This window comes from Chenopodium album, chromosome 5 (assembly GCF_948465745.1).
Source record: "Chenopodium album chromosome 5, dcCheAlbu1.1, whole genome shotgun sequence".
Taxonomy (NCBI): domain Eukaryota; kingdom Viridiplantae; phylum Streptophyta; class Magnoliopsida; order Caryophyllales; family Amaranthaceae; genus Chenopodium; species Chenopodium album.
Window position 1 is genome coordinate 76,053,062 of NC_137838.1, and position 72,089 is coordinate 76,125,150.

Sequence of the window (72,089 nt, forward strand, 5' to 3'; positions counted from 1 at the left end):
TTTCTGGAGAAAATGCTGTTAAAAATGGGTTTTGCTCATACTTGGGTGAATGTCATCATGAGCTTTGTTTCTACGGTTTCCTACTATTTTGTCATCAATGGTACGGTTAGTGGTGAAGTCAAACCCTCTAGGGGGTTAAGGCAAGGTGACCCGCTCTCTCCCTACCTTTTCATCATTATCGCTGATGCCTTTTCTAGCCTTATTTCAAAGGTCGTGTCTCATGGGGATATTCATGGAGTTCGTGCTAGCCGGAACGGTCTTGCAATCTCACATCTTTTCTTTGCTGATGATAGTTTGCTTTTTGCTAGAGCCAACCGAAAGGAATGCTCAAATATAGTTGATATACTCAACAAATATGAAGCAGCTTCCGGGCAAAAAATCAATTATGAAAAATCGGAGGTCTCTTTTAGCAAAGGCGTTTGTGATTCGGTGAAAAAAGATCTTGTGGACTTTTTGGGTATGAGGCTCGCAGATGAACATGGGAAGTATCTTGGTATCCCAACAATTGTGGGGAGGTCGAAGAAAGCCGTTTTTTGTGCCCTTAAAGATAGAATTTGGAAGAAATTGCAAGGGTGGAAAGAGAAGCTTTTGTCTCGTGCGGGAAAGGAAACTCTCATAAAAGTTGTCATCCAAGCCATTCCATCATATATTATGGGAGTTTACCGCATTCCGGATTCTATAATTGATGACATAAAATAGATGGCTGCAAAGTTTTGGTGGGGTCACTCTGGAAATTGTCGGAAGGTTCATTGGATTAAATGGGAATCCCTCTGCAATCCGAAAATGTTAGGGGGTCTTGGCTTCCGAGATATGGCAGTCTTTAACGAGGCTATGCTTGGTAAACAAGCGTGGCATCTTATCACTCACCCCGAGTCACTCTTGAGCAAAGTCTTGAAAAAGAAATACTTCCCAAATGATGACTTTTTGAGCTCTTCCTTAGGTTACTCCTGCAGCCACTCTTGGAGGGGTATATGGGGTTCGAAAGCCTTGGTGATGGAAGGAATGATTTAGAGGGTGGGGAATGGTTGCAATATTAATATATGGGATGATCCGTGGGTAGCTGACGAATTTGGCTCAAGGATTTTGTCCCCTCGAACTGACGAGGTGACTTTTGTGAATGAGCTTATTGATTTTGTAGCCATGGACTTGAATCACGAGTTACTTACCAGAATTTTTAATGAGCGTGATGTCAAATGCATCCTCTCCATTCCTCTCAGTCTGAGATCCCCGAAGGACTGTATTACATGGGCTTTTTCTAACGATGGTTTGTATTCTGTAAAGACCGCATATATGTTAGGTAAGTCATGTAACCTTGATCTTTTCCATCATGCTTGGGTAAACATGTGGAAGCTCGAAACCACACCAAAAGTGACGCACCTGATATGGCGTGCTTGCACAAGCTCTCTGCCAGTCCGTGCTCTTCTCAAATACAGGCACATGAGTGAAGATGACAAGTGGCCATGGTGTTTAACTGAAACCGAGACTCAAACCCATGCCTTTTTCTCCAGCACTGCTGTCCGTGACTTATGGGCTGCAGCCAACTGTGAAAAGCTTGTGAGAGTGGATAAATTCCCCAACTTTAAGGACCTAATTGAAGCTCACTACTTGAAAAAGGGTCATTTTCGACGGAAAATATCTGTCGGAACCACCCCAAAATCCGTCGGAAAACCTGTTTTCGACGGAATTCCGTCGTAACCGGTTGTCGGAAAAGCTGTTGTAGGAAATTTGTCTTCTTCCGACGAAAATTCCGTCGGAAACACTTTTCCGACAGAATTTCCGACGGAATTTTCCGTCGAAAGAGGTTTTTCAGCACCAGGAAAATCCTTCGGAAATTTCCGACCGAATTGTAAATTCCGTCGGAAATTTCCGACGGAAATTCTGTCGGAAACTGGTTTTAAGAAATTAAAAAAAAAACGTCGCGCCACCAGTACGGCACGGCGTATCAACCACCACCAACCACCAACCCCTAACCTGTCCCGTTACACGACCCACACCATCAAAACCCCTACCCACACAAACTAGCTAAGAAAACCACCTCACCACCCACCTAAAACCACCACTGCCGCCACCACCACCAAAACAAACTGTCACAACCCAAAAATTAAAAAAAAATTAAAATCCCAACAACACCCAGAAACCCGAAAAAATCCCAACCCACCTCACCCTAAAACCGACCCACGTACCCTCCTAACCGACCCAGATCTGACCAAAAACCAAACCACCATGGCACCAAGCCACCACAACCACACCGAACACCCAACAACCGTAAAAAAATAAAAAAATAAAATAAAATAAACTACCGCCATCCCAATCAACCAAAAATAAATAAAAAAAAGAAGTACAAACCTTGAATTTCACCAACAAAACCACGAAAATGGCTCGAATTTGGGTTTTAAAGGTCAAATTCGACCATGAAAACTCTAGATCTAGAGTTTTCATGGTCGAATTTGACATGAAAAACCTTACTTTTGTTCAAAAAATTAATTAGGGCTTCACGAATTAGTGTAAATTTTGGGTTGTTGTTGCCAAAAATTAATTAGGGAGAAGAAAAGGGGGCGAAAAACCAAAAAATTAATTAGAACAAAGGAAAAAGAAAGGGGAAAGGGAGAAGAAAAATGGGCGAAGAAGAAGAGGAAGGAGGAAGAACAGGAAGGAAGAAGAAGAGGCGAAGGAAGAAGGAGGAAGAAAAAAGGGGCGCAGAAGGAGAGAGAAGGAGAACAGGGAATGAGGGAGGAGAGAGAAATGAAGGGGTAAGGGTAAAAGGGCGGTTTAAATTAGGGTTTAAGATTTTTTTGTTTTTGTTTTTTTTTTATTTTAAAAAAAACCCAAAATTCCATCGGAAACATAAATTATTCCGTCGGAAACTTTAATTTCCGACCGAAAAATCCGTCGGAAGTTTCCTACGGAATAAAATCCGTCGGAAAACACTTAATTTCCGACGGATTTTAATTTTCGTCGTAAATTTCCGACGGAAATTCCAGATCCGTCGGAAATTTCCTACGGAAATAAAATCCGTCGGAAATTAAGAGTTTTCCGACGGATTTTCATGTCCGTCGGAACCATTCCGTCGGAATTGACCCTTTTTCTAGTAGTGGCTTGGGGTAGTGAGAACTTGAAGACTCAGCAGCGTGGTGCAGCCCTTCTTTGGCTAATATGGGAGCGTCGCAACAACAAAGTTTTCAATAATAAGGAAACTCCTCACAATGTTGTACTCATGCGAATGGCTAATCTAGTGGAAGACTATGATAAATACGCCAAAAGAATATATGGCTGCAAAGCTCCTAAAGCACCCAAAAGCCCGAAATTATGGAAACCTCCACCACCAGGCTGTGTTAAGGTGAACTGCGACGCAACATTGAACATTGAGGGCTGGGTTGGTCTTGGTGTTATTGCCCGAAACCAAAAACGAGAGGTCTTGTTCGCTGGCGTCAAGAGGTATAAGGCCTTATGGTCTCCTGAGCTTGATGAGTGCAAGGCAGCTATATATGCGCCAAGCAGCATGGTCTCAATAACATCATACTTGAGTCCGACAATAGCAGCATTATTTCAAGGCTTTCAAAGGCTTCTACTTATCTTTCAGACTTGGATTCGTTGCTTGATGATGTTTTAGATACTTGTTCTTCCTTTGATTTTATCTCTTGGTCTCATGTAAAGCGGGAAGGGAATTTTGTCGCACACCATTTAGCTCGTATAATTCCTTATGGTGTTGAACAAATTTGGGCGAATTGTTGTCCCAACGATATTTCTCCCTATGTACTCATGGACAATTTGTCCAACAATGAATGATTCGCTTCCTAGCTTTCCCTAAAAAAAAAAAAAATTAATTCAATATTTTTTTTAACAAAAAAATTAGCTATGCTTTTTTTTTTTAGAACTTAAAAATCTTAAAATCAAGGGATATCGATGATAGTAAAAAAAAAGAAATTAAAAAAAACCTGGCATTAATTATGGAGAGATTTTAACATAAAAAAATATAACTAATTGGTTATTGCTTTATATATATATATATATATATATATATATATATATATATATATATATATATATATATATATTTGTAGAACATTAAAAAATTATTAAGTTTTTAGGTATAACAAACATTTCACATATTGTTACTCCATATATATGACCAAAGCTCACAAAAAACTCATATGAAGAAAAACACGCTAATTATTGAAACATGAAATCAATTAAAAGTTCTAAACTAACAATTACTTAAGATATGAAGGGATGCAAATCAATTAAATATTACTCATTTAATAATAAATTTGAAATAACACTGTTAAACTTTTGAGGGTTTTAAAAAATAATTGTCATAAAAGATTTTTGTGGCTTTCTTATGCTTTTACAAAGTCACCACATAGGCACATAAACCAAATAGTACATATTAAAATTACAAGGTCTACCACCCAAATTAACGGTGTAAATACACACCAATACAACTTCATTCTCTGCAAGAGCTAGCCCCTCCAAGCGCATCACACGCGTAGGGCACCCTAGTTAAATTAAAATTTTGACATAAAATTGTTTATTAAAATCAAATTCCCAATTGAAAATGTCAAAACAAAGAAAAAAAATCCACATCTGTATAAACCGTGTGTCATTATAATATAAGCTGTCGTCTAACCAATAATACTTTGTACTTTATGATAATAAGTTGCATGAACTAAAAACTTAATATAAATAGGGTTCGGATCGTAGGGTAAGAGGCATCCTCATTAAAAACCAGGCCACTAGAATTATTTCAGAAAGGCAATCAAAGAAATTTGTTAATCTTCTAATTACTACTTGTACTGTTGTATTACTATTCAAAAAATGGAGGGCAAACAAATTATTTCCAACAAGAAGAATGTATTAACATTATTTTGGGTACTATGTGTGGGTAAAATAAAAATTTATTATTTTAGGTGGGTAAATTATTGGATACTTAGGGAAAATAAAGGTATTAGGTGTGGTATAAAAAGAATAATTATATTTTTTTTTCTACCCACGAGTTAAAGAAAATGAGTAAGCCTATAAATCCGAGTATTATTTATTCATATTAATTTAAATTATAAGGTAACTAATACTCGTAAGAAATATTTTTATATATTAAAAAAAAACATGATTACCATGGGTTATATGAATATTCGGTTCAATTTTATGGAAAAAATTTCAAATACTACAACCACGATTATCTTTTTATATTTCAAGATTGAAACTTTTGTTTCAGAACCTATATCTATTAATAAGGAAAACAATTTCTTGAAATGTTTATAATAGATTATTTGTTAAATTGTGACTCGAAATCTAGTAGGGCTGACTTTGAACGCTTATATCTCTCAAACTACAACTGATTTTGAGGTGATTCAAGTTGGGGGTGATAGCTTGGTTCAAGAGCTTTCCAACGATAGGTCGATCATATGCCCAATTTCGATAAGAAATATTCTGTGGATATGCACTGATTACAGCTTTCTACTCGAGACATTGCCATATAGCCTGAAGGTGTCGCATAGGATGTCCTCTTCGAGCTTATGAGTATTCAAAGATCAATCCCGAAACTAATGCTCTTCTGCAGAATAGTGGAAGCATTTTCCACATTTCTTGTCTTTTCAGGAAGGTTTCAAGTGCTAGAAGTTATTCATGTCTCAGGATTTTGCTAGATTTTGTAGGTGTCATATTATGTTCAAGCATATGATTATAGTCCCTCCCAATTAGCGTAGAAATGAATGGTTTTGGCTAATGTTCCATTAGATTTGTGGCATTCATTTCATATGTATAGTTTTGTAGCAATCACATTTATATGATAAAACATATTCGCGTGGGATCTTGTTTGAATCGATTCAATGTATATTTTATTCGATTATTTCACCAAATGCCACTAAACACTTTAATAATTCACTAAATGCCATCAAGGTTTTCAAACTTCACCAAATGCCACCCATTTTTCAAAAAACCATCAAGTGCCATTAATGACTAACGGTCGTTAACTCCGTTAGTCATTAGGGTTTAATCATGACACATGTCATGATATGATTGGTCCATTTATCTTAATTCATAAGAAAACAAAAAAATAACCTCAAATTTTCCCCAGCCACCTACCCACCACCACCAAACCCTAGCCCCTCCCCTTATCTCGCCGAAAAACGGTCGGCCACCCCCTTAACCACCAAAAATCAGCCGGCTTGCCCTTTAGCACCCCAGCTAACCCACCGCCGACCCCCAAAACCTCCCACACAACCTGCCTCGACCCTAAAAACCACCAACACAAGCTTTAATCAAGCACCCTCTCCTTTCCTCCGTCGCCAAAATCGCCCCGGCCTCCTCCCTTTCTCCACCCTCGAAATCGGTCGTTTTGATGGTGGGGTGATTTTACGGGAGTTTTTTTTGAGGTCAGGGCAGGCCGTGTGGGTAGTTTTTGGGGTCGGTGCAGGTTGTGTGGGTGGTTTTGGGGGTCGACGGTGGGTCAGGTGGGGTGCTATAGAGCCGGTCGGCCAATTTTTTCAACCTATGTGTTGACATGTGTCACTCAAAACTAAAAAAAAAACCTTTATAAGAGGTTACCGATCACTTGCTTTCAATTTGAACGAGTGACTCTTAAAATTAGGATTATTAAAAAATAATCCAAAGTTGAGATTATTTTGAGCGAACGAACGTCAATATTTCCTTCTATGAAAAGGGAATTAAAATCTTTTATCCACCAAATCTGGCGCAAGACAAGCAATATATTATCTTCATACATCACATACACATTCAGATAATCAATACATAATCAACTACTTTATTTGCACGTTAGTCATGATATACTCCTAGTGTTACTCTCCTGCACGATGAATAATTAAATAAGAAAATTTAAGTTTTTTTTAAAAAAAATTCAATTCTCCAAAATATGGAGTAATTTGGAAAATTTACATTAAAAACAAATTTAACAAGATCTTTTAATCTGCAATGTAACTAGTTCTAAGGTGATTTGTACTTGTATTGAAATTTTAGATTTCTTTGAAATTGTATATAAGTGCCATTTGATTATCTTTTATTAATGAAATCTTTTTTCTTTTTGTCAAAAAAAAAGTGGGTCAATGGTGGAAATCCGGAAAATCGAGATTGTATTTTACAATATTTTACGCTTTATTAGTTAGCTTTTAACAATATTTTATCTTTTATTAGGTATTTCCTTACAATATTTTATTTAGTTATTTATTAGGTAGGTTTTCACATGCAAAATAGAGCAAACCCACAATGCTGATGAACTGTAGATTTTAATGAAATCAACTGCGAATTCCTACCTTGTCAAAAAAAAAAACAAAAAAAAAAACTGCAAATTCCTAAATGAATTGGATAGAAAATATCCAAAATAGCCAAATTTGTAAACCTGATAAATAAAAGAGAAGTGTTGGAGTTCTAATTAGAAGTATATTAAAAATAAAGCGGCTAACGCGTCGGATGTCATATAAGTTTTTTAAGTTAATTTAGGTCATGTTTGGTAAAAGTAGCGGGTAGCGGATAACTTTTAGCGGTCGAATAGCGGGTAACTGTTAAGGTAGCGAGTAGCGATTAATTAGTAGTGGGTAGAGGTTAGCTGTCAAATTAACGATTGATAGTATGAGTGTTTGGCAAAAGTACGTAGTGGGTTGCAATAACAAAATATATCAAAATTCATATATATTGCATTAAAATTAATAAAAATTTGCCAAATGCTACTTGCTACTTTTAAATGCTACTATTTTTAACATTTGAGAAAAGCTACCTAAACGTCACCTCTATCGCTAACCGCTACTAAAATCGCTACATTGCTAAACACTCTCAAATTTTTTCTTGTAGTGTTTTGATTTGACCGGTCAAAACGCTAACCGTTACCTTAAGCGCTACCTCCAATTAGGGCCCTAGCTACATTGAACTCTAATGACTAGCTATTTACTTTCTCTATCCCTGAATAACTGGCATAATCAACTTTTGCACACATGCCAATGCACTAATTTGACCTTATTTTTATATAATTAGATATTAAAAAAATTATATTAAAAGTCATACTCGTATTATGAAACTTTATATTAATACCTATCTAAAAACACATTTTATGACAAAATATGTTTTTATTATGTTAGTATAATACCCCCTCCGTTTTTTAATACTTGCTCAACTTTCCTTTTTCAGCCGTTTTTAAATACTTGCTCCATTTCCTTATTTGGAAAACTTTTACAATATTTAATTAATTTATCTAACTTGGTGGACCCAACATATATTCTCTCTCCTCCTATTCTCTTCACTACTTTTGTCTTTTACACTTTTTTATTCTTTCACCAACCCCACTACCTTAATATTTTATTACTTTATCGAATTTCTCCTAAAACTCCGCGCATGGAGAAATGGAGCAAGTATTTAAAAACGGAGGGAGTATGTGAATAGTGAAAAAAAAAAAGCAACATCTCTATTATTCTATCAGAACCGAGAGAGTACTATTAATGAAATGAATTCCAACAACTTATTTTATTTTATTTTATTCTACTATTAATGTAGTTTTAAATTAAAAATTTGAAATAAGATCGGAATGCGTGTTGATCCCAAATTCCCAATTGAGAATGTCAAAATATAGAATAAAATCCACATTTGTATAACCCTATGTCATATTGAGCTGGATGCCGAAGACTAACCAATAATAATTTGTACATTATAATAATAGGTTGCATGAAATGAAAACGTACTATAAATAGGGTTCGGGTTGTAGGGTTAGAGGCATCCTCATTAAAAACTACTAGAGTTATTCAAAAAAAGGCAAATAACTTATTTAATCTTCTAGTAGTAGCTACTTTACTAAAATTCCAAAAATGGAGGGGAAGCTAGTGTTTTCCAACAAGAAGAATCATGTATTAAAAGTATTTGTCGTTCTTGCATTAGGTAATTTTATAATTATGCTTCGTAACTATATTTCTAAAATGGTATTGAGTTGAAATTTTATGGAAAAATAAAAATAAAATTACGATGTTATTAATTACTACCTCCGTTAACTTTTATTTGCAACTTTAGGGTATTATTTGTGAGACATAAAATATTTAACAGATGTAGTATATGTTTGTTATTAAAATCTACGAAGTATTGTCAACAATATTAATTTTGGAATTTTGATACGTGTTGATAAATTTAATTGCAGTGCAAATGATGTTGGTTGGAAATGTACAAGGATGTGCTGGTGTTGGAGAAGGTTGTGGGGCTTTTAATTGGTGTTGTAATGGAGGTTCATGTTCAGATTCCTTGAGTGGAGGTGTATGTGTATATGGTAAGCCTTAGCAAACCCTATTAAAACGTCTATATCGATCTAGCCCTTTGTTATACTCCGTATAACATATATACAGAGTAAAATGTAACATTCTATATACTACCTCCGTTACAGGTTATGTGCAACGATTTGACATAAAGCAGAGAGGGAAAATGTCTAATCGTTGCACATAACCTATAACGGAGGTAGTATAATACTCGGTACGTACGTACGAATTGAAGATAGTAATGCACGCTTCTGATGAGTGGGATGTTATTTTTGCAGACTCATTCTCAGGTTGCAAGGGGCTTGGGGAAAGTTGTGGATTTTTTGATGCTCCATGCTGTGGAAAGAGGGTTTGTTCAGCCACCCTTTCGGGTGGCACTTGTTCAGACTAACTGCGACGTCCAAAATCTTCAACAATATATTCTCAATTATTTCCATTTTAATCCCACTACTCAAATTGTAATTCTCCCCGGATTTGATTCGGAGTGCATAATAATAAGTTTTTTTTAAGTATTAAGCATCGTTATCAATCTTATCATTATTACTAAATTGTACGGAGTACTCCGTATTATTTGCCAGATTTGCCACTGTGTATTATTCCACATAAACAGAATCAGCATTCATAGCTGCCGTCCGTCAAATCTGGCGGAAGACGAGCAATATATTGTCAAATCTCACAGATTATACATTCATCAGATAATCAATACATTTTCAGCTCCTTAATTCGATCATACTGTATGGTATATGTATATTGTATATAAATATACACATTAATGCTCAACCATTCTTACTTTATTTTGTCAAACTTACTCTGACGTACTCCTAAGTCCAAATACTCGTATAGATTGAAATAAATTTATAAAAATTTCTAAGATTTATTATGAGTAGGTTTATTTCTTAGGCAAGTTTAGTCGAGTTGATTTCATGTTGGGAATCTTAACACTAACAAAACCTGTTTAACAATTTAAAAAGTAAATGTGAGGTGTCATGTTAACATGATTAAATCAAACGTATTGAGAACCCTCGACAATAACTCAATATTTTCGTGTCCAATTTGTGTCGTTTCAACTTTAGACAGCTCTATCTAATTTTAAATAGGTTTACTCCCAAATACGAAGTACAAATCAAAAAATTAAATAAAGTCAATAATAAAAATTTGAGATAGTCCAAATTAAAGTCAAAACAAACTAACATAAAACGGAGGAATTGAAGTACACACTAGTATATTTATTAGGTATATAAAACTTTGACTACAATATTTCACTAAATTATTAAAAATATATATTAGGAAACAGATGTATGTATGGTAGACCATAGGGCTACATATAATAAGAAGATAAAATTGGAAACAATAGGCATAATACATTATCATGCAAAATGTCCGTATTAAATAGGTGTTAATATTAAGTTTCATAACATCACTTTTAGTCAAATGGTGCACTAACAAGTAACAAGTATATCAACTTTGATTGTGTCAATTATTTAAGAATCAAGTTAATATAAAATAATAGTTAATGCATTTCCCTACCTTATAAAAAGTATGTCAACTTTGATTGTGTCAATTATAACTCTTAGGAATAGTGTGCTACCTATGTACAAAAATGTGTATTTACTTTTTTACCCTCATTAATATATTTAATGCTTTTTTTAATCATTAACATATCATCAATTCATTCAAAGTTGTTTCCAAAAATAAAAATAAAAATTGGGTCAACAAAAAAAGTCCCTCGCTTAGGGTTTCGCAGCAGTCCCTCCTAGGGCGTAGTAGTTGAGTCGAGTTAGTATTTCCTAGTAATTTCCCTCCTATTTCCATCAATTTCTTGAATTACATTCATCTTTTTACTCTGTTTTGCTCTGATTTTTGATATGGCACATGATCTGGTGAAAGAATGGGAGAAATTAAAATTAACAGAAGACGAAGATGCGGTGATTGGGGCTGAATCCCTCGAGGCTGATATAGGAGAACAGAATGTGCAATTGAAGTTGACTTTGGTAGGGAAATTATGCACGATCAAACCCTATAACTCTGAGGCGATGAAACGAACCCTACAAACAGTTTGGAGTCTGAAGGAAGGTGTTGTAATTAGGGTCGTGGAAACCAACTTGTTTGTTTTCCAATTTTTCTGTGAGACTGATAAAGATCGTGTTATCGAGGGGTGTCCATGGTTCTTCGATGACAAGATTTTGTTGATGAAAGAACTCCAGGGGGATGAACAACCCTCTGAGATCTCTTTTACCCATGCTCCAATGTGGGTTCGATTACTTGACGTTCCTTTTAATAGGCGTAATGCTGCTACGATGTATGATGTCGGAGAATTTCTTGGTGGTTTTATTGAACTAGACGAAGATGATCCTTTGGGATTGAGTGAATTCGTTCGACTAAAGATCAAGGTTGATGTTAGGAAGCCTTTGCGAAGAGGATTTAAGCTAGCCACGGGTGTTAATTCATCAAAGTGGATAGACATTAAATACGAGAGACTGGCAGATTTTTGTTTCTTCTGTGGGATGCTAGACCACACGGATAGAGACTGTCACTCCAAAGATCTTGCAAGGGCAGAAGAAGAAGAATTGGTATTTCAGTACGGTCCATGGCTGCGTGCAACTCCCAAAAAGAAAATAAAATTCAATATGTTCGAAAGGGAGAAGGAAAGAAAGTGGAAAGAAAATCTGAGTACTTGTTCATACACCAAACCAAAGAATTTTAATGATCCTGGTGTTATCAAACTCGGTCCTCCAGGGGCTGCTCGAAAATTATGCTTTGGTTCCCCAAAATCCCCTTTTTTGGGTAATGAACAAGTCCACACTCAATCTGCCAGACAAGTACGCTTGGTACCTGAGAAGGCTGAAGGAAGCTCTATGATGGTCTTAAGACCAAAGAACATTGATCAGAATAATAAAGCTGCCCCAATTCAGAACACTAATCAAGTGGATGGAAACTACGATGAGAACATGCCTGATCGGATTCAAGACTTCAACTCAGAAGTTACTGCTGCCAAAGTCATTCCTACTAGCAGCACCTCCCTTGACAATATCACCACGAGCAATGTTGTGCATTCTGACCCAATGATCAATACGACGGGGGTTGAAGACAGGCCAGTTAAAGAAGGAGGATGGAAGAGAAAGGATAGAGCTGCTATCTTGCGAAGCAAGGAAGCTACTGCTGGGACTCAATGCGCATTATCTTCAACCAACCGTAAAAGAAGTGTTGAAGTGAACGAATCGAGAAGTGAGAAGATGAAGAAAGTGAAGCTAGTAGACTCTTTATCCGGAGAAGGAATAAATCAAGTAGAGGGTGTTGGCTGCAACCAACCCCTCGAAAAGCCATGAATACTCTATGCTGGAATGTTCGAGGGCTTGGCAATCCTCGAGCAGTTGGTGCACTCCGGAAATGGTGTGCTTCTCTTGCCCCTAATCTTGTTTTTCTTTCCGAAACTAAAATCAATAAAATTGCTGCTGAAAATGTAAAACATAGTTTAGGCTTTGATTGTGCTTTTGGTGTTAGTAGCATAGGGCTCTCTGGTGGTTTATGTTTGTACTGGAACAGTAGCTTGTTAGATTTTGTGCTTGTTTCCTTCTCAGATCACCGCATTTGTGGAAAAGTTATGCAAGGAGATTTTTTTTGGTATTTTATTGGTATATATGGTTGGTCGGCTACTGGTGAAAAACACAAAACATGGCTTCTCATCAAATCTCTTTGTGATAGTATTAATGGCCCGATTCTTTTGGGTGGTGACTTCATTGAAATTTTAAGTATGGAGGAAAAAGAGGGTGGTGCTGACTCTGAGCGTTGAGCAATCAGTGGCTTTCGAGATGTTTTAGACGTATGTAAATTGCGTGACCTTGGCTTTGAGGGGCAATGGTACACATGGGAAAGGGGCAAATCTCCTAATACTATTGTTCGAGAGAGGCTTGATCGATTCTGTGGGAGTGAGGAGTGGTTTTCTTTATTCCCAAACACTTTTGTTGAGCACCTTGTTCGTTTCAAATCTGACCACACCCCCATAATTGTGAGACAAAGGCGGCCTAAGCGAAAGAGGAAAAGAGGGAAGAAATCTTTCAAGTTCGAAACGGCATGGCTCCTTGATGTAGATTGTGAACAGGTGGTCCGGCAAGCTTGGAAGGATACTGAGGGCAGTCTGATGCTTGAAAGAGAGGGATGTTTAATTGGTTCTCTTCGAAGTTGGAGTGGTAAAAAATTCTCTAATTTCAATAAACAGATTGACGACCTTGAACTAAAGCTCAAAGTTGTTCAAGAAGGTGCAATGACTGGAACCAACATTCGGCTTGGTGCGGAAATTGAGAGGAAGCTTGATGAGGTGTACGAGAAACAAGAGGCATATTGGTACTTGAGATCGAGGTCGGCGGAAATTAAAGATGGTGACAAGAACACATCGTACTTTCACCATAAGGCATCTCAACGGAAAAAGAAGAATGAAATTGTGGGCTTGCTTAATGACAATGGAGAGTGGTGCACAGATGACGAGGATATTGAAAATATTGTGCAGAGCTACTACTCTAAATTATTTGCTGTAGGTCTACATTCAGAGGCATCTTGTGATGAGGTCCTTGAAACCATTTCCCCGAAGATTAATGATGATATCAACGAGCATCTCCTTCGGCCATTCACAAAAAAAGATATTTATGCTGCAATTTGTGTGATGCATCCCTGCAAGGCACCGGGGGCAGATGGGCTTCATGCGATTTTTTACCAAAAATTCTGGCACATTATTGGGGATGATGTTTCTACCATTGTACGCAATATTCTTCATGGTCGAGTTTCTCCGGCTGAATTCAATTGTACCAACATTGTTCTGATTCCCAAAGTGAAATATCCCCGGAATATGTTTGAATTTAGACCAATTTCTCTCTGCAATGTATTGTACAAAATATCCTCAAAGGCTATTGTGATGCGTCTCAAATCAATCCTTCCGGATATCATCTCGGAGAATCAAAGTGCTTTTGTTCCGGGGAGATTGATTACAGACAACGCTCTTATTGCTCTAGAATTATTTCACACCATGAAGAAAAGAAGCAAAGGGAGAAAGGGGTCAATTGCTTTGAAGTTGGACATGAGTAAAGCCTATGATAGAGTGGAGTGGCCTTTTCTGGAGAAAATGCTGTTAAAAATGGGTTTTGCTCATACTTGGGTGAATGTCATCATGAGCTTTGTTTCTACGGTTTCCTACTCTTTTGTCATCAATGGTACGGTTAGTGGTGAAGTCAAACCCTCTAGGGGGTTAAGGCAAGGTGACCCGCTCTCTCCCTACCTTTTCATCATTATCGCTGATGCCTTTTCTAGCCTTATTTCAAAGGCTGTGTCTCATGGGGATATTCATGGAGTTCGTGCTAGTCGGAACGGTCCTGCAATCTCACATCTTTTCTTTGCTGATGATAGTTTGCTTTTTGCTAGAGCCAACCGAAAGGAATGCTCAAAGATAGTTGATATACTCAACAAATATGAAGCAGCTTCCGGGCAAAAAATCAATTATTAAAAATCGGAGGTCTCTTTAGCAAAGGCGTTTGTGATTCGGTGAAAAAAGATCTTGTGGACTTTTTGGGTATGATGGGAAGTATCTTGGTATCCCAACAATTGTGGGGAGGTCGAAGAAAGCCGTTTTTTGTGCCCTCAAAGATAGCATTTGGAAGAAATTGCAAGGGTGGAAAGAGAAGCTTTTGTCTCGTGCGGGAAAGGAAACTCTCATAAAAGCTGTCATCCAAGCCATTCCATCATATATTATGGGAGTTTACCGCATTCCGACTTCTATAATTGATGACATAAAATCGATGACTGCAAAGTTTTGGTGGGGTCACTTTGGAAATTGTCAGAAGGTTCATTGGATTAAATGGGAATCCCTCTGCAATCCGAAAATGTTAGGGGGTTTTGGCTTCCGAGATATGGTAGTCTTTAACGAGGCTATGCTTGGTAAACAAGCGTGGCGTCTTATCACTCACCCCGAGTCACTCTTGAGCAAAGTCTTGAAAAAGAATTACTTCCCAAATGATGAATTTTTGAGCTCTTCCATGGGTTACTCCTGCAGCCACTCTTGGAGGGGTATATGGGGTTCGAAAGCCTTGGTGATGGAAGGAATGATTTAGAGGGTGGGGAATGGTTGCAATATTAATATATGGGATGATCCGTGGGTAGCTGACAAATTTGGCTCAAGGATTTTGTCCCCTCAAACTGACGAGGTGACTTTTGTGAATGAGCTTATTGATTTTGTAGCCATGGACTGGAATCACGAGTTACTTACCAGAATTTTTAATGAGCGTGATGTCAAATGCATCCTCTCCATTCCTCTCAGTCTGAGATCCCCAAAGGACTGTATTACATGGGCTTTTTCTAATGACGGTTTGTATTCTGTAAAGACCGCATATATGTTAGGTAAGTCATGTAACCTTGATCTTTTCCATCATGCTTGGTAAACCTGTGGAAGCTCGAAACCACACCAAAAGTGAGGCACCTGATATGGCGTGCTTGCACAAGCTCTCTGCCAGTCCGTGCTCTTCTCAAATACAGGCACATGAGTGAAGATGACAAATGCCCGTGGTGTTTAACTGAAACCGAGACTCAAAGCCATGCCTTTTTCTCCTGCACTGTTGTCCGTGACTTATGGGCTGCAACCAACTGTGAAAATCTTGTGAGAGTGGATTAATTCCCCGACTTTAAGGACCTGATTGAAGCTTGGGGTAGTGAGAACTTGAAGACTCAGCAGCGTGGTGCAGCCCTTCTTTGGCTAATATGGGAGCGTCGCAACAACAAAGTTTTCAATAATAAGGAAATTAAACTCCTCACAATGTTGTACTCATGCGAATGGCTAATCTAGTTGAAGAATATGATAAATACGCCAAAAGAATATATGGCTGCAAAGCTCCTAAAGCACCCAAAAGCCCGAAAGTATGGAAACCTCCACCACCAGGCTGTGTTAAGTTGAACTGCGACGCAGCATTGAACATTGAGGGCTGGGTTGGTCTTGGTGTTATTGCCCGAAACCACAAAGGAGAGGTCTTGTTCGCTGGCGTCAAGAGGTACAAGGCCTTATGGTCTCTTGAGCTTGCTGAGTGCAAGGCAGCTATATATGCGCCAAGCAGCATGGTCTCAATAACATCATACTTGAGTCCGATAATAGCAGCATTATTTCAAGGCTATCAAAGGCTTCTTCTTATCTTTCAGACTTGGATTCGTTGCTTGATGATGTTTTAGATACTTGTTCTTCCTTTGATTTTATCTCTTGGTCTCATGTAAAGCGGGAAGGGAATTTTGTCGCACACCATTTAGCTCGTATAATTCCTTATGGTGTTGAACAAATTTGGGCGAATTGTTGTCCCAACGATATTTCTCCCTATGTACTCATGGACAATTTGTCCAACAATGAATGAATTCGCTTCCTAGCTTTCCCTCAAAAAAAAAAATTAATTCAATTTTTTTTAACAAAAAAATTAGCTATGCTTTTTTTTTAGAACTTAAAAATCTTAAAATCAAGGGATATCGATGATATAAAAAAAAGAAATTAAAAAAAAAAAAAACTGGCATTAATTATGGAGAGATTTTAACAGAAAAAAATATAACTAATTGGTTATTGCTTTATATATATATATATATATATATATATATATATATATATATATATATATATATATTAGATGGTCGTAGAACATTAAAAAATTATTAAGTTTTTAGGTACAACGAACATTTCACATATTGTTACTGCATATATATGACCAAAGCTCACAAAAAATTCATATGAAGAAAAACACGCTAATTATTGAAACATGAAATCAATTAAAAGTTCTAAACTAACAATTACTTAAGATATGAAGGGATGCAAATCAATTAAATATTACTCATTTAATAATAAATTTGAAATAACACTGTTAAACTTTTGAGGGTTTTAAAAAATAATTGTCATAAAAGATTTTGGTGGCTTTCTTATGCTTTTACAAAGTCACCATAGGCACATAAACCAAATAGTACATATTAAAATTACAAGGTCTACCACCCAAATCAAAGGTGTAAATACACACCAATACAATTTCATTCTCTGCAAGAGCTAGCCCCTCCACGCGCATCACACGCGTAGGGCACCCTAGTTAAATTAAAATTTTGACATAAAATTGTTTATTAAAATCAAATTCCCAATTGAAAATGTCAAAACAAAGAAAAAAAATCCACATCTGTATAATATAAACCGTATGTCATTATAATATAAGCTGTCGTCTAACCAATAATATATACTTTGTACTTTATGATAATAAGTTGCATGAACTAAAAACTTAATATAAATAGGGTTCGGATTGTAGGGTAAGAGGCATCCTCATTAAAAACCAGGCCACTAGAATTATTTCAGAAAGGCAATCAAAGAAATTTGTTAATCTTCTAATTACTACTTGTACGGTTTTATTATTATTCCAAAAATCAAATTATTTCTAACAAGAAGAATGTATTAACATTATTTTGGGTACTATGTGTGGGTAAAATAAAAATTTATTATTTTAGGTGGGTAAATTATTGGATACTTAGGGAAAATAAAGGTATTAGGTGTGGTATAAAAGAATAATTATATTTTTTTTTCTACCCACGAGTTAAAGAAAATGAGTAAGCCTATAAATCCGAGTATTATTTATTCATATTAATTTAAATTATAAGGTAACTAATACTCGTAAGAAATATTTTTATATATTAAAAAAAAAACATGATTACCATGGGTTATATGAATATTCGGTTCAATTTTATGGAAAAAATTTCAAATACTACAACCACGATTATCTTTTTATATTTCAAGATTGAAACTTTTGTTTCAGAACCTATACCTATTAATAAGGAAAACAATTTCTTGAAATGTTTATAATAGATTATTTGTTAAATTGTGACTCGAAATCTAGTAGGGCTGACTTTGAACGCTTATATCTCTCAAACTTCAACTGATTTTGAGGTGATTCAAGTTGAGGGTGATAGCTTGGTTCAAGAGCTTTCCAACGATAGGTCATATGCCCAATTTCGATAAGAAATATTCTGTGGATATGCACTGATTACAGCTTTCTACTCGAGACATTGCCATATAGCCTGAAGGTGTCGCATAGGATGTCCTCTTCGAGCTTATGAGTATTCAAAGATCAATCCCGAAACTAATGCTCTTCTGCAGAATAGTGGAAGCATTTTCCACATTTCTTGTCTTTTCAGGAAGGTTTCAAGTGCTAGAAGTTATTCATGTCTCAGGATTTTGCTAGTTTTTGTAGGTGTCATATTATGTTCAAGCATATGATTATAGTCCCTCCCAATTAGCGTAGAAATGAATGGTTTTGGCTAATGTTCCATTAGATTTGTCGCATTCATTTCATATGTATAGTTTTGTAGCAATCACATTTATACAGTTTGTAATCTAGATATTTAATGGAGCTCTTTTAATTCCAGTGCAGATCTGTGTGTACCAAATTATGAGTTTAATTGACATTTACTACCAACGAAAGCACCCCGTGTCACATTTACTATCGGTTTTAAAAAATATTTTAAATTACTACCTCACAAATTTCCTAACTGTATATATTGCTACCACTTAACAGAATTCGTTAAGGTTCCGTTAAGTGGGTCCCATATTTCATTTAAATAATAAATTAAATTATTAAAAAAAAAAACTTTTTTTAAAAAAAATTCCCAAACACCTCCCTCCCTCCCTGTCACGGCGTCAGCCGCCCTTCCCCCTCCCCTTGCTGGCTCCCAAACGCTTCCCCGAAGCCGACGAACCCCACCCTTGCATTTCCCCGAAGCCGACGAATCCCAACCCTGCATTTCCCCGAAGCCGACGAGCCCCACCCCTTCATTTCCCCTCTTGCCAACCACCCCTAACCCCGTGCCCGGTGCACCAACTGAATCCCTTCGCGAGGCACCGCCCTTCTCCCCTAGCCCCTAAACGGCTAAACCACGATCCCTTTTCCCTCACACGAAACCTTAGAAAAACCTCTCAATCGCTCCTCTCCCTGAAACCTAGCGGCGGTGGAGGAGGAACAATTTGGGGGTTTAATTTCAATTTCAAGGGTTGAGAACGATTTGGGGGTTTAGGGTTGAAGATGGGTTTTTCTAGGGTTTCGTGGAAGGAAAGGGGTTTCGGGTAGGGATTGTAGTTTAGGGCCGAGGAGAGCTGGTCGCCGGCGAGGGGAATGTGCTGGCCGGTGAGGGGAATGGGGTGGCAGCGCGATTTCGGCCATTGGGGGCAGCGATGATGGGGAAAGGGAGGTGGCGGTGAGGTGGTTGGGGATGAAGGGGTTGCAGGACGGTGGTTGGGCCCACTGACGGAAACATTAACGGCAAAAGTCATTCGGTAGTGAAATATAAAGTTAGGGAATTTGTGTGGTAGTAATTTAAATTTTTTTTAAACAGGTAGTAAATGTGACACGCGCGGGGTGCTTTCGCCGGTAGCAAATGTCAGTTTTTCCTTTAATTTTTGATAGAAATTTTAAATACATTTAAATAATTGATATTTCTATATCTGTATTTTGTAGATAGGTTAATGAGAATTAATCACCAAATATTTAAGTTTGATCAACAATGAAGAAACAAAATGTTATGGGACAATTTCTGTACTGAGGTAATCATCAACTTAATATCTTGTTTAGCTTTTAATCATGGTAATCCGTGCTTGATTCTATTATTGATTTATAATTTGTCTTTTACTCATATATTGATTTACGTATATTTTTTTTAAAAAATCTATTATATTTAGAGAAAATCCAAGTTTATTTCCCTCCGTCCCCGAAAGAACGACCTATTTGGCCTAATTTTAGTCCCAAAAAGAATGACCCATTAGGATTAAAATACCCACCAATTTATAACAATATTTGTGCAAAATTAGCTTTTCCATATAAAATTTTGTTTTTCCATATACTTTTAATACTATCTACTTTTTTTGTAAATCTCATGTAAATTTATCTTTTCAATATACTTTTACTTCTTTTTTATTTAACTTTATTAATACCCGCGAAATCAACCCAAAAGGGTCGTTCTTTCGGGGACGAAGGGAGTATTATTATTATACGGAGTATAATTTTTTTTTTTAAATTCAAAAGAGGCATAAATTATATTTCCTCCTTTTTTATTTTTTTTTAAATTGACACCTTTTGATTTTTACACATTCAAACAATATCCTTTAACTCGCATTTGTGGTTTATATATATGATAAAACATATTCGCCGTGGGATCTTGTTTGAATCGATTCAATGTATATTTTATTCGATTATTTCACCAAATGCCACTAAACACTTTAATAATTCACTAAATGCCATCAAGGTTTTAAAACTTCACCAAATGCCACCCATTTTTCAAAAAATCCATCAAATGCCATTAATGACTAACGGTCGTTAACTCCGTTAGTCATTAGGGTTTAATCATGACACATGTCTTGATATGATTGGTCCATTTATCTTAATTCATAAGAAAACAAAAAAAAAACCTCAAATTTTCCCCAGCCACCTACCCACCACCGCCAAACCCTAGCCCCTCCCCTTATCTCGCCGAAAAACGGTCGGCCACCCCCTTAACCACCAAAAATCAGCCGGCTTGTCCTTTAGCACCCCAGCTAACCCACCGCCGACCCCCAAAACCTCCCACACAACCTGCCCCGACCCTAAAAACCACCAACACAAGCTTTAATCAAGCACCCTCTCCTTTCCTCCGTCGCCAAAATCGCCCCGGCCTCCTCCCTTTCTCCATCCTCGAAATCGGTCGTTTTGATGGTGGGGCGATTTTACGGGAGTTTTTTTGAGGTCAGGGCAGGCTGTGTGGGTAGTTTTGGGGTTAATGCAGGTTTGTGTGGGTGGTTTTGGGGGTCGACGGTGGGTCATTTGGGGTGCTATAGAGCCGGTCGGCCAATTTTTCTAACCTATGTGTTGACATGTGTCACTCAAAACTTAAAAAAAAAACCTTTATAAGAGGTTACCGATCACTTGCTTTCAATTTAAACGAGTGACTCTTAAAATTAGGATTATTAAAAAATAATCCAAAGTTGAGATTATTTTTTGAGCAAACGGTCGTCAATATTTCCTTCTATGAAAAGGGAAATAAAATCTTTTATCCACCAAATCTGGCGCAAGACAAGCAATATATTATCTTCATACATCACACATTCAGATAATCAATACATAATCAACTACTTTATTTGCACGTTAGTCATGATATACTCCTAGTGTTACTATCCTGCACGATGAATAATTAAATAAGAAAATTTAAGTTTTTTTTTTTAAAAAAAAATAAAAAAAAATTCAATTCTCCATTATATGGAGTAATTTGGAAAATTTACATTAAAAACAAATTTAACAAGATCTTTTAATCTGCAATGTAACTAGTTCTAAGGTGATTTGTACTTGTATTGAATTTTTAGATTTCCTTGAAATTATATATAAGTGCCATTTGATTATCTTTTATTAATGAAATCTTTTTTCTTTTTGTCAAAAAAAAAGTGGGTCAATGGTGGAAATCCGGAAAATCGAGATTGTATTTTACAATATTTTACGTTTTATTAATTAGCTTTTAACAACATTTTATCTTTTATTAGGTATTTCCTTACAATATTTTATTTAGTTATTTATTAGGTAGGTTTTTACATGCAAAATAGAGCAAACCCACAATGCTGATGAACCGTAGATTTTAATGAAATCAATTGCGAATTCCTACCTTGTCAAAAAAAAAAAAAAAACACTTGCGAATTCCTAAATGAATTGGATAGAAAATATCGAAAATAGCAAAATTTGTAAACCTGATAAATATAAGAGAAGTTTTGGAGTTTTAATTAGAAGTATATTAAAAATAAAGCGGCTAACGCGTGCGATGTCATATAAGTTTTTTAAGTTAATTTAGGACATGTTTGGTAAAAGTAGCGGGTAGCGGATAGCTTTTAGCGGTCGAGTAGTGGGTAACTGTTAAGGTAGCGAGTAGCGATTTATTAGTAGTGGGTAGAGGTTAGCTGTCAAATTAACGATTGATAGTATGAGTGTTTGGCAAAAGTAGTGGGTTGCAATAACAAAATATATCAAAATTCATATATATTGCATTAAAATTAATAAAAATTTGCCAAACGCTACTACTTTTAAATGCTACTATTTTTAACATTTGAGAAAAGCTACGTAAACGTCACCTCTATCGCTAACCGCTACTAAAATCGCTACCTTGCTAAACACTCTCAAATTTTTTCTAGTACTGTTTTGACTTGACTGGTCAAAACGCTAACCGTTACCTCAAACGCTACCTCCAAATAGGGCCCTAGCTACTTTGAGCTCTAATGTCTAGCTATTTTCTTTCTCTATCCCTGAATAACTGGCATAATCAACTTTTGCACACATGCCAATGCACTGATTTGACCTTATTTTTATATAATTAGATATTAAAAAAAATTATATTAAAAGTCATACTCTAATATGAAACTTTATATTAATACCTATCTAAAAACATATTTTATGACAAAATATGTTTTTATTATGTTAGTATAATACCCCCTCCGTTTTTTAATACTTGCTCCACTTTTCTTTTTCAGCCGTTTTTAAATACTTGCTCCATTTTTTTATTTGGAAAACTTTTACAATATTTAATTAATTTATCTAACTTGGTGGACCCAACATATATTCTCTCTCCTCCAATTTTCTCCACTACATTTGCCTTTTACACTTTTTTATTCTTCCACCAACCCCACTACCTTAATATTTTATTACTTTATCCAATTTCTCCTAAAACTCCGCGCATGGAGAAATGCGCATGGAGAAATGGAGTAAGTATTTAAAACGGAGGGAGTATGTGAATAGTGAAAAAAAAAGCAACATCTCTATTATTCTATCAGATCCGAGAGATCAGAGTACTATTTATGAAAAGAATTCCAACAACTTATTTTATTTTATTTTATTCTACTATTAATGATTAATGTAGTTTTAAATTAAAAATTTGAAATAAGATCGGAATGCGTGTTGATCCCAAATTCCCAATTGAGAATATCAAATTAAAGAATAAAATCCACATTTGTATAACCCTATGTCATATTGAGCTGGATGCCGACGACTAACCAATACGAGTAATAATTTGTACATTATAATAATAGGTTGCATGAAATGAAAACGTACTATAAATAGGGTTCGGGTTGTAGGGTTAGAGGCATCCTCATTAAAAACTACTAGAGTTATTCAAAAAAGGCAAATAACTTTCTTAATCTTCTAGTAGTAGCTACTTTACTAACATTCCAAAAATGGAGGGCAAGCTAGTGTTTTCCAACAAGAAAAATTATGTATTAAAAGTATTTGTCGTTCTTGCATTAGGTAATTTTATAATTATATATGCTTAGTAACTATATTTCTAAAATTGTATTGAGTCGAAATTTTATGGAAAAAAAAAAATTACGACGTTATTAGTTATATGTTTGTTATTAAAATCTACAAAGTATTTTTTTACTAGCCAATATTAATTTTGGTATGTATTGATAAATTTAAATTGCAGTGCAAATGATGTTGGTTGGAAAAGTACAAGGATGTGCTGGTGTTGGAGAAGGTTGTGGGGCTTTTAATTGGTGTTGTAATGGAGGTTCATGTTCAGATTCCTTGAGTGGAGGTGTATGTGTATATGGTAAGCCTTAGCAAAGCCCCTATTAAAACGTCTATATCGATTTAGCCCTTTGTTGTACTTCGTATAACATATATGCGGAGTAGAATGTAACATTATATATACTACCTCCGTTACAGGTTATGTACGTGCAACGATTTGACATAAAGCAGAGAGGGAAAATGTCTAATCGTTGCACATAACCTGTAACGGATGTAGTATAATACTCGGTACGTACGTACGAATTGAAGATAGTAATGCACGCTTCTGATGAGTAGGATGTTATTTTTGCAGACTCATTCTCAGGTTGCAAGGGGTTTGGGGAAAGTTGTGGATTTTTTGATGCTCCATGCTGTGGAAAGAGGGTTTGTTCAGCCACCCTTTCGGGTGGCACTTGTTCAGACTAACTGCGACGTCCAAAATCTTCAACAATATATTCTCAATTAATCATCATGGGATCATATATATATCAACTAAGGAGTAATATATATGCTACTGATGATAAGTAGTATTATTCCAGCATTATGTATTTTTGATTTGTCATATTTAAATTGTTACGTGTATTTCACTTTTATTTCCATTTTAATCCCACTGCTCAAATTGTAATTCTCCCAAATGGATTTGATTCGGAGTGCATAATAATAAGTTTTTTTTTTTAAAGTATTAAGCATCGTTATCAATCTTATCAAGTATTGTACTGTATTTTGTTTGGATAGCACATGCACCTTTTTTTTAAAATATATTTTATATTTTGTATCATATTTAACATTTTTGAAATTTAAATATTGGAAATTTCTACATTACAACTAAAATCTATCAACTTATCATAGGAAATTGAAACAATTTTAAATAGCACACTAATAAATGACCGACTTCATTGAACTATGAATTAGACAACATTGAACAGATATTATATCATAATATTGATTAAAATTTAAAAAAATTAAAATTACAAAATATACGCAATTCTTATTTAAATTCATGTATAATACCGTTTATTTTTAAAATGTACAAATTAAAAATAGGCTTTATATAAACCATGCATCGTACGGGTTCTAACCTAGTGTTAAATAAAACAACCTTTAAATAGAAAAAAAAACATTGTATTTTGGTTTACCTAAAAGGAAATGAGGCTTTATATTAAGGAACGGATGGAGTATTGTACTACCTCCGGTCCAAATTACTCGCAACTTTGTAATATTTTATATCTCACAAATAATACCCCAAAGTTGCAAATAATTTGGACCGGAGGTAGTATAAGTATTAATTTAGGAATCTATATTTCTTAAAAATAAATAAATAAATAAATAAATCCATCTATCTTTTTTTTTTTTTATTATTATTTTTTTTTTAGGAAAATCAATTTTTATTATTTAGCTTATCGAGATTGATAAATTACTTATATTTCACACGCACGCATTTTTCTTCAAAAACTTTTACATGCACCCGGTTTACAATAATTTTATTGTATATCGAACATTTTGCGAAAAGTGACCCTTTTTTCTTACAAAAGTGACCCCTATTTTTTTTACAAAAGTGACCCATATTTTCACAAAAGTGACCCTTTTTTTTCACAAAAGTGACCCTTTTTCTTACAAAAGTGACCCCTTTTATTTATACAAAAGTGACCTATATTTTCACAAAAGTGAACTTTTTTTTCACAAAAGTGACCTCTTTTTTTCACAAAAGTGACCATTTTTTTCACAAAAGTGATTTTTTCCCCCCATAAACAGAGTACCAAAATCAACAAAAATTATGCTTAACGAACAATTAGCTTAGCTTGTTTCTGAAATTGGGGCTTGAATAGGGAGCTCCTCCTTTTTACTTGCTGGGTAAATATTGGTGAACTTTCAATTTAATTAAATCACCAACGACACCAAACCATTGTTGAAAAATCAATTTTTCAGATTGGAATCCCACCCACCCAGCCAACCCAAAACCCCATTAAACCCAACCAACCTCAAGACTATTCAAAAACCCGGCCACCCAACCCGACATTGGGTTCGACGTGAAATCGGGGCAGGGATTAGAGTTCGACGCGATCAGGGGATGAAGGAGGTTGCGACGCCGAAATCGGGCGATGGGGGTGGTCAGCAAGGTCAAAATCGAGAGGGACGCCGGATTCTTGGGAGAAGCTAAGGAAGTTCGACGGTCGGCAGCTGAGAGTGGTGACAGGTTAGTGGTTTGGCGGTAGGTATTTTTCTCGGCGGTGGTGCGGCTGATTTCGGGGTGACTCCATTGCTTAGAGTTGATGAAGTTGCATGCTCAGCCCGATTTACACTAAATTAGTGTAAATCGGATGTTATTAAATATTTGTGTTTTTCTTAGCTTGCAATTGATTAAAACTTATTTGACTTAAAACTTATCATATTCTATCCTATTCTCAAAATTACCCCACTTAAGTTGCAATATTACCTTTCTAATTCACTATTTCAATTAAAATTTAATGCTCTTCTGCAGCATAGTGGAAGCATTTTCCACATTTCTTGTCTTTTCAGGAAGGTTTAAAGTGCTAGAAGTTATGCATATCTCGAGATTTTGCTAGTTTTTGTAGGTGTCATATTTATGTACCAAATTATGAGTTTAATTTTTGATAGAATTTTTAAATACATTTAAATAATTGATATTTCTATATCTGTATTTTGTAGATAGGTTAATGAGAATTGATCACCAAATATATAAGTTTGATCAACAATGAAGAAACAAAATGTTATGGGACAATTTCTGTACTGAGTTAATCATCACCTGGCCTTATTATCTTGTTCAGCTTTTAATCATGGTAATCAGTGCTTAATTCTATATTACTCGTATAATTTGTCTTTTACCTCATTTATTGATTTACGTATATTTTTTTAAAATCTACTCTGTATTATATTTAGAGAAAATCCAAGTTTATGCTCCCTCCGTCCCCGAAAGAACGACCTATTTGGCCTAATTTTAGTCCCAAAAAGAATGATCCATTAACATTAAAATACCCACCAATTTGCAACAATTTTTGTGCAAAATTAGCTTCTGCATATAAAATTTTGTTTTTCCATATACTTTTATTACTATCAACTTTTTTTGTAAATCCCATGTAAATTTATCTTTCCAATATATTTTTACTTATTTTTATTTAACTTTATTAAGGGTCTGTTCTCTTACGTTGAAATTCAGTTCAGTTCATTTCAGTTCAGCTCAGCTTAGCTCAATTTAGTTCAGTTCAGCTCCTAATTTCCTTCTCTTATAAAATATTCATTTCAGTTCAGTTCAGTTCAGCTGAGTTCAGTCAATGAGAACTGGCCCTAATACCCGTGAAATCAACCCTAAAGGGTCGTTCTTACGGGGACGTAGGGAGTATTATTATTATATAGAGTATTTTTTTTTTTTTAAATTCAAAAGAGGCATAAATTATATTTCCTCCTTTTTTATTTTTTATTTTTTTTAAGTCGACACCTTTTGATTTTTACACTATTCACACAATATCCTTTGACTCGCATTTGTGGTTTATATATACGATAAAATATATTCACGTGGGATCTTGTTTGAATCGCTTCAATGTATATATTATTTGGCTATTTCACCAAATGCCACTTAACACTTTAATAATTCACTAAATGCCATCAAAGTTTTCAAACTTCACCAAATGCCACCCATTTTTCAAAAAATCCATCAAGTACCATTAGGGTTTAATCATGACACACGTCATGATATGATTGGTCCATTTATCTTAATTTATAAGAAAACAAAAAAAAACCCAAAATTTTCCCAGCCACCTACCCACCACCGCCAAACCCTAGCCCCTCCCCTTATCTCGTCGAAAAAGGGCCGGCCACCCCCTTAACCACCAAAAATCGGCCGGCCTGTCCTTTAACACCCCAGCTAACCCACCGCCGACCCCCAAAACCACCCACACAACCTGCCCTGACCCTAAAAATCACCAACACAAGCTTTAATCAAGCACCCTCTCCTTTCCTCCGTCTCCAAAATCGCCCCTCCTTCCTTTCCCTACCCTCGAAATCGGTCGTTTTGACGGTGGGGCGGTTTTACGGGTGTTTTTTTGAGGTCAGCGCAGGGCGGCAGTGTAACACCCCCGATTTACTAGCTAATAATAAACATTAAATAAAGGAAAAATAAACAACCTTTAAATAAAATTGCGGAAGCATACTCCTAAATCAGAGGTATTACCGCCACACTTGACAACTTGTCAAGTGTTAAGGCTTACAAAATCCCAATAATTACAACCCAATAATCTAGGTGAGCTATTTGTACAACTTTACAAACTCGTTATGACAAACTAATTGAAAACTTGAGCTCCTTTAGCTACGATCATCATTTGATCAACCTGTTAAAACAATCTTGACTGCTCACCATTAAGGACAAATTCCAAAATAGATCGTCGCAGGGCCACCGTAAGAAAAAGACATGGCCACAAACATAAGTAGCACAACAAAATAACACACACGTCAGCAAAAGCTGAGTAATCACCACATATCAGAATATAGAGTATAATATAATAATTAACATTACTAGATCAATTAAACAATGTAGTTCGAAACTACATTACACATTGTACTCTGAAAAATAACCTTTATCAACTAAACCTCGAATAATAATTCGAACCTCTACTCAATATATCCCATAAGTGTGTCATGCTCGTTGTTCAATACATAGCCTTGAACATGGGTAATTCGAATAAAACCAACAAGTATAAAAACTTGAATACTCCCAATAACCAGAAAACACCTTGAACCAGACCACATACGGGACAATTTCCACTGTAGGGGACCATAGAAAAATAAATAAAAAATAAAGATTGTACCTCATTCTTAACTCATGATTATTACCCTCTTACCAACAAGCCAAGGACTAAGTTATATAACGCCGAGCCTCAACCCAAGAACAAAACAATAATTCTCAACCATTTGATCTCATACATCGATCAAATAACCATTCACAAATTAATTTATAATATCTCAACAATGGCACCGTTCCCAAATATCATAATAATTCGATTCAAAAACATCTCAACTCTTATAGAACTAATACTAGTACCCAAAATTAATCAAATCTCCACCCGAAAATAATACTCTGCATTAACAATCCTAAAACCTCGATAAAACAATACTCCCTATAACAACAACATTAAAAACCCTAGAAATAACACAATCAATCAATGCGACAATTAAATCATATAATACCACACACTAATCATATACATATTAATCATGATCCTATATAATTCACAAATTATAAAATTTAGACATAACAATACGGAGTACAATTGATACCAACAATTTATAATCAAACAAATCAAAAAATTAATTAAGGTAGTGTGATTACATAAAATAAATAATACAATCAAATTATAAACAAACGATCTAATTAAGGGTTGATAGTGTGATTACCTTCGACAAAGTACAACGGAATGACAATATTCAAGGCAAATTATATCAAGTGACGTGTTGCAATTTGTGTAGCTTTTCTATTGATCTCACCATATAATGATATAAATTATTATCATCATCATATTAAACATTAGATATGATGATGAGAATAAAAAGAAAGGGAAAAAAAAAAAATTTGGTCTGGTTTGTTTCACGCACAGCCAAAGGAATGAATACACGGCTTTTTTTTTTTTTTTTTTTTTTTTTTTTTTTTTTTTTTTTTTTTTTTTAGTATCCAAGCAACAAGAATCCTACTTGATATTAAATAGGGTTTAAAACTTTCCGAACTCTAAATTAAAAATATGAGATTAGGAAAGTTATTTAATAAATAAAAATAACTATTATTTTTTTTTTAAAAAAATATAACATAAAATATTCGGGTATTACAGACAGGCTGTATGGGTAGTTTTTGGGGTGGGGGAATCTCGTATTGGCGGTTTTTGGGGTCGGGGCAGGTTGTGTGGGTGGTTTTGGGGGTCAACGGTCGGTTGGGTGGGGTGCTAAAGAGCCGGTCGACCAATTTTTCCAACCTATGTGTTGACATGTGACACTCAAAACTAAAAAAAAAAAAAAAAAAAAAAAAAAAAAAACCTTTATAAGAGGTTACCGATCACTTGCTTTAATTTTGAACGAGTGATTCCCAAAGTTGGAATTATTCAAAAATAATTCAAAGTTGAGATTATTTTGAGCTAACAGTGGTCAATTTTTCCTTCTATGAAAAGGGAAATAAAATCCTTTATCCACCAAATCTGGCGCAAGACAAGCAATATATTATCTTCATACATCATACATTCAGATAATCAATACATAATCAACTACTTTATTTGCACGTTAGTCATGATGTACTCCTAGTGTTACTCTCCTGCACGATGAATTCCAATAACTTATTTTTATTTTATTTTATTCTACTATTAATGCAGTTTTAAATTAAAAATTTGAATAGAATCGGAATGCATGTTGATCCCAAATTCCCAATCGAGAATGTCAATTAAATAAAGAATAAAATCTAGATTTGTATAACCGTAAGTCATATTGAGCTGGATGCCGACGACTAACCAACAATAATTTGTACTTTATAATAATAGGTTGCATGCAATGAAATCTTACTAGTTACTATAAATAGGGTTCGGGTTGTAGGGTTAGAGGCATCCTCATTAAAAACTACTAGAGTTATTAAAAAAAAAAGGCAAATAACTTTTTTAATCTTCTAGTAGTAGCTACTTTACTAAAATCCCAAAAATGGAGGGCAAGAAAAATTATGTATTAAAAGTATTTGTCGTTCTTGCATTAGGTAATTTTATAATTATGCTTCGTAACTATATTTCTAAATTAAAATTGTATTAATTTTGGAATTTTGGTATGTATTGATAAATTTAAATTGCAGTGCAAATGATGATGGTTGGAAATGTACAAGGATGTGCTGGTGTTGGAGAAGGTTGTGGGGCTTTTAATTGGTGTTGTAATGGAGGTTCATGTTCAGATTCCTTGAGTGGAGGTGTATGTGTATATGGTAAGCCTTAGCAAACCCTATTAAAACGTCTATATCGATCTAGCCCTTTGTTATACTCCGTAATATGAGTAAAATGTAACATTATATATACTACCTCCGTTACAGGTTATGTGCAACGATTTGACATAAAGCAGAGAGGGAAAATGTCTAATCGTTGCACATAACCTATAACGGAGGTAGTATAATACTCGGTACGTACGTACGAATTGAAGATAGTAATGCACGCTTCTGATGAGTGGGATGTTATTTTTGCAGACTCATTCTCAGGTTGCAAGGGGTTTGGGGAAAGTTGTGGATTTTTTGATGCTCCATGCTGTGGAAAGAGGGTTTGTTCAGCCACCCTTTCCGGTGGTACTTGTTCAGACTAACTGCGACGTCCAAAATCTTCAACAATATATATATCTCAATTAATCATCATGGGATCATATATATATGTACTAAGGAGTAATATATATGCTACTGATGATAAGTAGTATTATTCCAGCATTATGTATTTTTGATTTGTCATATTTAAATTGTTGCGTGTATTTCACTTTTATTTCCATTTTAATCCCACTGCTCAAATTGTAATTGTCCCCAGTGGATTTGATTTGGAGTGCATAATTATAAGTTTTTTTTTTTTTAAGTATTAAGCATCGTTATCAATCTTATAAAGTATTGTACTGTATTTTGTTTGGATAGCACATGCACCTTTTTTTTAAATATATTTTATATTTTGTATCATATTTAACATTTTTGAAATTTAAATATTGGAAATTTCTACATTACAACTAAAATCTATCAACTTATCATAGGAAATTGAAACAATTTTAAATAGCACACTAATAAATGACCTACTTCATTGAACTATGAATTAGACAACATTGAACAGATATTATATCATAATATTGATTAAAATTTAAAAAAATTAAAATTACAAAATATACGCAATTCTTATTTAAATTCATGTATAATACCGTTTATTTTTAAAATGTACAAATTAAAAATAGGCTTTATATAAACCATGCATCGTACGGGTTCTAACCTAGTGTTAAATAAAACAACCTTTAAATAGAAAAAAAAAAACATTGTATTTTGGTTTACCTAAAAGGAAATGAGGCTTTATATTAAGGAACGGATGGAGTATTGTACTACCTCCGGTCCAAATTACTCGCAACTTTGTAATATTTTATATCTCACAAATAATACCCCAAAGTTGCAAGTAATTTGGACCGGAGGTAGTATAAGTATTAATTTAGGAATCTATATTTCTTAAAAAAAAAAATAAATAAATAAATCCATCTATCTTTTTTTTTTTTTTTTTATTTTATTTTTAGGAAAATCAATTTTTATTATTTAGCTTATCGAGATTGATAAATTACTTATATTTCACACGCACGCATTTTTCTTCAAAAACTTTTACATGCACCCGGTTTACAATAATTTTATTGTATATCGAACATTTTGCGAAAAGTGACCCTTTTTTCTTACAAAAGTGACCCCTATTTTTTTTACAAAAGTGACCCATATTTTCACAAAAGTGACCCTTTTTTTTTCACAAAAGTGACCCTTTTTCTTACAAAAGTGACCCCTTTTATTTATACAAAAGTGACCTATATTTTCACAAAAGTGAACTTTTTTTTCACAAAAGTGACCTTTTTTTTCACAAAAGTGACCATTTTTTTCACAAAAGTGATTTTTTCCCCCCATAAACAGAGTATCAAAATCAACAAAAATTATGCTTAACGAACAATTAGCTTAGCTTGTTTCTGAAATTGGGGCTTGAATAGGGAGCTCCTCCTTTTTACTTGCTGGGTAAATATTGGTGAACTTTCAATTTAATTAAATCACCAACGACACCAAACCATTGTTGAAAATCAATTTTTCAGATTGGAATCCCACCCACCCAGCCAACCCAAAACCCCATTAAACCCAACCAACCTCAAGACTATTCGAAAACCCGGCCACCCAACCCGACATTGGGTTCGACGTGAAATCGGGGCAGGGATTAGAGTTCGACGCGATCAGGGGATGAAGGAAGTTGCGACGCCGGAATCGGGCGATGGGGGTGGTCAGCAAGGTCAAAATCGAGAGGGACGCCGGATTCTTGGGAGAAGCTAAGGAAGTTCGACGGTCGGCAGCTGAGAGTGGTGACAGGTTGGTGGTTTGGCGGTGGGTATTTTTCTCGGCGGTGGTGCGGCTGATTTCGGGGTGACTCCATTGCTTAGAGTTGATGAAGTTGCATGCTCAGCCCGATTTACACTAAATTAGTGTAAATCGGATGTTATTAAATATTTGTGTTTTTCTTAGCTTGCAATTGATTAAAACTTATTTGACTTAAAACTTATCATATTCTATCCTATTCTCAAAATTACCCCACTTAAGTTGCAATATTACCTTTCTAATTCACTATTTCAATTAAAATTTAATGCTCTTCTGCAGCATAGTGGAAGCATTTTCCACATTTCTTGTCTTTTCAGGAAGGTTTCAAGTGCTAGAAGTTATGCATATCTCGAGATTTTGCTAGTTTTTGTAGGTGTCATATTTATGTTCAAGCATATGATTATAGTCCCTCCCAATTAGCGTAAAAATGAATGGTTTTGGCTAATTTTCTATTAGATTTGTCGCATTCATTTCATATGTATAGTTTTGTAGCAATCACATTTATACAGTTTGTAATCTAGATATTTAATGGAGCTCTTTTAATTCCAGTGCAGATCTGTGTGTACCAAATTATGAGTTTAATTTTTGATAGAATTTTTAAATACATTTAAATAATTGATATTTCTATATCTGTATTTTGTAGATAGGTTAATGAGAATTGATCACCAAATATATAAGTTTGATCAACAATGAAGAAACAAAATGTTATGGGACAATTTCTGTACTGAGTTAATCATCACCTGGCCTTATTATCTTGTTCAGCTTTTAATCATGGTAATCAGTGCTTAATTCTATATTACTCCGTATAATTTGTCTTTTACCTCATTTATTGATTTACGTATATTTTTTTAAAATCTACTCTGTATTATATTTAGAGAAAATCCAAGTTTATGCTCCCTCCGTCCCCGAAAGAACGACCTATTTGGCTTAATTTTAGTCCCAAAAAGAATGATCCATTAACATTAAAATACCCACCAATTTGCAACAATTTTTGTGCAAAATTAGCTTCTGCATATAAAATTTTGTTTTTCCATATACTTTTATTACTATCAACTTTTTTTGTAAATCCCATGTAAATTTATCTTTCCAATATACTTTTACTTATTTTTATTTAACTTTATTAAGGGCCTGTTCTCTTACGTTGAAATTCAGTTCAGTTCATTTCAGTTCAGCTCAGCTCAGCTCAATTTAGTTCAGTTCAGCTCCTAATTTCCTTCTCTTATAAAATATTCATTTCAGTTCAGTTCAGTTTAGCTGAGTTCAGTCAATGAGAACTGACCCTAATACCCGTGAAATCAACCCTAAAGGGTCGTTCTTACGGGGACGTAGGGAGTATTATTATTATTATACGGAGTATTTTTTTTTAAAAAATTCAAAAGAGGCATAAATTATATTTCCTCCTTTTTTATTTTTTATTTTTTTTAAGTCGACACCTTTTGATTTTTACACTATTCACACAATATCCTTTGACTCGCATTTGTGGTTTATATATACGATAAAATATATTCACGTGAGATCTTGTTTGAATCGCTTCAATGTATATATTATTTGGTTATTTCACCAAATGCCACTTAACACTTTAATAATTCACTAAATGCCATCAAAGTTTTCAAACTTCACCAAATGCCACCCATTTTTCAAAAAATCCATCAAGTACCATTAGGGTTTAATCATGACACACGTCATGATATGATTGGTCCATTTATCTTAATTTATAAGAAAACAAAAAAAAACCCAAAATTTTCCTAGCCACCTACCCACCACCGCCAAACCCTAGCCCCTCCCCTTATCTCGTCGAAAAAGGGCCGGCCACCCCCTTAACCACCAAAAATCGGCCGGCCTGTCCTTTAACACCCCAGCTAACCCACCGCCGAACCCCAAAACCACCCACACAACCTGCCCTGACCCTAAAAATCACCAACACAAGCTTTAATCAAGCACCCTCTCCTTTCCTCCGTCTCCAAAATCGCCCCTCCTTCCTTTCCCCACCCTCGAAATCGGTCGTTTTGACGGTGGGGCGGTTTTACGGGTGTTTTTTTGAGGTCAGCGCAGGGCGGCAGTGTAACACCCCCGATTTACTAGCTAATAATAAACATTAAATAAAGGAAAAATAAACAACCTTTAAATAAAATTGCGGAAGCATACTCCTAAATCAGAGGTATTACCGCCACACTTGACAACTTGTCAAGTGTTAAGGCTTACAAAATCCCAATAATTACAACCCAATAATCTAGGTGAGCTATTTGTACAACTTTACAAACTCGTTATGACAAACTAATTGAAAACTTGAGCTCCTTTAGCTACGATCATCACTTAATCAACCTGTTAAAACAATCTTGACTGCTCACCATTAAGGACAAATTCCAAAATAGATCGTCGCAGGGCCACCGTAAGAAAAAGACATGGCCACAAACATAAGTAGCACAACAAAATAACACACACGTCAGCAAAAGCTGAGTAATCACCACATATCAGAATATAGAGTATAATATAATAATTAACATTACTAGATCAATTAAACAATGTAGTTCGAAACTACATTACACATTGTACTCTGAAAAATAACCTTTATCAACTAAACCTCGAATAATAATTCGAACCTTTACTCAATATATCCCATAAGTGTGTCATGCTCGTTGTTCAATACATAGCCTTGAACATGGGTAATTCGAATAAAACCAACAAGTATAAAAACTTGAATACTCCCAATAACCAGAAAACACCTTGAACCAGACCACATACGGGTCAATTTCCACTGTAGGGGACCATAGATAAATAAATAAAAAATAAAGATTGTACCTCATTCTTAACTCATGATTATTACCCTCTTACCAACAAGCCAAGGACTAAGTTATATAACGCCGAGCCTCAACCCAAGAACAAAACAATAATTCTCAACCATTTGATCTCATACATCGATCAAATAACCATTCACAAATTAATTTATAATATCTCAACAATGGCACCGTTCCCAAATATCATAATAATTCGATTCAAAAACATCTCAACTCTTATAGAACTAATACTAGTACCCAAAATTAATCAAATCTCCACCCGAAAATAATACTCTGCATTAACAATCCTAAAACCTCGATAAAACAATACTCCCTATAACAACAACATTAAAAACCCTAGAAATAACACAATCAATCAATGCGACAATTAAATCATATAATACCACACACTAATCATATACATATTAATCATGATCCTATATAATTCACAAATTATAAAATTTAGACATAACAATACGGAGTACAATTGATACCAACAATTTATAATCAAACAAATCAAAAAATTAATTAAGGTAGTGTGATTACATAAAATAAATAATACAATCAAATTATAAACAAACGATCTAATTAAGGGTTGATAGTGTGATTACCTTCGACAAAGTACAACGGAATGACAATATTCAAGGCAAATTATATCAAGTGACGTGTTGCAATTTGTGTAGCTTTTCTATTGATCTCACCATATAATGATATAAATTATTATCATCATCATATTAAACATTAGATATGATGATGAGAATAAAAAGAAAGGGAAAAAAAAAAAAATTTGGTCTGGTTTGTTTCACGCACAGCCAAAGGAATGAATACACGGCTTTTTTTTTTTTTTTTTTTTTTTTTTTTTTTTTTTTAGTATCCAAGCAACAAGAATCCTACTTGATATTAAATAGGGTTTAAAACTTTCCGAACTCTAAATTAAAAATATGAGATTAGGAAAGTTATTTAATAAATAAAAATAACTATTATTTTTTTTTTTTTAAAATATAACATAAAATCATAAAATATTCGGGTATTACAGACAGGCTGTATGGGTAGTTTTTGGGGTGGGGGAATCTCGTATTGGTGGTTTTTGGGGTCGGGGCAGGTTGTGTGGGTGGTTTTGGGGGTCAACGGTCGGTTGGGTGGGGTGCTAAAGAGCCGGTCGACCAATTTTTCCAACCTATGTGTTGACATGTGACACTCAAAACTAAAAATAAAAAAAAAAAAAAAAAAAAAAAAAAAAACCTTTATAAGAGGTTACCGATCACTTGCTTTAATTTTGAACGAGTGATTCCCAAAGTTGGAATTATTCAAAAATAATTCAAAGTTGAGATTATTTTGAGCTAACAGTGGTCAATTTTTCCTTCTATGAAAAGGGAAATAAAATCCTTTATCCACCAAATCTGGCGCAAGACAAGCAATATATTATCTTCATACATCATACATTCAGATAATCAATACATAATCAACTACTTTATTTGCACGTTAGTCATGATGTACTCCTAGTGTTACTCTCCTGCACGATGAATTCCAATAACTTATTTTTATTTTATTTTATTCTACTATTAATGCAGTTTTAAATTAAAAATTTGAATAGAATCGGAATGCATGTTGATCCCAAATTCCCAATCGAGAATGTCAATTAAATAAAGAATAAAATCTAGATTTGTATAACCGTAAGTCATATTGAGCTGGATGCCGACGACTAACCAACAATAATTTGTACTTTATAATAATAGGTTGCATGCAATGAAATCTTACTAGTTACTATAAATAGGGTTCGGGTTGTAGGGTTAGAGGCATCCTCATTAAAAACTACTAGAGTTATTAAAAAAAAAAGGCAAATAACTTTTTTAATCTTCTAGTAGTAGCTACTTTACTAAAATCCCAAAAATGGAGGGCAAGAAAAATTATGTATTAAAAGTATTTGTCGTTCTTGCATTAGGTAATTTTATAATTATGCTTCGTAACTATATTTCTAAATTAAAATTGTATTAATTTTGGAATTTTGGTATGTATTGATAAATTTAAATTGCAGTGCAAATGATGATGGTTGGAAATGTACAAGGATGTGCTGGTGTTGGAGAAGGTTGTGGGGCTTTTAATTGGTGTTGTAATGGAGGTTCATGTTCAGATTCCTTGAGTGGAGGTGTATGTGTATATGGTAAGCCTTAGCAAACCCTATTAAAACGTCTATATCGATCTAGCCCTTTGTTATACTCCGTAATATGAGTAAAATGTAACATTATATATACTACCTCCGTTACAGGTTATGTGCAACGATTTGACATAAAGCAGAGAGGGAAAATGTCTAATCGTTGCACATAACCTATAACGGAGGTAGTATAATACTCGGTACGTACGTACGAATTGAAGATAGTAATGCACGCTTCTGATGAGTGGGATGTTATTTTTGCAGACTCATTCTCAGGTTGCAAGGGGTTTGGGGAAAGTTGTGGATTTTTTGATGCTCCATGCTGTGGAAAGAGGGTTTGTTCAGCCACCCTTTCCGGTGGTACTTGTTCAGACTAACTGCGACGTCCAAAATCTTCAACAATATATATATCTCAATTAATCATCATGGGATCATATATATATGTACTAAGGAGTAATATATATGCTACTGATGATAAGTAGTATTATTCCAGCATTATGTATTTTTGATTTGTCATATTTAAATTGTTGCGTGTATTTCACTTTTATTTCCATTTTAATCCCACTGCTCAAATTGTAATTGTCCCCAGTGGATTTGATTTGGAGTGCATAATTATAAGTTTTTTTTTTTTTAAGTATTAAGCATCGTTATCAATCTTATAAAGTATTGTACTGTATTTTGTTTGGATAGCACATGCACCTTTTTTTTAAATATATTTTATATTTTGTATCATATTTAACATTTTTGAAATTTAAATATTGGAAATTTCTACATTACAACTAAAATCTATCAACTTATCATAGGAAATTGAAACAATTTTAAATAGCACACTAATAAATGACCTACTTCATTGAACTATGAATTAGACAACATTGAACAGATATTATATCATAATATTGATTAAAATTTAAAAAAATTAAAATTACAAAATATACGCAATTCTTATTTAAATTCATGTATAATACCGTTTATTTTTAAAATGTACAAATTAAAAATAGGCTTTATATAAACCATGCATCGTACGGGTTCTAACCTAGTGTTAAATAAAACAACCTTTAAATAGAAAAAAAAAAACATTGTATTTTGGTTTACCTAAAAGGAAATGAGGCTTTATATTAAGGAACGGATGGAGTATTGTACTACCTCCGGTCCAAATTACTCGCAACTTTGTAATATTTTATATCTCACAAATAATACCCCAAAGTTGCAAGTAATTTGGACCGGAGGTAGTATAAGTATTAATTTAGGAATCTATATTTCTTAAAAAAAAAAATAAATAAATAAATCCATCTATCTTTTTTTTTTTTTTTTTTTTTATTTTTAGGAAAATCAATTTTTATTATTTAGCTTATCGAGATTGATAAATTACTTATATTTCACACGCACGCATTTTTCTTCAAAAACTTTTACATGCACCCGGTTTACAATAATTTTATTGTATATCGAACATTTTGCGAAAAGTGACCCTTTTTTCTTACAAAAGTGACCCCTATTTTTTTTACAAAAGTGACCCATATTTTCACAAAAGTGACCCTTTTTTTTTCACAAAAGTGACCCTTTTTCTTACAAAAGTGACCCCTTTTATTTATACAAAAGTGACCTATATTTTCACAAAAGTGAACTTTTTTTTCACAAAAGTGACCTTTTTTTTCACAAAAGTGACCATTTTTTTCACAAAAGTGATTTTTTCCCCCCATAAACAGAGTATCAAAATCAACAAAAATTATGCTTAACGAACAATTAGCTTAGCTTGTTTCTGAAATTGGGGCTTGAATAGGGAGCTCCTCCTTTTTACTTGCTGGGTAAATATTGGTGAACTTTCAATTTAATTAAATCACCAACGACACCAAACCATTGTTGAAAATCAATTTTTCAGATTGGAATCCCACCCACCCAGCCAACCCAAAACCCCATTAAACCCAACCAACCTCAAGACTATTCGAAAACCCGGCCACCCAACCCGACATTGGGTTCGACGTGAAATCGGGGCAGGGATTAGAGTTCGACGCGATCAGGGGATGAAGGAAGTTGCGACGCCGGAATCGGGCGATGGGGGTGGTCAGCAAGGTCAAAATCGAGAGGGACGCCGGATTCTTGGGAGAAGCTAAGGAAGTTCGACGGTCGGCAGCTGAGAGTGGTGACAGGTTGGTGGTTTGGCGGTGGGTATTTTTCTCGGCGGTGGTGCGGCTGATTTCGGGGTGACTCCATTGCTTAGAGTTGATGAAGTTGCATGCTCAGCCCGATTTACACTAAATTAGTGTAAATCGGATGTTATTAAATATTTGTGTTTTTCTTAGCTTGCAATTGATTAAAACTTATTTGACTTAAAACTTATCATATTCTATCCTATTCTCAAAATTACCCCACTTAAGTTGCAATATTACCTTTCTAATTCACTATTTCAATTAAAATTTAATGCTCTTCTGCAGCATAGTGGAAGCATTTTCCACATTTCTTGTCTTTTCAGGAAGGTTTCAAGTGCTAGAAGTTATGCATATCTCGAGATTTTGCTAGTTTTTGTAGGTGTCATATTTATGTTCAAGCATATGATTATAGTCCCTCCCAATTAGCGTAAAAATGAATGGTTTTGGCTAATTTTCTATTAGATTTGTCGCATTCATTTCATATGTATAGTTTTGTAGCAATCACATTTATACAGTTTGTAATCTAGATATTTAATGGAGCTCTTTTAATTCCAGTGCAGATCTGTGTGTACCAAATTATGAGTTTAATTTTTGATAGAATTTTTAAATACATTTAAATAATTGATATTTCTATATCTGTATTTTGTAGATAGGTTAATGAGAATTGATCACCAAATATATAAGTTTGATCAACAATGAAGAAACAAAATGTTATGGGACAATTTCTGTACTGAGTTAATCATCACCTGGCCTTATTATCTTGTTCAGCTTTTAATCATGGTAATCAGTGCTTAATTCTATATTACTCCGTATAATTTGTCTTTTACCTCATTTATTGATTTACGTATATTTTTTTAAAATCTACTCTGTATTATATTTAGAGAAAATCCAAGTTTATGCTCCCTCCGTCCCCGAAAGAACGACCTATTTGGCTTAATTTTAGTCCCAAAAAGAATGATCCATTAACATTAAAATACCCACCAATTTGCAACAATTTTTGTGCAAAATTAGCTTCTGCATATAAAATTTTGTTTTTCCATATACTTTTATTACTATCAACTTTTTTTGTAAATCCCATGTAAATTTATCTTTCCAATATACTTTTACTTATTTTTATTTAACTTTATTAAGGGCCTGTTCTCTTACGTTGAAATTCAGTTCAGTTCATTTCAGTTCAGCTCAGCTCAGCTCAATTTAGTTCAGTTCAGCTCCTAATTTCCTTCTCTTATAAAATATTCATTTCAGTTCAGTTCAGTTCAGCTGAGTTCAGTCAATGAGAACTGACCCTAATACCCGTGAAATCAACCCTAAAGGGTCGTTCTTACGGGGACGTAGGGAGTATTATTATTATTATACGGAGTATTTTTTTTTTTAAATTCAAAAGAGGCATAAATTATATTTCCTCCTTTTTTATTTTTTATTTTTTTTAAGTCGACACCTTTTGATTTTTACACTATTAACACAATATCCTTTGACTCGCATTTGTGGTTTATATATACGATAAAATATATTCACGTGAGATCTTGTTTGAATCGCTTCAATGTATATATTATTTGGTTATTTCACCAAATGCCACTTAACACTTTAATAATTCACTAAATGCCATCAAAGTTTTCAAACTTCACCAAATGCCACCCATTTTTCAAAAAATCCATCAAGTACCATTAGGGTTTAATCATGACACACGTCATGATATGATTGGTCCATTTATCTTAATTTATAAGAAAACAAAAAAAAACCCAAAATTTTCCTAGCCACCTACCCACCACCGCCAAACCCTAGCCCCTCCCCTTATCTCGTCGAAAAAGGGCCGGCCACCCCCTTAACCACCAAAAATCGGCCGGCCTGTCCTTTAACACCCCAGCTAACCCACCGCCGAACCCCAAAACCACCCACACAACCTGCCTTGACCCTAAAAATCACCAACACAAGCTTTAATCAAGCACCCTCTCCTTTCCTCCGTCTCCAAAATCGCCCCTCCTTCCTTTCCCCACCCTCGAAATCGGTCGTTTTGACGGTGGGGCGGTTTTACGGGTGTTTTTTTGAGGTCAGCGCAGGGCGGCAGTGTAACACCCCCGATTTACTAGCTAATAATAAACATTAAATAAAGGAAAAATAAACAACCTTTAAATAAAATTGCGGAAGCATACTCCTAAATCAGAGGTATTACCGCCACACTTGACAACTTGTCAAGTGTTAAGGCTTACAAAATCCCAATAATTACAACCCAATAATCTAGGTGAGCTATTTGTACAACTTTACAAACTCGTTATGACAAACTAATTGAAAACTTGAGCTCCTTTAGCTACGATCATCACTTAATCAACCTGTTAAAACAATCTTGACTGCTCACCATTAAGGACAAATTCCAAAATAGATCGTCGCAGGGCCACCGTAAGAAAAAGACATGGCCACAAACATAAGTAGCACAACAAAATAACACACACGTCAGCAAAAGCTGAGTAATCACCACATATCAGAATATAGAGTATAATATAATAATTAACATTACTAGATCAATTAAACAATGTAGTTCGAAACTACATTACACATTGTACTCTGAAAAATAACCTTTATCAACTAAACCTCGAATAATAATTCGAACCTTTACTCAATATATCCCATAAGTGTGTCATGCTCGTTGTTCAATACATAGCCTTGAACATGGGTAATTCGAATAAAACCAACAAGTATAAAAACTTGAATACTCCCAATAACCAGAAAACACCTTGAACCAGACCACATACGGGTCAATTTCCACTGTAGGGGACCATAGATAAATAAATAAAAAATAAAGATTGTACCTCATTCTTAACTCATGATTATTACCCTCTTACCAACAAGCCAAGGACTAAGTTATATAACGCCGAGCCTCAACCCAAGAACAAAACAATAATTCTCAACCATTTGATCTCATACATCGATCAAATAACCATTCACAAATTAATTTATAATATCTCAACAATGGCACCGTTCCCAAATATCATAATAATTCGATTCAAAAACATCTCAACTCTTATAGAACTAATACTAGTACCCAAAATTAATCAAATCTCCACCCGAAAATAATACTCTGCATTAACAATCCTAAAACCTCGATAAAACAATACTCCCTATAACAACAACATTAAAAACCCTAGAAATAACACAATCAATCAATGCGACAATTAAATCATATAATACCACACACTAATCATATACATATTAATCATGATCCTATATAATTCACAAATTATAAAATTTAGACATAACAATACGGAGTACAATTGATACCAACAATTTATAATCAAACAAATCAAAAAATTAATTAAGGTAGTGTGATTACATAAAATAAATAATACAATCAAATTATAAACAAACGATCTAATTAAGGGTTGATAGTGTGATTACCTTCGACAAAGTACAACGGAATGACAATATTCAAGGCAAATTATATCAAGTGACGTGTTGCAATTTGTGTAGCTTTTCTATTGATCTCACCATATAATGATATAAATTATTATCATCATCATATTAAACATTAGATATGATGATGAGAATAAAAAGAAAGGGAAAAAAAAAAAAATTTGGTCTGGTTTGTTTCACGCACAGCCAAAGGAATGAATACACGGCTTTTTTTTTTTTTTTTTTTTTTTTTTTTTTTTTTTTTAGTATCCAAGCAACAAGAATCTTACTTGATATTAAATAGGGTTTAAAACTTTCCGAACTCTAAATTAAAAATATGAGATTAGGAAAGTTATTTAATAAATAAAAATAACTATTATTTTTTTTTTTTTAAAATATAACATAAAATCATAAAATATTCGGGTATTACAGACAGGCTGTATGGGTAGTTTTTGGGGTGGGGGAATCTCGTATTGGTGGTTTTTGGGGTCGGGGCAGGTTGTGTGGGTGGTTTTGGGGGTCAACGGTCGGTTGGGTGGGGTGCTAAAGAGCCGGTCGACCAATTTTTCCAACCTATGTGTTGACATGTGACACTCAAAACTAAAAAAAAAAAAAAAAAAAAAAAAAAAAAAAAAAAAAAAACCTTTATAAGAGGTTACCGATCACTTGCTTTAATTTTGAACGAGTGATTCCCAAAGTTGGAATTATTCAAAAATAATCCAAAGTTGAGATTATTTTGAGCTAACAGTGGTCAATTTTTCCTTCTATGAAAAGGGAAATAAAATCCTTTATCCACCAAATCTGGCGCAAGACAAGCAATATATTATCTTCATACATCATACATTCAGATAATCAATACATAATCAACTACTTTATTTGCACGTTAGTCATGATGTACTCCTAGTGTTACTCTCCTGCACGATGAATTCCAATAACTTATTTTTATTTTATTTTATTCTACTATTAATGCAGTTTTAAATTAAAAATTTGAATAGAATCGGAATGCATGTTGATCCCAAATTCCCAATCGAGAATGTCAATTAAATAAAGAATAAAATCTAGATTTGTATAACCGTAAGTCATATTGAGCTGGATGCCGACGACTAACCAACAATAATTTGTACTTTATAATAATAGGTTGCATGCAATGAAATCTTACTAGTTACTATAAATAGGGTTCGGGTTGTAGGGTTAGAGGCATCCTCATTAAAAACTACTAGAGTTATTAAAAAAAAAAGGCAAATAACTTTTTTAATCTTCTAGTAGTAGCTACTTTACTAAAATCCCAAAAATGGAGGGCAAGAAAAATTATGTATTAAAAGTATTTGTCGTTCTTGCATTAGGTAATTTTATAATTATGCTTCGTAACTATATTTCTAAATTAAAATTGTATTAATTTTGGAATTTTGGTATGTATTGATAAATTTAAATTGCAGTGCAAATGATGATGGTTGGAAATGTACAAGGATGTGCTGGTGTTGGAGAAGGTTGTGGGGCTTTTAATTGGTGTTGTAATGGAGGTTCATGTTCAGATTCCTTGAGTGGAGGTGTATGTGTATATGGTAAGCCTTAGCAAACCCTATTAAAACGTCTATATCGATCTAGCCCTTTGTTATACTCCGTAATATGAGTAAAATGTAACATTATATATACTACCTCCGTTACAGGTTATGTGCAACGATTTGACATAAAGCAGAGAGGGAAAATGTCTAATCGTTGCACATAACCTATAACGGAGGTAGTATAATACTCGGTACGTACGTACGAATTGAAGATAGTAATGCACGCTTCTGATGAGTGGGATGTTATTTTTGCAGACTCATTCTCAGGTTGCAAGGGGTTTGGGGAAAGTTGTGGATTTTTTGATGCTCCATGCTGTGGAAAGAGGGTTTGTTCAGCCACCCTTTCGGGTGGTACTTGTTCAGACTAACTGCGACGTCCAAAATCTTCAACAATATATATATCTCAATTAATCATCATGGGATCATATATATATGTACTAAGGAGTAATATATATGCTACTGATGATAAGTAGTATTATTCCAGCATTATGTATTTTTGATTTGTCATATTTAAATTGTTTCGTGTATTTCACTTTTATTTCCATTTTAATCCCACTGCTCAAATTGTAATTGTCCCCAGTGGATTTGATTTGGAGTGCATAATTATAAGTTTTTTTTTTTTTTTTTTAAGTATTAAGCATCGTTATCAATCTTATAAAGTATTGTACTGTATTTTGTTTAGATAGCACATGCACCTTTTTTTTTAAATATATTTTATATTTTGTATCATATTTAACATTTTTGAAATTTAAATATTGGAAATTTCTACATTACAACTAAAATCTATCAACTTATCGTAGGAAATTGAAACAATTTTAAATAGCACACTAATAAATGACCGACTTCATTGAACTATGAATTAGACAACATTGAACAATATATTATATCATAATATTGATTAAAATTAAAAAAAATTAAAATTACAAAATATACGCAATTCTTATTTAAATTCATGTATAATACCGTTTATTTTTAAAATGTACAAATTAAAAATAGGTTTTATGTAAACCATGCATCGCACGGGTCTAACCTAATGTCAAATAAAACAACCTTTAAATAGAAAAAAAAACATTGTATTTTGGTTTACCTGAAAAGGAAATGAGGCTTTATATTAAGGAACGGATGGGGTATTGTATAAGTATTAATTTAGGAATCTATATTTCTAAAAAAAAAAATCCATCTATCTTTAAAAAAAAAACAAAACAAAACTTTCATCAATCTTTATTAATTAAGAGCTTTTTTGGTGCAGCAGGCCACACGGTGTGGCTTGCTGCCAAGTCAGTAAAAATAACGGATTATGCGCGTATAACGGGGTTACTGTTCACTCGTATAACGGGGTTACTGGTTTTGTCAGGGTTAGTTACTTGTATTTTTTTTTCAGAGATTACTTGTATTTTTTTTTCAGAGGTTACTTGTATTTTTTTTTTTCAGAGGTTACTTGTATTTTGTTTTCAAGGGTTACTTGTATGGATTACTTATTCAGAGGTTACTTGTATTATTCAGGGGTTACTTGTATTTTTTTTAGGGGTTACTTGTATGGATTATTTATTCAGGGGTTACTTGTATTTTTTTTTTCAGGGGTTACTTGTATATATTACTTATTTAGGGGTTACTTGTACTTTTTTTTCAAGAGTTACTTGTATTTTTTTTCTTCAGGGGTTACCTGTATTATTTTTTTTCATGGGTTACTTGTATGAGTTACTTATTCAAGGGTTACTTGTATGAGTTACTTCAAAGGTTACTTGTATGAATTACTTATTCAAGGGTTACTTGTCACTTATTCAAGGGTTGCTTGTAAACCACATACCAAACCAGTAACACCCTACAAGTAACCCGGCCTTGAGCAAAACTAGTAACACCCTACAAGTAGCCCCTAACCCAATTAATAACAACCTACAAGTAACCCTTGAGAAAGACTAGTAACACCCTATAAGTAACCCCTAACCAAACCAGTAACACCCTACAAGTAACCCTTGATCAAAACCAGTAAAACCCTACAAGTAACCCCTGACTAAAACCAGTAACACCCTACAAGTAACCCTTGACCAAAACCAGTAACACCCTACAAAACCAGTAACACCTTACATGTAACCCCTGACCAAACCAGTAACACCCTACAAGTACCCTTGACCAAACTAGTAACACCCTACAATTTTTGACGTAGAATATTCGTTTTAAGATTCCACGAAGAAAACGAGCTCACATTTCTTTGGTTCTCATCGATTTCACTACTTCAAATGTTGTTGATGATCTTAAAGATAATTAATCACAATTTTTCACAGCAAATTGACATACAATTTCTACAATTTTGGGCTTTAATTGCAGCAATTTGGTAAAGAGGAGAGAGAAAATGGGTGGAGTAGAGATATGGTTGTTGGTGATGTGTGGTTTGGTTTGTATATGAAGCTAAGAAAAGAGGAGAGAGAAAATGGGTAGACTAGAGATATGGTTGTTGGTGATGTGTGGTTTGGCTTGGAGAAGAAGATAGGAAAAGAGGAGAGAGAAGAGTTGTGGTATTTAAAAAAAAATAATAATAATAGAAATTGTGGCTGGCCATGTGGCCAGCCACATACAAAAATTTGTGTTATTATTTTTATTTTTAGAAAAATCAATTTTTATTATTTAGCTTATCGAGATTGATAAATTACTTATATTTCACACACACGCATTTTTCTTAGCTTGCAGATATACTGATTAGAACTTATTTGGCTTAAAACTTATCATATTCTATCCTATCCTATAAATTACCCCACTTAAGTTGCAATATTACTTTTTTTTTTTGACAAGATACCTTTCTAATTCACAAATCTTTGCATCATCAACTTATAAAATGAATATATTATTGATTTGGGATGGAGGCCAAAGGGGAACATTAAACTTCACTTCATTCTAGTAAAATCGATCGCATCAAATCATGGTCGATCGTCTTCACACCTTCAAGTGAGGCACAACTGCACAAGTCATATTCGTCTCCAAATCAATATAAAAAGTTACGGTATGTAGTACTAGTATGTAAGATATTATTCTAGCGCAAATTCACTCCAACATCAGTAATCAATTACAGGTCTATGACTTGAGTGCAGCCAACAATAGAGGTGTCAAAACCAAACGGAACCGACCCGAACTTAAACAAGTGTAGGCATGTAGCACAACACGAACTTAAAACGAACTTAAACAAGAGTGTAGGCATGTAGCACATAGCAATATTAATTGCCAGATTTGCCACTGTGTATTATTCCACATAAACAGAATCAGCATTCATAGCTGTCGTCCGTCAAATCTGGCGGAAGACAAGCAATATATTGTCAAATCTCACAGATTATACATTCATCAGATAATCAATACATTTTCAGCTCCTTAATTCGATCATACTGTATGGTATATGTATATTGTATATAAATATACACATTAATGCTCAACCATTCTTACTTTATTTTGTCAAACCTACTCTGACGTACTCCTAAGTCCAAATATTCGTATAGATTGAAATAAATTTATCAAAATTTCTAAGATTTATTATGAGTAGGTTTATTTCTTAGGCAAATTGAGTCGAGTTAATTTCATGTTGGGAATCTCAATACTAACAAAACCTGTTTAACAGTTTAAGTAAATGTGAGGTGTCATGCATGTTAACATGATATTAATCAAACGTATTGAGAACCCTCGACAATAACTCAATATTTTCGTGTCCAATTTGTGTCGTTTCAACTTTAGACAGCTCTATCTAATTTCAAATAGGTTTACTCCCAAATACGAAGTACAAATCAAAAAATTAAATAAAGTCAATAATAAAAATTTGAGATAGTCCAAATTAAAGTCAAAACAAACTAACATAAAACGGAGGAATTGAAGTACACACTACTATATTTATTAGGTATATAAAACTTTGACTACAATATTTCACTAAATTATTAAAAATATATATTAGGAAACAGATGTATGTATGGTAGACCATAGGGCTACATATAATAAGAAGATAAAATTGGAAACAATAGGCATAATATATTATCGTGCAAAATGTTACTCCCTTCGTTTTATAATTTTAGTCCCACATACTATTTTGGACGTTTCAAAAAGATCTACGTACCCATATTGAATATATTTTATTTATAACTTGATTTTTTTGGAATTAATTGATTGTGAATTGATTACAAGACTCTAAGTAAGGAAATATTTATCTTAAAATTATGCAATTATGACTTGTATTTTCCTAATAAAAAATCAAAAAATTTAAATAAGGTAAACTAATTATGAATTATGTTGTACTTTAATGTTAGATGCCAAATATATTTCTTTTCTTATTTTATGTGGCTGATTCCATATGGGACTAACATTATGAAATGGAGGGAATACTCCGTATTAAATAGGTGTTAATATTAAGTTTCATAACATCACTTTTAGTCAAATGGTGCACTAACAAGTATATCAACTTTGATTGTGTCAATTATTTAAGAATCAAATTAATATAAAATAATAGTTAATGCATTTCCCTACCTTATAAAAAGTATGTATGTCAACTTTGATTATTGTGTCAATTATAACTCTTAGGAATAGTGTGCTACAATGTACAAAAATGTGTACTAAATGTGTATTTACTTTTTTACCCTCATTAATATATTTACTCTCATTAATATATTTAGTGTTTTTTTTAATCATTAAACATATCATCAATTAATTCAAAGTTGTTTCAAAAAAAAAAAAAAATTAATTCAATTTTTTTTTTCACAAAAAAATTAGCTATGCTTTTTTTTTTAAGAACTTAAAAATCTTAAAATCAAGGGATATCGATGATAGTAAAAAAAGAAATTAAAAAAAAAACCCTGACATTAATTATGGAGAGATTTTAACAGAAAAAAATATAACTAATTGGTTATTGCTTTAGTGTATATATATATTAGATGGTCGTAGAACATTAAAAAATTATTAAGTTTTTAGGTACAACGAATATTTCACATATTGTTACTCCATATATATGATCAAAGCTCACAAAAAATTCATATGAAGAAAAACACGCTAATTATTGAAACATGAAATCAATTAAAAGTTCTAAACTAACAATTACTTAAGATATGAAGGGATGCAAATCAATTAAATATTACTCATTTAATAATAAATTTGAAATAACACTGTTAAACTTTTGAGGGTTTAAAAAATAATTATCATAAAAGATTTTGGTGGCTTTCTTATACTTTTACAAAGCCACCACATAGGCACATAAATCAAATAGTACATATTAAAATTACAAGGTCTACCACCCAAATCAAAGGTGTAAATACACACCAATACAACTTCATTCTCTGCAAGAGCTAGCCCCTCCACGTGCATCACGCGCGTAGGGCACCCTAGTTAAATTAAAATTTTGACATATAATTGTTTATTAAAATCAAATTCCGAATTGAAAATGTCAAAACAAAGAAAAAAAAATCCACATCTGTAAAAACCGTATGTCATTATAATATAATCTGTCGTCTAACCAATAATACTTTGTACCTTTTTTTTTTGAACGGATAATACATTGTACTTTATGATAATAAGTTGCATGAACTAAAAACTTAATATAAATAGGGTTTGGATTGTAGGGTAAGAGGCGTCCTCATTAAAAAAACAGGCCACTAGAATTATTTCAGAAAGGCAATCAAAGAAATTTGTTAATCTTCTAATTACTACTTGTACTGTTTTATTATTATTCCAAAAATTGGAGGGCAAGCAAATTATTTCCAACAAGAAGAATGTATTAACATTATTTTGGGTACTATGTGTGGGTAAAATAAAAATTTATTATTTTAGGTGGGTAAATTAATGGATACTTAGGGAAAATAAAGGTATAAGGTGTGGTATAAAAAGAATAATTATATATATATTTTTTTCTACCCACAAGTGAAAGAAAATGAGTAACACTACAAGAAAACAACTTAAATACGACGGAAAAATTCCGTCGGAAACACCCTGTTTTCCGTCGAAAATCGTGTTTCCGACAGAATTCCGTCGGAAAGTGTCGTCGTAACAGTGTTCGTAGGAAAATCGACCTTTTGCTACGGAATTTCTGTCGGAAACACTTTTCCGACGGAAATTCCGACGAATTTTAGCGTCGTAAGAGGTTTTCTGGGTATAGAAAAGTCCGTCGGGAATTTCAGACGGAAATGATTTCGTCGGAAATTCCCGACGGAAATTCCGTCGGAAAATCCTTTTAAAAAAACAAAAAAAAAGCTGCACCACCCAATACCACCACCAGCCCCCACCACTTCTGTAACCACCCCATACCAACAGCCCACACGAGCCCCCTAACCAGCCCACACCAGCCCAACCACAGACAACACCAGCAACCACCCCATACCACCAGCCTATAAATCCGAGTATTATTTATTCATATTAATTTAAATTATAAGGTAACAAATACTCGTAAGAAATATTTTTATATATTAAAAAAAACATATTACCATGGGTTATATGAATATTCGGTTCAATTTTATGGAAAAAATTTCAAATACCACGATTAGCTTTTTATATTTCAAGATTGAAACTTTTGTTTCAGAACCTATACCTATTAATAAGGAAAACAATTTCTTGAAATGTTTATAATAGATTATTAATTAAATAATAAAAGGGGATAAAACAAAGAAATGTGAATGACGTACAATAACTTTTTGGTGCAGCAGGATTGGCCACACGGTGCGGCAGGAGTTTCCCTAGTTATTTTGTTAGGGGTTACCCCAGTTATTCAGTCATGGGTTACTCGAGTTACTCGGTCATGAGTTACTTGATGGGTTCGGATAGGGGTTACTCGGGGTTAACTCGGTCAAGGGTTACTTAAGGGGTTACTCGAATTACTCGGTCAAGGGTTACTCGGTTAGGGATTACTCGGTCATGGGTTACTCGACTTACTCGGTCAGGCCGAGGTTACTCGAATTACTCGGTTAGGGGTTATTTAAGGAATTTGATTAGGGGTTACTCGAGTAATTCGGTCAATGGTTACTTAATTAAGGAGTTCGGTAGGGGGTTCAGTCAGCAGGGGTTACTCGGTCAGGGGCTCGGTCATGGATTACTCAAGGGGTTACTCGATCAGGGGCTCGGTCATGGATTACTCGAGGGGTTACTCCGTCAGGGGTGACTCAAGTAACCCCTGACCGAGTAACTAGAGTAATTTGGTCAAGGGTTACTTAAGGAGTTCAGTAGGGGGTTAATTGAGGGTTCAGTCAGCAGGGGTTACTCGGTCAGGGGCTCGGTCATGGATTACTCGAGGGGTTACTCGATCAGGGGATTGGTCATGGATTACTCGAGGGGTTACTTCGTCAGGGGTAACTCAAGTAACCCCTGACTGAGTAACTCGAGTAATCCCGACAACTTGAGTAACCCTTAACTGAATAACTCGAGTAACCCTTGTCGCACGGTACAGTAGGCCGCGTACAAAAAATTGTGATAATAAATACCAGAGCTCTAGCATTGACCACCACGAAAGCTCACCCAACTACCTCATACAAACAAAATGCAACTTAAAAGGTCATTTTTCACAAGTTTTCATTTAAAAAGTCTTTTTCACAATATTCTCTTCAGTTTTTCTTAGATGATTTGATTTTGGTTTCAGCATACATGCTGTGATTTCTTTCAATACATGGATTGTGATTTAGGAATTCTGTGGAAAACAATGCCTGATAGATCAAGCAGGAAATCAACATGTTAGGCCATATAATATGTATAGCTAATGGGCCGTTGTTATATTACGAGCCCTAACCTCTCTAGGTTGTATATATATACTTGTGCATACGCTAATACGAACACAACACTCTATTCTCTCTAATCTCTCTATTATTGACATGGTATCGGAGCCAATAACATTCTACTTCCTAAACCTCTAAATTTTTTCTAATCCCTAATTTCTGAAATCAATTACTAATTCCTAAATTTGATTAAATCATCTGTCTGGTTCGAATTTAGGGTGAATTGCTCAATTTTATTTCTCTGGTTTTTGGTTGCTTCGTGGTGTGCACTACATCCCTTAATCTACTATTCTTTAATTCTATCCCTATTGCTACTGCTTCTCTCAATCTACTATTTTATTGTTGTGGTGTGGTGTGATTACCTAGTTGTGTGGGGCTTCTATTTTTCTATTCTAAATTGCTACTACTCTACATTGTCGAATTGCTACATTGCTTTCTTGCTGAATTTCTGAAATTTTCTTTTCAATTATTCTTCTGAATTTCTACTCTACATTGTCGACTTTCTACACTGCTATAAAATGGTGAATGCTAAGTCACAACTATTTTGTACCCATTGCAATCGATCGGGTCATGATTATGGTGCTTGTTTTCTTGTCCACGGGCTACCCGATTGGTGGATGGACAAATATGGGAATAAAGGTCGTTCTTCAACTTCGCTGGCCGTGACTACTACTTATAATTCGCCCCTTTCCGCTTCTGTTCTTGCTCACACTACGGCAGACACTAGCTCTTCTCATACCACTATTTCTCTATCTTGGATAATTGACACGGGAGCCTCACATCATGTAACGGGTGACGAGTCTTCATTATTTGATACTTAATCCATTTTACCATGCCCCGTTGGTCTTCCCGATGGTGCTCAAGCCTTTGCAACAAAGGAGGGTCGTGTTTTCTTGGCGGATGGCATTATTCTTGAACACGTTCTATTTGTTCTAAATTACATTGCAATTTGATTTCGGTGTCTAAGTTGATTGATGAATCTAATTGCTTTGTCCGATTCACTAATTCTCTTTGTGCTATACAGAATCAATCCTCGGGGAGCTTAATTGGAGGCAGCGGGGAACGGATAGATGGACTATATTATTTCCGGCGTCTCCCAAAAAGTATGTGCACTCACGGGTCCGTAGATTTTTACATTTGAGTTGTGGCATCGTCGTTTGGGGCATCTGTCGGAGAAAATTGTCAAATTGCTTCCTGCTATTTGAGGTACTACTGGTACTAAGTGTTTACATAAAGCTTGTGAAATTTTTCCTCTTGCAAAACAAATACGAGACAGTTTTCCTGATAGTGATAGTCGTGCTAGCCGTATTCTTGAAATGATACATTGTGATTTGTGGGGACCATATAAAACGGCTTCTACTTGTGGTGCTCATTATTTCTTGACGATTGTTGATGATTTTTCCCGTGGTGTTTGGGTTTATTTATTGAATGACAAAACTGAAGTTTATTCTTCTTTTTGCTCTTTCTTTGCTATGGTTAAATGTCAATTAGATGTCAATGTTAAATGTGTGCGGAGTGACAATGGCACAGAATTTAAACCCATGATCCCACATTTTACTGAAAATGGCATTCTTTTCCAAATCTCTTGTGTTGACACACCTCAACAAAATGGTCGGGTAGAGCGTAAACACCAACGTATATTGAATTTATCTCCTCCGGTTCATCGCCTACTCCATGCTCCTCAGGTACTCCCTATCCTTTAGCACATTTTGTGAATTGTGATAAATTTTCTATGCAACATCGTGTTTTTATTGCTGCTGTGGATACTGTGGTAGAGCCACGTAATTTCAAAGAGGCTATGAAAGATGTAGGGTAGAGAGAGGCGATGCAAAAAGAAATTTCCGCGTTAGAAAATAATCAAACATGGGTAATGGAGAAATTACCTCCGGGAAAGAAAGCTCTTGGGTGTCGTTGGGTTTACAAGGTCAAGCTCAATTCTGATGGCTCTATTGAGAGGTTGAAGGCTCGTCTCGTTATTTTTGGTAACCATCAGGTCGAGGGTATTGATTATAACGAGACATTTGCTCCCGTTGCTAAAATGGTTACTATTCGTGCTTTTCTTGCTGTGGCTTCTGCGAAAAATTGGGAATTACACCAAATGGATGTTCATAATGCCTTTCTTCACGGTGATCTTGATGAGGAGGTTTATATGAAGCCTCCACCTGGTTTTCATGGTTCTCAATCTGGGTTGGTTTGTCGTATTCAAAAGTCCTTGTATGGGTTACGACAAGCACCTCGTTGTTGGTTCTCTAAGATGGCCTCTTCTCTGAAAAGGTACGGTTTTATACAATTGTATACTGACTACTCTCTTTTTACTCTGCAATCTGGAGCTATTCAACTTAGTGTACTGATATATGTTGATGATTTAATAGTGTCTGGTAATGATTCCTCTGCAATTTCATCATTCAAATCATATCCGAGTGACTGTTTTCATATGAAAGATTTGGGTGTGTTGAAATACTTTCTTGGTATTGAGGTTGCACGTAGTCCGGAGGGCATATTTTTATGTCAACGGAAATATACTCTTGGTATTATTGCAGAGTCTGGTTTGCTAGGGGCCCGTCCTGCAGGTACTCCTATTGAGCAGAATCATACTCTGGCTAAATCGGAGTCTCCTCGTATTTCTGATCCTGATATGTATCGTCGTCTTGTGGGTCGTTTGATCTATTTATCTTTCACGAGACCTGATTTGGCTTATGCGGTTCATATCTTGTCTCAATTTATGCAACAATCGCATCAAGATCATTGGGAGGTCGCTCTTCGTACGGTGCGTTACTTAAAAGGATGTCCAGGTCAGGGAATCCTTTTGAGTTCTGATTGTGATCTTCATATTACAGGTTGGTGTGACTCCGATTGGGATAGTTGTCCTCTAACGAGACGATCTATTTCTGGTTGGTTGGTGTTTCTTGGTGCTTCCTCTATGTAGGGAATATTTCAAGCGTTAATCCCCTAGCTTGAACCCCACTGTGATCATACACTAAAGTACGGTGGCGTCCAAAAGGGAAGAAGATAGAGCAAAAGAGTCGCCAACAAGTTTTTTTAGGAACTTGTAAACCGTTCACGAGGTGAAGGTTACACCCCTTAACGATCCAAGAGATCGTCAACTCAATAAGGTCTTGAACCAAATAGGGTTCGGGGATAAAGGTACAAATCCAACCTAAAAGAGATTGAACTTGCCCTAATAATAGGCCTCTACTTTTTTCTGATCGTATTCATGTGCGCTTTCTGACTAACATGCAATCAATAGGATTACCCTAAACCTGTATAATCTATGTTGGTTGAATATTAACGCACAAATAAATCTATTATTGGCGATCACTTGAATTATAATCATATTAACCCTAAACAAGATTATTAATTATCTTATTAAGCGTGATTACAAGTACAAATTCCCTTGATTTAAACATGCATAAAAAGGGTGATCAAGCAATAAATAATAAATATCAAGAAACATAATAATAATCATAATAATAACAACTATAATCATAACAATCATAATTAAAATAATCACATCAACGTTAAAGCATAATACTAGCAAGATCCTAGGCATGATACTAACAAGATTAATAACAAACCCTAGCATGTCACTAAGCAATAAAAATCAAAGCTTTAACCCTAACATGATACTAACAATCATAAATATTAGGAAGAACATAGGAAGCATCATAACAATCATACTTGATATTAAAATTGCCCTAGACATGATACTAGGAATTATAATAACAACTTAAGCATGATTTCTATATCATAATATCAATAAAAACCATCAAAATACTTACTTGGATGCCTCGTACCTCTTTCTAATAACAAAATACACACGTTAGTAACTTCAAGAAAAATAATAATTAAAACAACTAAATCAAATAATTGAAAGAGAGATTTGGGACCAAACCCTCAGAAATTAAACCTTTCACGTCTAGGGCGAAGGCAACTTCGAATATGGCTAGGTGTATCTAGATCTAATGAATGCGGAATTTTGTATTTGAGAGAAGCTAGTTTAGAAAAGAGAGAGAGAAAAAGAAATCAAGAATATCTTGATGAGAGTTGGTGAGAATAGAGAGAATCGGTGATTGTAGGTGATTGTGGATTGTTGATGAGAATTGGTGAATGAAAACGGAGTTTTTACGACGTTATTTATAAAGAAAATCAGCCAAAAGATAAAATATCAAAATAGAGTTCTGGCGCAGATAAAATTGAATTAGTGCCAACGCTGGCTATTGGCGCCAGACGCCAACATTAGGCCAGGCGCCAATGCTAGCACCAGGCGCTACAGCTGGCGTTTGGCGCTGATTCAGAAATTCACGCGTTTTCTTAAAATCAGATAAAAATTGTCGTACAGGAGGATAAAATCGTATTTTTCCTCAAAAATGCTTTTTGATTTTAATTAAAACTCTGAAAAGTCAACAAAAGTCAATTTATCAATGCTAATTGAATTAGGAATGAAAAGAACTTTCTAGAAGAATCTAGAAGACTAAAACCATTCCTAATTGCATTAGGAATGATAAACCTATATTAGGCCGTCCCCTAGATCATTGGGCCGCATATAAGGCTCAAACCGGGCCCAGTTCAGTAAATTGGCCATAACTTCCTCAATATTCATTAGAATTGGGCTTATAATATATCGTTGGAAAGCTCTTTTCAAGCCCCATCCAACTACACTACTATTGGACCCATATCATGGACCAACCAAACTGGATTGTCTTTTTTCTTAAAATAAGTTTTCAAAAAAACAGAGAAAAGAGAAAAGAAATTAAAACTATCCGCAACACTAAACCTTCCACACTTTCACTTCATTCGATTATGATTCAACGTGAAAGGTACTCATCACTGGGTTTGTTTTTGGGGAGACACAAATGAGGGTCTACAGAAGCCCCCACTTTGACTGAGTTTGGAGAAACGCAAGTTTCGAAAACAAAAGTCAAAGTATCGATAGGGACGGAGAATGATCCAGAACGTTCTGCGATCCTAAATCATTCTTGTAACGCCGATACCTGCAAAACTAGCGTTAGTTAAACAGATAAAAGAGTTAAGAAACGCGTATCTTGCACCGTCGAGCACACGTCTCTGAAAGTAACCGATTTGTTGCCGTATTGCTGTTGTTTTGATGACCTCCTGCCAAGAGAATGCCATCCCGCTTGAAAACCGCTACGCTTGTAACTGCTTCCAATATTGAAGACTGCTTCGCTTGAAACGATCCTCCTCCGCTTTGATAATATTCCACGTCCAAGGGAATACCATCGAAGATTGCTTCGCTTGTAACAATCCTCTTCCGCATTGATAATATTCCACGTCCAAGGGAATACTATCGAAGATTGCTTCGCTTGGAACAATCCTCTTCCGCTATGATAATACTCCACATACAAGGGAATATTATCGAAGATTGCTTCGCTTGGAACAATCCCCTTTCGCTTTATGACCATCTTCCACGTCTAAGGGAACACGATCGAAGACAACTTCGCCTGAAATCACCTTCAGTTGCTTTTTGACAACTTTCTACAATCTATGGAACGCCATCTTGCTGTTTTGATGTTCACTCGTCTCTGAACAAAGAGCTTTTGGATATGTTCAAGCGCCTCTGAACAAAAGAGCTTGATGATACGTCCACGCGTCTCTGAACAAAGAGCTTGATAGTAGGATGCCCACGCGTCTCTGAACAAAGAGCTTTTGATAGATATGTCCACGCGTCTCTAGAGCAAAAGAGCTTTGAATGATATGTCCACGCGTCTCTGAACAAAGAGCTTTTGATTGATATGCCCACGCGTCTCTGGAGCAAAAGAGCTTGATGATATGTCCACGCGTCTCTGGAGCAAAAGAGCTGATGATATGTCCACGCGTCTCTAAACAAAGATCTTTTGATTAACATGTCCACGCGTCTCTGAACAATAGAGCTTGAAAATAGGATGCCCACGCCTCTCTGAGCAAAAGAGCTTGAAAGAAATGTCCACGCGTCTCTGAACAAAAGAGCTTTGATACTTGAACGTTTGTTGCGATAATATTCTGAATAAAAATTTCCGAAGACCAACGCCTGTCGATCCCTAAAGCTCGCTTGAACTTTGCTTCCGCTATGCCAGTACGTCGGCGGTTTGCTGCTTGTGAACCATTATTTCGTGATAAGCCAACGCTTAGGCGCTTTAAGCTAAGTGAGACGATCTTTCATCAGGTCGATCACTTATTGTGACTGTAATCAAACCGACTACTTAATCATGTCAAATTGCTTATAGGGGCTAACTGGCGTACCAAGGAACCCGAAATTGTTGTATGAGGTCGAAATCACCTTTTTGAGAGGCTTCGAGCTCTGTCGCTGCTGAAATATCTCTGGCGCCAAGACTTGACTCTGTCGCCAGACGCTGGGATCTAGCACCAGGTGCTAAAACCTGCTGCCAGACGCTAGATGTTGTCATCTGGCGCTGGAGTAGGGTCTTCCCTATTCTGCTGCACCTGTATTTATTTTTGACCATAGAACTTTGCTAATCTCTTTAATCATCTTAGGGTTGACCTAAGGTTGCTTAACTCATTGACTTAACACAACTCAAGGCATAAACTTGACTCACTGTGATTGACTCGAGGTTGACTCGACTCATAGTGTTTTTGACACATGTGTTAGACTCAAATCAAGGTGATATGACACGACATGACTCAATTGTACATGACTCGTGTGTGCATCGTAATGTGATCGTGGGACTCGAAAATGCAAAAAAGCAAAAATTTTCCGTCATTTTTGTGGAGGGTACCGACTTTCTCCCGAAAAATAAAGACGCAAAAAAGAAAGAAGCGAAGTTTTTGAAGGTGCATGTTGAATGAGCTTAATCCGTTAACGTTGTCTCTCACAGTACAAGGATTGTAACATCTTAGACTATCCTAGTTGACTCGATAATGAAAGTATTTAGGTAACTTAGGCACGGAGGCTAAGCACTTCATACTTCGATGCAATGATGATTATGATTGATGAGTGATTTTGACATGACAAGGCATGCTTCAGTGTTGTGTTAAGATTCCACGACAAAGGGTTCCTAAGGGGAGTATATTTGGTCATGTATGCGTGATGTGTGTGAAAGTGATACTAAAGTTAGGCCGCAAAGGCTAAGTGTGTGAAAAATATATTGAAAAGAGTCAAATAATGGTGACTCTTAGGCTGGGTAAGCTAATGATGTAAGGATCAAGCCCCCAAGTCTAGCTCTAAGTGAATAGGGATGAGCACAGGGATCCCTTGATATGATCAATTGTGAATGTAAATATGAATGCATTTTATTACGGCCACACCTCGATGTGAGGTTGCCTACGTATCCGTTAGGAATCAGGCCGAACATAGCTCTAGCCGAACCTCGCACAAGTATGTGTATACCTCAAAAAGGTCTTTTTAAGGGTTTTAACGTGGTTAGGCTAAAGGTTATAGAAGAAGGGGATAAAGGCTCAAGACCCTAAATAAGCCCCCAAGGTGTGCAATTTTGCTTTTGAATCTTTATATTTTTATGCTTGAGGTTTCTCACTCTTTTTTATTTCTTTTTGCTTTAGCATTTATTTTATTTTTATAATAAGTGTGGGCAATCTCGATCATGCGGTCTATCACTCACTTGGCATTCATGTTTCTCAGGCACGGTACCGAGCACTCGATAAGAGATGCAATCTGAGACGTGTTCATATCAAAGACATTTTCATGTCAAAGACATTGGAACACTTACCCTTTTGTACACTTTTATTTATTAATCTTTTTTTTTTCTTTTTTGCTATTGCTTTCTATTTATTTTGATATTTTGAAATCACTCAAGCTTTTTAGAATTGCATAAGTTGCACACTATCCCATCTCAAGGTTAGGTAGATATGGGTGGGAAAATGAAAGGTCTATCGTTAGACGAGGCTCAAAGTGGTTTATGAAGAAAGGATTGTATATTTGAAAGGTGAAAGGCAATATGATGTGGCTACAAGGGGTGCCTCAAATCATTGGTATACCTTGTGTTTAGTTCGACATGGATTTCTTTTTTTTTTTGATGCAATGCAATGTGATGATCATATGTAAGAGAATAAATGCTCATTTTATTAAAAAGGAAAAAAGAAAGAATCTACAAAATTAATCTAAGGGAGAAGAAAGGTGCCTATGCTAGACTTATTGGGGAAAGGATAAATAAAGAAAAAGAAAAAAGATGTCATGAAATCTCGTCGTTTGAAGCTCTCCTTATGTCTTGTATTGTTTGCTTTATCATCACTCGCTCTTCTTGTTAACTGGAGGTATGGGAATCTTGTTATTATCAATCAAATGTTGCATAGCCTCCTTTAGCTTCCTACAGCTCTCAGTAGCATGACCCCTACCTTGATGGTACTTGCAGCGCACATTTGGATTCCAACTAGGCACTCTCTTCTCAAGTGGGGGATCTTTTAGAGGCCCAATAGGAGTAATGATTCCCTTGGCATGGAGTCGATCGAAAGAATCATCGTAGCTAATTCCAATAGGGGTAAAATCCCTTTTTTGTTGCTTTCTAAATCCTCGATTATCCATGGCTAAGATTTCATTAAGGTCGAAAGTACCAACACTGTTACTAGAGTAGGTGTTTTCGGAAGAAGAAGGATAGTCGTTCTTCTTCCCTTTACAGCCACTGTTACCATTGTTACTAATCTTGGCCTTCTTGTCGCGCGGAGGAACATGAAGGAGATTTGAATCAATGAAGTCTTGAACACGATCCTTGAGGGTGAGACACTTTTCAGTAGTGTGACCGCGACCTCTATGGTATCGACAATAGGAATTTGGATCCCAATTGGGAAAACGCTTTTCAGATGGAGGGTATTGACTGGGACCAATGGAGTGAATATGACCTTGATCGTGAAGACAGTCAAAAGCTTCATTGTAAGTAATTCCTATTGGTGTGTACTCTTCAATGGTCCGTTTTTCCAGTGGCTTAGGAGCATTAAGTTCTTCATTAAACCCTTGGCGAGAATTTTGTTCGATGACCATCACCCGATTTGCTAATCCTTCTACCATATTCAAGAGCATGGCAATGACATCTTGCAGTTTTCGAACATCCTCTTTTAGACTTGACGAGTCTTCCCTGGTATTATCTAAGAAAAGACTTTCATCCTCCTCAATCATGGCCACTTCATCAAGAGAGGTTATATAAGCTGTCTCGATCATGGGTTCTCCTACAGGTGTGTTAAGAAGTGATGGATCGAAGGATGTTTGATCTTCTTCGATGGCTAGTGTAGACACCCATTTGTGTCTCCCCAAAACCAAACCCAATGATGAGTACATTTCACGTCGAATCATAATCGAATGAAGCGAAAGTGTGGAAAGTTTAGTGTTGCGGATAGTTTTAATTTCTTTTCTCTTCTCCCTGTTTTTGAAAACTTATTTTAAGAAAACAGCCAACCCAGTTTGGTTGGTCCATAATATGGGTCCAATAATAGTGTAGTTGAATGGGTCTTGACAAGAGCTTTCCAACGATATATTATAAGCCCAATTCCGATGAATATTGAGGAAGTTATGACCAATTTACTGAACTGGGCCCGATTTGAACCTTATATGCGGCCCAATGATCTAGAGGAGGGCCTAATATGATTTATCATTCCTAATGCAATTAGGAATGGTTTTAGTCTTCTAGATTCTTCTAGAAGGTTCTTTTCATTCCTAATTCAATTAACATTAATAAATTGACTTTTGTTGACTTTTCAGAGTTTTAATTAAAATCAAAGAACATTTTTGAGGAAAATACGATTTTATCGTCCTGTACGGTAATTTTTATCTGATTTTAGAAAACGCATGAATCTCTGAAATCAGCGTCAAACGCCAGCTGTAGCGCCTGGCGCTACGCATGGCGCCTGGCGCCAACAGCCAGCGTTGGCGCTGGTTCGGTTTTTTATGCGCCAATGCTCTGTTTTGTTAATTTTATCTTTTTGGCTGATTTTCTCTATAAATAATGTCGTAAAAACTCCGTTTTCATTCACCTACAACCAGTTTTCAATTCCATCTCTTTCTCTCTCCTTTTTCTAAACTAGTTTTTAAATACAAAATTCCGCATTCGCAAGATCTAGAAACACCTAGCCATATTCGAAGTTACCTTTGCCCTAGACGTGAAAGGTTTAATTTCTGAGGGTTTGGTCCCAAATCTCTCTTTCAATTATTTAATTTAATTGTTTTGTTTATTATTTTCCTTGAAGTTACTAACGTATGTATTTTGTTATTAGAAAGAGGTACGAGGCATCAAAGTAAGTACTTTAATGGTTTTTATTGATGTTATGATGTAGAAATCATGTTTAAATTGTTATTATGATATTCCTAGTATGATGTCTAGGGTAATTTTAATATCAAATATGATTGTTATGATGCTTCCTATGTTCTTCCTGATATTTATGATTGTTAGTATCATGTTAGGGTTAAAGCTTTGATTTTTATTGCTTAGTGACACGCTAGGATTTGTTATTAATCTTGTTAGTATCATGCCTAGGATCTTGCTATTATTATGATTTAGCGTTGATATGATTATTTTAATTATGATTATTAATTATGATTGTTACGATTATTATTATGATTATACTTTATGCTTTATGATTATAATTGTTATTATGATGATTATTATTAATTATGATTATGATAATTATTATAATTTAATAATTATTGTGATATTTATTATTGTTACGTTGCTTGATATTATTTATTGTTATTGTTTGATCACGCCTTTTATGCATGTTTAAAGGGAATTTGGTACTTGTAATCACGCTTAATAAGATATTTAATAATCTTGTTTAGGGTTAATATGATTATAATTCAAGTGATCGCCAATAATAGATTTATTTGTGCATTAATATTCAACCAACATAGATAAACAGGTTTAGGGTTAATCCTATTGATTGCATGTTAGTCAAAAAGCGCACATGAATACGATCAGAATAAAGTAGAGGTCTATTATTAGGGCAGGTTCAATCTCTTTTAGGTTGGATTTGTACCTTCATCCCCGAACCCTTATTTGGTTCTAGACCTTATGGAGTTGACGATCTCTTAGATCGTTAAGGGGTGTAACCTTCACCCTGTGAACGGTTTACAAGTTCCTAAAACTTGTTGGCGACTCTTTTGCTCTATCTTCTTCCCTTTTGGATGCCACCGTACTTTAGTGTATGATCACAGTGGGGTTCAAGCAAAGGGGATTAACGCTAGAAATTTTTTCCCTACAGCTAGAATCTCGGAAGATTCATTGTTATCGATCAGATCTTGAATAGCTTCTTTGAGTTTCCAACACTCCTCAGTGTCGTGACCCTTTCCTTGGTGATATTTGCAGTGCTTATTACGGTCCCACTTGGGTGGCCTGGCTTCAGGAACTGGATATTTGATAGGCCCTATGGGCATGACTAGTCCTTTGTGGTGTAGTTTCTCGAAAGCCATTTCATAACTCATACCAAGTGGAGTGAACACCCTTTTTGACCTTTGGATTCGTCATTTAGAGGCGTTCGTAGCATGTACTCCATTAACGGGAGAGGAAGAAGAAGGATGGTCGTTCTTCTTTGCTCTCCCACTATTATCTTTCAGAAGGTCATCTTCAATGTCAATGCCTATGTTATACACAGCCTTGAAAGTATTCAAGTTGTGTTGGTACTTTAAGTGGCTTGAATACTTCCCTTGGAGATTCTTGATAAACATCCTCACAGGTTCCTTTTCAGTGGGGGTTTTGACCATATTAGCAGAAGTTTCCCTCCATTTGTTGAAGAAAGAGGTGAACCCTTCGTTTTCTTTTTGTTTTAACATCTCGAGTTGTCTATGGTCTGTTTCGTCTTGGATGTTGCACTTATATCTATCTATGAAAGCGTTTGCTATGGACTCCCAGGTGGAGGTTTTCTGTTTCTCGAGAGAAAAGAACCATTGCTGGAAAACGGTCTCAAGAGATAGTGAGAACAAGGAGGGGAAAACCTTCTTATCGATACCCTTAATGTTTATTATAGTTTCGAAAGCTCTTAGATGGAAGTAAGGGTTATCTGGTGTCTTGAATTTAGGGATGTCAGTGGCGTTGAACTTATGCGGAAGAAGTTCCTTGTCCAGGGAGACCCCTTGTGAACTCATGCCCTGAAATTTATAGTCACTAGATAGCTTTCTCAAACTTTCTTGCATGAGGTTCATTTGTTGTTGCTTCACAGGGTCATCAATTTTGAGGGTTAAAGCCTTTAACACTTCAGTCACGTCATTCAATTGATTCCTAAGTTCATTGACCTCTTCTTGACTTGCCATTATCTTTTTAGCCTTCCTCTTTTGATGAATCAGTTCATCAAAAAGCGAGACCTGAACAAAGGTGTTGTCCTTGATTAATCGCCCTTCTCTCCTCGACCAAATACTGTGGAAAAGGAATTTGGGGATATTCATCATTAATTATTTGACTTAAATTCTATTCAACATGCAATGGATGGAGGAAGTGAAGAAAGATTGGAATAGAATGTAAAGAAACATGATGTAGATGGAAGATATGAAGAGTTAGGAATAGAATGTACCCCCAACTCAAATGACGGAAAAAAACCGACTCATGCATGAACCTAAGACATGGTCATGGTGACATATACTCAAAGTGTGTGCTAAGACTAGTGAGTGTAGGTGGTACGTTAAGACTCGTGTCATGACCATGTGGCTAGACTATGTGACTTAGTGTCTAGACTCAATTAATGACTCGACAAAGCATTATTGACAGCGAAAATTAACCGAATTAATTAGCAAACTGGTTAATTAGACACTAGATGATGACTCGATCAATAATCCGAACTGTCGTCCAAACGACAGGACAGGCGCCTCTCTTTGTAGTGCAGCGCCAGTCGACAGAGCTGTCGCCAATGCTGGAGCTTCAATCTGAGACTGTTTTCGGTGTTATTAATCAACAAGGGTATGCCTAAAGTCGTACTAGGTCAATTCTGATTAAAATATTATACTTTATTTACTTAAATTAATTAATTAATTAATTAATTAGGAAATTTTTTTTAAGTCATTAATTTATTAAATCTCAACACAAGTCAAACAAACGGTTAAGAGAACATAGTATATGCGCAACAAATAATGCAAAATTAGTCAAGTAGGCACAATATGATGCAATGAGTTTGCAACCTAACCATGGCTCTAGTTCTCTAAAGTTCGGGATATGGTTTAGTCAATAGAGGGTCCATGGTTAATTGTTCGGATGCACCGCGCGGAAGCCTAACCATGAAGGGTTGGCGCGAGTGGATGGGACACCGCGAGTTTTAGAAAAACTCGCTTCCATGGTTTGGTGAATTTAACATTCTTGGATGTACCCTTTGTTGCTCAGAGCGTTCAATCAGGTAGATGGAGCATGAATTCCCAGAGGGTTATGTCCATATGTAGAACACATATGGGTTTCAGAAAAGTGAGAAAAAACTTAATCAGGAAGTAGGATCGAACAAACAATGCGAAAAACTGGTCGAAATTAGAACGCATATTTCTGGCTCGATATTGGAAGAATTTGGCGCCAGCAAACAGAGCTTGGCGCCAAAATTTAGCTGTAGCGCCTGGCGACAGAGCTGTCGTCGGGCGCTACAGTTAAATGTCTGGCGCCAGCTTCTGTTGGCTGGCGCTAATTCCTACATGCCTCAACAGCTTTCTGTACTCGATAAAAAATTTCCAGTTTCGCGCAGTGTTATTTCGGTCCTAGTTATGAAAGATATTTCTCAAATTTCCTACGTGTAAAATCCTATGTTTTAACTCATTACGGATGGTCTTTCCAATGAGATCTTTTTTATGCATATGACAATAATGTTAATCAAAATTACGCACATGAAATACTTAGAACGTTTCGAGTCTCATCCACTCATTCTAAATCATTGCCGAAACAAATTCAGGAATTAAAATAGAAATCCTTCCCAGTGGAGTCGCCAAAAAACTGTAAAGAATATTTCAAGCGTTAATCCCCTAGCTTGAACCCCATTGTGATCATACACTAAAGTACGGTGGCGTCCAAAAGGGAAGAAGATAGAGCAAAAGAGTCGCCAACAAGTTTTTTTAGGAACTTGTAAACCATTCACGAGGTGAAGGTTACACCCCTTAACGATCCAAGAGATCGTCAACTCCATAAGGTCTTGAACCAAATAGGGTTCGGGGATGAAGGTACAAATCCAACCTAAAACAGATTAAACCTGCCTTAATAATAGGCCTCTACTTTATTCTGATCGTATTCATGTGCGCTTTCTGACTAACATGCAATCAATAGGATTACCCTAAACCTGTTTAATCTATGTTGGTTGAATATTAACGCACAAATAAATCTATTATTGGCGATCACTTGAATTATAATCATATTAACCCTAAACAAGATTATTAATTATCTTATTAAGCGTGATTACAAGTACAAATTCCCTTGCTTTAAACATGCATAAAAAGGGTGATCAAGCAATAAATAATAAATATCAAGAAACATAATAATAATCATAATAATAACAACTATAATCATAACAATCATAATTAAAATAATCACATCAACGTTAAAGCATAATACTAGCAAGATCCTAGGCATGATACTAACAAGATTAATAACAAACCCTAGCATGTCACTAAGCAATAAAAATCAAAGCTTTAACCCTAACATGATACTAACAATCATAAATATTAGGAAGAACATAGGAAGCATCATAACAATCATACTTGATATTAAAATTGCCCTAGACATGATACTAGGAATTATAATAACAACTTAAGCATGATTTCTATATCATAATATCAATAAAAACCATCAAAATAATTACTTGGATTCCTCGTACCTCTTTCTAATAACAAAATACACATGTTAGTAACTTCAAGGAAAATAATAATTAAAACAATTAAATCAAATAATTGAAAGAGAGATTTGGGACCAAACCCTCAGAAATTAAACCTTTCACGTCTAGGGCGAAGGCAACTTCGAATATGGCTAGGTGTATCTAGATCTAATGAATGCGGAATTTTGTATTTGAGAGAAGCTAGTTTAGAAAAGAGAGAGAGAAAAAGAAATCAAGAATATCTTGATGAGAGTTGGTGAGAATAGAGAGAATCGGTGATTGTAGGTGATTGTGGATTGTAGATAAGAATTGGTGAATGAAAACGGAGTTTTTACGATGTTATTTATAAATAAAATCAGCCAAAAGATAAAATATCAATGCCAACACTGGCTATTGGCGCTAGACGCCAACATTAGCGCCAGGCGCCAATGCTAGCGCCAGGCGCCAAGCGTAGCGCCAGGCGCCAAGCGTAGCGCCAGGCGCTACAGCTGGCGTTTGGCGCTAATTCAGAAATTCACGCGTTTTCTTAAAATCAGATAAAAATTGCCATACAGGAGGATAAAATCGTATTTTTCCTCAAAAATGCTTTTTGATTTTAATTAAAACTCTGAAAAGTCAACAAAAGTCAATTTATCAATGCTAATTGAATTAGGAATGAAAAGAACCTTCTAGAAGAATCTAGAAGACTAAAACCATTCCTAATTGCATTAGGAATGATAAATCCATATTAGGCCCTCCTCTAGATCATTGGGCCGCATATAAGGCTCAAACCAGGCCAAGTTCAGTAATTTGGCCATACCTTCCTCAATATTCATCGGAATTGGGCTTATAATATATCGTTGGAAAGCTCTTTTCAAGCCCCATCCAACTACACTACTATTGGACCCATATCATAGACCAACCAACCTGAATTGGCTTTTTTCTTAAAATAAGTTTTTAAAAAACAGAGAGAAAAGAAAATAAATTAAAACTATCTGCAACACTAAACCTTCCACACTTTCACTTCATTCGATTATGATTCGACGTGAAAGGTACTCATCACCGGGTTTGGTTTTGGGGAGACACAAATGGGTGTCTACACCCTATATCTTGGAAGACTAAGAAGCAGGACACTGTGGCTAAGTCTTCTGCAGAGGCCGAATTTCGTTCAATGTCTAAAACCACTGATGAGTTGAAGTGGTTGAAGGCTCTCCTTCAGATTTTGGGAGTCTTGCATCCCCGCGCAATGAGTTTGTTTTGTGATAGTCAATCTGCATTGTATATTGCGCGGAACCCGGTCTTCCATGAGCGCACTAAACACATTGAGGTTGACTGTTATTATGTCCGTGATGCGATTCAGGATGGTATCATTAGTCCGTCGTATGTGAAAACGACGGATCAACTTGCGGATATTTTCACTAAGGCGTTGAACAAACAACAATTTTTGTATCTTCTTGGCAAGTTGGGCATTTGTGATTTGCATGCTCCAACTTGAGGGGGGGTGTTAGGACATATAATATGTATAGCTAATGGGCCGTTGTTATGTTACGAGCCCTAATCTCTCTAGGTTGTATATATATACTTGTGCATACGCTAATACGAACACAACACTCTATTCTCTCTAATCTCTCTATTATTGACACAACAAAACCAAAGAAATCAGCAATTTCAAGGAGAGACAAGGATTTTGACAGGAATATATGGGTTAAGGCTTCGACCATTTTCATGAAGGCTTTGAAACAAGAACATTTCAATAAGGATCCTACATTCAATTTCAAATTTGTAAGTGTTTTTTTTTAAATGAATTCAGGGTGTAATTTTGTTTTGTATTTTGCTATTTATCAAAGAAATTGGAGACCTACGATGCCGCATTGCATAAATTTGTGATTATTCGATCTCAATGATGATGTAAGTAATTTTGCGTAACATATTTAGGGCCTGTTCACATTTACTTAATTTCAGTTCAGCTCCAATCAGTTCACACTACAAAAAAACAGCAAAATTGCGACGGAAAAAATTCGTCGGAACTTATGCAATATCCGTCGGAAAGAAGGTTTCCGTCGGAACCGTTCGTCGTAAAACACTTTGTAGGAAATTAGTCATTTTCCGACGGAATTTCCGTCGTAAACCTACTTTCCGACGGAATTTATGACGGAAATAACTTCATCGGAATTGAAATTGACCTTAACTGACGGTCCGTGGCAATTTTCCGACGGAAAAACATCCGTCGCAAACTAAAAATTCCGACGGAATTTTCTATTGGAAAATATAATTTCCGACGGAATTTTTCGTCGCAAAATATATTTTCCGACGGAAAATTCCGTCGGAATTTTTTGTTTGCGAGGAAAATTTCCGTCGGAAATTATATTTTCCAACAGAAAATTCCGTCGGAATTTTTAGTTTGCGACAAAATATTCCGTCGGAATTTTAAGTTTGTGAGGAACTATTCCGTCGGAATGTTTAGTTTGTGAGGAAATATTCCGTCGGAATTTTTTGTTTGCAAGGAAAAATTCCGTCGGAAAGACCTTCCAGCCCGCCAGAAATTTCTGTAAAAAAATGCATTTCCAAACCTGAATTTTGTTTATAATAAATCGACAAAAAAAAATGCATTTCAAAACCTGAAATTGTTGTTTTAAAAAAATTAATTACCGACCTACGAAATTATATTTATTTACATATATATAATAATTATGTCCTAGTACAAAAGATAGTCCATATTTTGGTATCTATACCAAACAAAAGCTATGTTAGAGTGAATCTTTGCTAGACTAAAGCTAAGCTACGCAATCGCCATTAATCACATTAGTCACAAAGCACAATATATATTCATTACAGATCAAAGTGTTATGGAAATGCAAATGAGAAGAGAAATGATTTCCAAGGGTCCTTATCACTCCAACCTAACCCATCCTTGGACGTTCAATCTCACTAGTGAATGTATGCCAGGATTTCAATTCTATGGAAAATCCGGCGGCATTTCCCTACAGTTCTCCAATTACACGATATAGGCGATTAGAAACACCTATATATGTACCTAGAGAACATTGTAGAGAAATGACAAGCAAGGATCTTCCTTAGAATTGAAAAAAAGGAATACATTCACCACCTAAGTGAGAATAAACGTACAAGGACAGTCCCAACCGGGGACTATTCAAGACATACTCCTAATGTGTATGCCTTGAACGAGTATCTAGGCATATGATTATGCAAATGATTTATTTAAAGATATTAAAACTAAACTAACATACAAAATATTATACAAATATATAATAATTAAACTTAACATAAACAAACATATCATAAAACCATAACATTAATATAAACAAATCAAACCAAACTAAACTAACATATCATAATATTAAATCTAGTAACATGCATTATATAAAATTAAACTTAAGTAAGAAACATTATATTAAACTAAACAAAACTAAACTAGATTATAATGAACTAAAGTAATCTAACATACATCATATTAAACAAAACGAACAAAACCTAACTAAAGTTTCATAATATTAAACTAATCTAATATACTTTAGTAAAACTAAACTAAATTAAACCACATTATATTAAAATAAACTATATAAACTAAACTAACATACTTACAAAAAAGTAAACTAAACTAAACTAACATACTTACAAAAAAAAAAGTAACTAAACTAAACTAAAACACATTATATTAGAATAAACTTAACTAAACTAAGTTATGTTAAACAAAACCAAACCAAACTAACATACATACATTATATTAGGGTTTGTAATGTGACTAACCTTTAGATCTACACTTCTTTTTGACAATTAAACCATCTAATTGTACAAATCCTACATACAAAATATTAAAAAAAAATAATTAAATTAAATAAATAAGGTTTTATTATTAAAAATAAAAAAATAAAAAAAATAAAAAAAAGTGGGGGAAAGGACAACTTACCAGAAAGAGATGAAAATTGCCTTCCTATACTGCTTCAGCCACGGCGAGGGAAGGGAGGAGGCCAGAGGCCAGAGGCTGCGGTTGTGGTGGTCAAGGATGAAAGTCAGATTTGAATGTCATTAAAAAAAAACGAAAAAAAAAAAAGTTGTTAACTGACCTAGACGCGGCGCCGGCAACAACCAGCAGCGTCAACGGAGGCTCGACGGAAAACAAGCCGCCCCTTCAACCGCCGTTGTCTTTCTCTTTCTCCTTCTCGTCTTCTTTCTCTTTCTCCTTTTCGTCCTCTTTCTCTATTACATTGTCTGCGGCGTTTTGGTCTTCGTCGGCGGCGGATGCGTGACGAACGGCGACGAAAGCGTGACAGACGGCGGCGGTATGTGGTCCCCTTTTTCTCTTTCCCTCTCTCTTTCTCTCTCCTTCTCTTTCTTCTGTGCGTTGCAACGTCCTTTCCCCTTCTTTTTTTAGGTTAAATCAATTTGGGTATTTTTTAAAAAAAGGCTTTTATTTTCCGACGGAAATTATTTCCGTCGTAATTCCCTTTTCCGACGGAATTTTCCGTCGCAAAACTATTTTCGACGAAATATTCCGTCGGAAAAAGAAAATCACGACGGAAAATATTTCCGTCGGAATAATTACGACGGAAAATTCGTTAAAACAAGTTAAATCCGTCGATATATTGCGACGAAATATATTACGTCGGAATTTTTGAATTTTGCGACGGAAAATAAGGTCCGTCGGAACCGATCCGTCGCTATTTAGCCTATTTCTAGTAGTGTCAGTTCAGCTCCTAATCTCCATTTCTCATAAAATATTCATTTCAACTCAGTTCAATTCAGCTCCAATCAGTTCAG

At 35.0% G+C, this 72,089-nt stretch overlaps 2 protein-coding genes and 3 long non-coding RNA genes across 5 annotated transcripts; all 5 read left to right on the plus strand.

Annotated features, from left to right (window-relative positions):
- The first annotated feature begins 8,732 nt into the window (after positions 1–8,732).
- LOC145631113 (uncharacterized) lies at positions 8,733–9,768 on the plus strand. Its single transcript, XM_081683204.1, has 3 exons — positions 8,733–8,874; positions 9,128–9,253; positions 9,518–9,768. Exons 1-3 carry the CDS (start codon positions 8,805–8,807, stop codon positions 9,628–9,630), a joined length of 309 nt encoding a protein of 102 aa, XP_081539330.1. The 5' UTR covers positions 8,733–8,804; the 3' UTR covers positions 9,631–9,768.
- A 13,589-nt stretch (positions 9,769–23,357) lies between these two features.
- On the plus strand, positions 23,358–24,459 carry LOC145631114 (uncharacterized). The gene is made up of 3 exons (XM_081683205.1): positions 23,358–23,524; positions 23,703–23,828; positions 24,099–24,459. Exons 1-3 carry the CDS (start codon positions 23,455–23,457, stop codon positions 24,209–24,211), a joined length of 309 nt encoding a protein of 102 aa, XP_081539331.1. The 5' UTR covers positions 23,358–23,454; the 3' UTR covers positions 24,212–24,459.
- A 5,903-nt stretch (positions 24,460–30,362) lies between these two features.
- Positions 30,363–31,442, plus strand: LOC145631115 (uncharacterized). The gene is made up of 3 exons (XR_014112347.1): positions 30,363–30,521; positions 30,615–30,740; positions 30,996–31,442. It is a non-coding gene; the product is annotated as an uncharacterized LOC145631115 (long non-coding RNA).
- A 5,995-nt stretch (positions 31,443–37,437) lies between these two features.
- On the plus strand, positions 37,438–38,519 carry LOC145631116 (uncharacterized). The gene is made up of 3 exons (XR_014112348.1): positions 37,438–37,598; positions 37,692–37,817; positions 38,073–38,519. It is a non-coding gene; the product is annotated as an uncharacterized LOC145631116 (long non-coding RNA).
- A 6,003-nt stretch (positions 38,520–44,522) lies between these two features.
- LOC145631118 (uncharacterized) lies at positions 44,523–45,519 on the plus strand. The gene is made up of 3 exons (XR_014112349.1): positions 44,523–44,679; positions 44,773–44,898; positions 45,154–45,519. It is a non-coding gene; the product is annotated as an uncharacterized LOC145631118 (long non-coding RNA).
- The last annotated feature ends 26,570 nt before the right edge of the window (positions 45,520–72,089 follow it).

What these genes read in the sequence shown, in the direction of transcription:
- LOC145631114 (XM_081683205.1), top strand. Translation starts at nt 23,455, where the DNA reads ATGGAGGGCAAGCTAGTGTTTTCCAACAAGAAAAATTATGTATTAAAA. An exon ending in ATTTGTCGTTCTTGCATTAG is followed by an intron (nt 23,525 to 23,702) that starts GTAATTTTATAA and finishes TTTAAATTGCAG; the next exon opens with TGCAAATGATGTTGGTTGGA. An exon ending in TGGAGGTGTATGTGTATATG is followed by an intron (nt 23,829 to 24,098) that starts GTAAGCCTTAGC and finishes TTATTTTTGCAG; the next exon opens with ACTCATTCTCAGGTTGCAAG.
- LOC145631113 (XM_081683204.1), top strand. Translation starts at nt 8,805, where the DNA reads ATGGAGGGGAAGCTAGTGTTTTCCAACAAGAAGAATCATGTATTAAAA. An exon ending in ATTTGTCGTTCTTGCATTAG is followed by an intron (nt 8,875 to 9,127) that starts GTAATTTTATAA and finishes ATTTAATTGCAG; the next exon opens with TGCAAATGATGTTGGTTGGA. An exon ending in TGGAGGTGTATGTGTATATG is followed by an intron (nt 9,254 to 9,517) that starts GTAAGCCTTAGC and finishes TTATTTTTGCAG; the next exon opens with ACTCATTCTCAGGTTGCAAG.